The 72,089-nt window shown below is 39.2% G+C and overlaps 2 protein-coding genes across 6 annotated transcripts in view; both read right to left on the reverse strand.

Moving 5' to 3' along the window:
- ADAM20 (ADAM metallopeptidase domain 20) overlaps window positions 1-2,676 on the reverse strand; it is a 6,023-nt gene extending 3,347 nt beyond the window's left edge. For 2 of the 4 annotated variants that reach the window (XM_042943650.1, XM_042943648.1), the window contains exon 1: window positions 2,464-2,676. The gene's annotated coding sequence lies outside the window, so the exon portion shown is untranslated. Of the gene's footprint in view, window positions 1-2,453 lie in introns of all 4 variants that reach the window. The other 2 variants (XM_042943652.1, XM_042943651.1) reach the window with 1 other exon arrangement.
- A 31,075-nt stretch (window positions 2,677-33,751) lies between these two features.
- MED6 (mediator complex subunit 6) lies at window positions 33,752-56,329 on the reverse strand. Of its 2 annotated transcripts, none has more exons than XM_042943659.1 (8): window positions 56,168-56,329; window positions 51,547-51,706; window positions 50,183-50,274; window positions 48,134-48,216; window positions 47,669-47,777; window positions 45,438-45,553; window positions 34,725-34,752; window positions 33,752-34,141 (listed from the first exon to the last, which is right to left on the reverse strand). In XM_042943659.1, the coding sequence occupies exons 1-8, from the start codon at window positions 56,187-56,189 to the stop codon at window positions 34,011-34,013; spliced, it is 741 nt and encodes a 246-aa protein (XP_042799593.1). In that variant the 5' UTR covers window positions 56,190-56,329; the 3' UTR covers window positions 33,752-34,010. The 2 variants fall into 2 exon arrangements, with proteins under 2 accessions (XP_042799593.1, XP_042799592.1); XM_042943658.1 differs by lacking the exon at window positions 56,168-56,329 and adding an exon at window positions 52,788-52,884.
- Window positions 56,330-72,089: the final 15,760 nt, after the last annotated feature.

A 72,089-nucleotide genomic window follows, 5' to 3' on the forward strand; every position in this document is an offset into this window, starting at 1 on the left:
CAGCCTTCTCTCTACCCAGCTCAGCTGCATCATGCTTTCAATCATAAGAGACTCATCTTAGATGTATAAATATAGATTCTATTCTATATTTTTTCATGGCCAGTGATTTAGCTGAATTCTCTAGAGAAAGATGGATTGAGAAGCTTAAACCTAGAGTCAGTTCATTAAAACGTTCAAAAGGCCACACACAGTTCAGGTGGACTTATGTCATTCCTGTTGAAAACATAAATTTTGGTTCAGGCAAAAGTTAAATTTGTTCATTCACTAACTTTTATTAAAAGTATCAATAATTTATTGAATATTTGAAAGCAAAAATTAAATTTGGAGACACACTGGAACATATATACTGGTGACATGAATATTCCAAATAAGTACACAAATGGGGTCAGCAGTATAGAGTATGAAAAATATCCTTAGCATTATAATGTCAAGAACTCCTGTCCACATTTGGATGCTTTTTCAGAACTGATGGATGGCTACTGGAAGCCAAGAATACTAAATGAATCCTTTCAGGGAAAAGATCTCTGGTAGAGGTGAAATCCTAATTACTAGATTTCCTCTCCATTTCTCTCTTCATAATATACTTGGTATATGCCATAGATCTGGGAATATTAAGATGAGAATGTCAATCAGAGAGAGACAAATATCCTATGTAGAATTTAAGATACCAAACAGATGAACGTAACAGGAAGGGGTGGGGGAATAGAAGAGAGGGAAACAAACCACAAGAGACTCTTAATGATAGAGAACAAACTGAGGGTTGCTGGAGGGAGGTGGGTAGGGGATGGGCTAGATGGGTGATGGGTACTGAGGAGGGCCCTTGTTGGGATGAGCACTGGGTGTTGTATGTAAGTGATGAATCACTGAATTCTACTCCTGAAGCCAATATTGTATTGTATGTTAACAACTAAAACTTAAAATTAAAAAGAATAAATTATATTTAAAAAAGGATGAGAATGTGTGAGTTGGAAGAGGGATATTAAAGATAAAGCATTATATGGACGCCTGGGTAGCTCAGTCGGTTAAGCATCTGACTCTTGATTCCCGCTCAGGTCATGATCTCACAGTTTGTGGATCCAGTCCCACATCTCTGCCCCTCCCCTGCTTGTGCACATGTGCACATGAGTGCATGCTCACACACATACGTGTGCTCTCTCTCTCTCTCAAAAAAAAAAAAAAAAGACAAAGCATTATAAAAAGGAGAATAACCTATATTAAGCTTTGTCAGAAATATGATGCGGCAATAATAGAGAAGTTCATTGCTGAGAATCTTTGAGACACATCAGACTGTCAACATTGCATTGCTCCAAAGATGAGCCTTGAAGGAACACTGTGTTACCACAAACTATGTGAACCGATGTCACTCCAAAGCCCTCCTTTCTACGGTTACCAGCACTTCAAGCAGTGTTAAGGTTTTCCTCTTAATCAATACTTAGCTCTTCTATTTCCAGCAGCTATTTCAAATTGCCCCAAACCCTTATCTTCCCAAGTATCCTCTCATGCCCAGTCACAGACTCATTTCAGTGTTTCTCAAGCTTAGGTCACAAGCCATACAGGGTCATGAAGTCAATTTAGTGAGCCACAACCAATTGACACAATACTAAATATCAGAGAGCCTCACACAGATCAGCACCCCCTGCTGTTACCTACCACCACAGAAGCTATAGCAGCATTCTATTGACACTTGTTATTTAATTATCAATTATTTCCTGAACTCCAAAACTAAAATTTATACTTTGCCTATCAAGCTGGAGATGGGATCTGCACATTATATTTCTCCATTGTTATTTGGCTTCCTGAAGTTTTTATCAACACGGATTCAAGAGAGAGAATCAAACGCAAGAAAAGAAGACAAGGAACTTGTCATTACCTATCTGCCTGCCTGCTGTTACGTTCTGTAAATTCCCAGCCATGATGCCTTGCTCTGGTGGGGAGAGTTGGTTACCACATTCCCAGAACCAGCTCCATTAAGCCCTAACAAAGGTATGAGTGCTAGCTGAACAGTGTGCCCTTCTCAGAAGTCTGAGCACCAGATGTACAGGACCATCCTCCAGTACCCCAGGTGACCCACACTAGCTAGCCAGTGTCCCTTCCTCAGATGTTCCAGGCATACTACAAAGCACCCTGATATAAGCCCCATGTGTATAGCACTTCTCTCTCTGAGATCTGAGTCACAATTCTGGAAGACCTTCTTCCAAGTCGCTAAGTATCAGCTCACCAAGTCCCCCAGTACCAGCTCAGCATCACCTTATGGGAAGAACAGCTATTAGCTCTACAGAACCCCTTTTCTGATTTCCTAAGTTACCAACATGACCAGAGCAAAGCCCTATCTTCTACAGTCCAGATCTATGAGGCCCATTATGAAACTATCCATTTATGATAACCCCATCCTCTGCCCTTCCCTACCCCCCCCTCCCAATCTTAGGCATAGAGCTTTTTCTAGCAACTAATACCTCTGTGTACCTCAGCACTTCCTTTTCATCTTTCCAGTCCTTTAGAAACTTTTCAAGAATTCCTTTAGATTAATTACTCTTGGTAGGCTTTTCTTTCCTGGACTAGATCTTGACAGCTACAGGACTTGGTACCAAGAGTGGTGCCAAGAGAGACAGACACCATTGGACTCTGGGATTGGTATGGGCATGTCCATGACTTTACACACTGCTGAACTCCTGTCCAATGGGGAATGAGCATGCAATGACATCACAATGAACTGAATTACCAGCCAATGTTTACTGTGATGAAGTGTACTACTGAAGCAAATGTGTAGGCACCAAGTGTGATGATGGCTGAAGCAAATGTGTGGGGACCAAGTGTGATGATGGCTGGAAGTACCTCAAAGACTGTTTTGGAGAATTTGCACAGTGAGGCTCAAGGCTCTAAACTCTCAGCTCAAAGAGCTGATAATGATAGACCTAAAAGAATCTCTCATTGGTTTTGGCCATAGAGTCAGTTTTACCAAAAAAAAAAAAAAAAAAAAAAAAATCAAACTTTAATTGTGAAGTTACAGAGCCACAACATAAGTTGAATGTGTAGATTTGCCAAGACTCTGATGGGAAAGTTAGAACACTGAGAAGGCAAAAAACCTTGACGCTTGCAAAGAAGAACTCCAGATGGACTTAACTGATTCTGAGTATCTTGATCCTCCCAAGTGTCCCTGAGTCTCAGTTACTGGGAGAGAAGCCAGTCTGAAGAGCCTAGACACCTATAGCTTGAGACCCTGTCCCTTCTGTGGAAGTTACTCTGCAAGGAGATACCTAGTCTCCTGAAGACATACTCTTACCATCCTTTATTGGCTCTAGATGCAAATCAGAATCTAATTCAACACATTCCAGAGGAACAAATTCAACATCTGAATTGAGAGGAAGGAACTTCTACACCAAAATAATGATAATATTTTACTAATTTATATTGGCAAAAGGGGGGGGGCATTATATTAATAACAGAAAAGCTAAAGTAGTTAGATAAAGATATATTTAGTATGATAAAATTCAACACGAATTTGTATATATTTAATAAATACCTTCAAAATATATAAAGAAAACATTGAGAAATCAAAAAGAAATAGAAAAATACAAAATCTACTTATAAATATTAACATACTTCTCTCAGCAACTGAGAGAAAAATCACCCACAAAAAAAGGATAAGGAAATAGAAGATTTAAGCAAGGCTAATCAAATTAACCTGACACATGTAAAACACTACAGCCAACAACTGCAGAACAGGTATTAGGTTCAATTGCACATGAGATATTTAGCAAAATAGATGATATCCATGGTCATAAAGGAAGTCTCAACAATGGTAAAAATAAAAATCGCATAATATATGTTCCTTAACTACAGAATTTTTAAAAACTGGATAGGAAAAAGAGCTAGAAAATAGCCATTTCTTTCAAAATTAAAGAAAAGCCTTCTAAATAAGCCATGGTCCAAGTATGATCAAAATATGTAATTAAAAATATTTTGGACTGAATGAAAATACAACATATTATATTTGTAGAATACAGTTAAAGCAATGCTTATATGGAAATTTCTGTATTTCAAGGTATATATTAGAAAAGGATAGTAGGGGTGCCTGGGTGGCTCAGTTGCTTAAGCCTCTGACTCCTGATTCCGGTTCAGGTCATGGTCTCACAGTTTGTGAGTTGGAGTCCCACATCGAGCTCTGCGCTGACAGTGTAGAGCCTGCTTGAGATTCTCTCTCTCTTCTTCTCTCTGTCCCTCCTCCATGCTCTCACTCTCTTTCTCTCAAAAATAGATAAGTATTTTTTTTAAAAAGGAGAAAGATTGGGGGCGCCTGGGTGGCTCAGTTGGTTGAGCGCCGACTTCGGCTCAGGTCACGATCTCGCAGTCTGTGAGTTCGAGCCCCACATCGGCCCCTGTGCTGACAGCTCAGAGCCCGGAGCCTGTTTCAGATTCTGTGTCTCCCTCTCTCTGACCCTCCCCCGTTCATGCTCTGTCTCTCTCTGTCTCAAAAATAAATAAACGCTAAAAAAAAAAAAAAACAAATTTAAAAAGGAGAAAGATTGAAAATATTTTATGTAAGATATAATGTCACAAAGCTAGAAAGATGAGAGCTAATTAAACTTTAATAGATAAAATTTTAAAATAAACATGGGAGGGGGGCCTAGGCGGCTCAATCAGTTGAGTATCCGACTCTTGGTTTCTGCTGGAGTCATGATCCCAGCATTATGGGATCGAGCCCCACGTGTGCTCCATGCTGAGTGTGGAGCCTGGTTGAGATGCTCTCTCTCTCTTCCCTTGCCCCTCTCCCCTGCTCATGCTCTCTCTCTCTCTAAAATAATAAAATAAAATAAAATAAAATAAAATAAAATAAAATAAAATAAAATAAAATAAAATAAAAAATAAATAAAAATAAAGATGGGAGTACAAAACAATAAAACAAAAATATACTAAAAAGAAAATAAAGTCAAACACTGGTTCCTTATAAGGAACTGACAAACACTTAGCAGTACTGATCAAGAACTAAATTGAGAAAATACAAATTGCCAGTAAGTGTTCCTATAGTAGTTTCTATTATGTATAAAATAATAATAATAATAATGATAATAATAATAATAATAATAATGATGCAGTGGTCTGGAACTGGACCAGCAATATCTCAAGAAATGCCTGTATTTAATCTTCCCTCCTCTGTATAATTACCGTACAGCCTGCAGTCACCCTTTGAAATCAACGTTGTTAAGTTAGCTTTGATACTTGGCCAATCAGTAGGCTGAATATTAGGACAATGGAGACAGAGGTTGTGGGTGATAGGTGTTGGTTGAAATTATCAAGGGGGATTTTGTGTGTGTGACCAAAAGTATTATACAGAGGGTTTCATTTTGGTTTTAAGAATTTTTTTAAAATTGCAAATCAAAAAGCCTAGTTCTGTAGGCATTTCAGTTCAGTTTCTAGCTCTGATTTCTTCTTTTTTATGTATAAATCAGACTACATTTAGCAATAATTTTAAGGGGCCTTTGACTGGTCCCATTTACAAAATTGATTAATTAAACATTTAAGCTGCTTATAAAAATAATGGAAATTTAAACACAGGAATAAATTTGTCAATAAGTTTGAAAATTTAAGCAAATTTTCATGGGAAAATTTGGGAAACTTCCTGGGGAAAATTCCTTGAAAAACCAAACAAAAGTAATAGAAAAATTAAACAGTTCTACATTAATTAGAGTTTGAATCTATATGAAAAATATAAATTAAAAACAATATACCCTTTCACAAAATCTCTGGTATAGTGGGTTCTCAAAGTGTTTTTTGAGGTAATACAAATGACTGAATAGTGATAAAACAGAGACATATCCTAATCAAACTTTACTAATTACGTTTCAGCAATTGCTTCAACAGTAGTAACCTAAGAGCAATGACTGAATGTTTAGGAATTACAGACATTTGTGCCATGATCAAAGGCTTTGAAGATACAGGGATAATGATAACCAATCACACCCATATTTAACTCACCTGTTTTGCATGTGCAAGTGGGTTGAAGAGTTACTACTAATTTTCTTAAACAAGGCAGGGGTGATTATAATTACACCTGCTCTTTCAGTTCCGATTTGTTTACTCACAACCCAACACAACTAAATCTATTATGTAGGTAATAATTATGTAGCTAATAATAGTTATGAAGGGTTGAAAGCAAAAGATAAATCATATGAACACCAAGATATAAAAAAGAGAGCAAACATTAACAAAAATAAATCTGATGAAAACATATTAGAAGATGACAAGGTGAATAGAATTGTTGGATCACTATATTGTACACCTCAAATTAATACAACACTATTCATTAATTATACTGGAATTAAAAAGATTGTTTTAATTTAAAAAAACTGACAAGGGGCACCATGGTCAGTCAGTTAAGCCTCTGATTCTTGATTTTGGCTTAGGTCATGATCTTATGGTTCATGAGTTCAAGCCCTGTGTCGGGCTCTATACTGATAGTGTAGAGCCTGCTTGGGATTCTCTTTCCCTCTTTCTCTGCCCCTCCCCGACTCATGCTCGCTCGCTCTCTCTCAAAATAAATAAATAAACTTTAAAAAAAAGATGATAAGGGAAATATTGACAAAGATAAAGAGGTATCAATCAAGGTAAAGAGGAACAATATTTAATATAGGAAGAAACATTCCATGGTATTTTGTATGCACCTAATAGCAGAGCTTCAAAATATGTGAAGCAAGAGTTGAGAGGTCAAAAAGAAGAAATAAAAAACCCAGTATCATATTTGGAGACCTTTACTTAGAACAAGCAAGAAAATAAGAATTAAATGACATTAAAGTGTCCCAATCAATACATACAGAACACTATACTCAAAAACTGCAGGATACACATCATTTTCAAATGTATGTAGGGCATAAAGCAATTCTAAAAGAATACAAATTGTACAACAGATGCACTTTTGGTTTCTGCTCTGGCATGTAAAAAGCTTGCAAATCATCACTCCCACCCTCACAAAAAGAAAAAACATGAAAAAACTGAAAAATCAATGACCTTTCTTAGGTCCATCAGACCAATGAGACCACAGGACAAACAAACTGGATAAAGCAGAGAATAGGGATGAGCTTCTCTAAAGCAGAAGTGGTTGGAGCCAATGACGCGTAAATGGTGACTTCAGTGAATTCCTGGAGTGTTGACTAACATCATTATTAAAAACTCTTGAGGTCTCACTCTAAGGGGAGCCTCTATACTGCCATAAGTCTGATCTCCAAAAAACCTACCAGATACTCATAATAAAAATCAGGGGGGAAAAATAACCAAATGTTTGACCAAGAAGAGGAGAAAAGCAATCCGGGGACATATGGTGAAGGTAACAGTAACCACTTTGAAATACACCCAGAGTGTCCTCAAAACAAAGGCCTACCCAGCAAGGGGAACAACTTCACCAGAGCCTTATTCAACTTGAGGGAAGTGAAATTACCCAACTTCATCCCCCTTTAGCCTTCTTATGTCACCTAAGTTTGGGGATGGGGAGATAGGAGAGCTTAAATGCCCAAGTTCATAGTCCAGGGGCACAGGACCACTACAAGACTGAGACCTAATCTAAGAACACAGAATGCTTCCCATTCTCCCACTCCTTTTACCACACCAAAAGGGCTTCTGTACAAGTGGATTACACCTGAAAGAACTATAAAACATAGACTCTGTTTTAAGGAGTTTCTCAGGAAATCCTAAGACAATACGGTAGACAAAAACAAGGACACTAGAAGAAATCGAAACTTCTCACACCTGCAGCTACAGGAAAGAATAAACACAGCCTAACTTCTGGTCAAATAAACACTAAAGGCCTATCTATCTCATTGTCTATTGCCCAATATATCATGTCTGGCTTTCAACAAAAAATTACAAAGCATGTTAAAAGGCAGGGAAAAAAAAAAAAACCAGTCTGAAAAAACAAAGCAAGCATTAGAGTCAGACTCAGATATGGCAAGTTTTTGGAATTACCTGAATGGGAACTTAAATAACCATGATTAATATGCTAAGGGGTATAACAGAAAAAGTTGATAATATACAAGAATGAGTAATATAAGCAGAAAATGGAAACTCTAGGAAACAATCGAAAGGAAATGACAAGATATCAAAAACATGATCACAGATATGAAGAAGGCTTTTGATGGGCTCACGAGTAGACTGGAACATGGCCAAAGAAAGAATCAGTGAGAGCTTGAAGATATGTCAACAGAAACTTCCTAAACTGAAATGGAAAGAAAAAAAACTGGGGGTGTGTGGGGGGAGACTATCCAAGAACTGTGGTACAATTAGAACAGGTGTAATATATACATAAAGGGAATAAAAATCAGAGAAGAGAAAAAGAAGCAGAAAAAAATATTTGCAGTAATAATGGCTGAGAATTTTTCCATAGTTAATGATAGAAACCACACCACACCAGGAATCTCAGAGAACTCCAAGCAGCAGAAAGAGCAAGGAAAGTATACCTAGGGAAACGCTGAGTTTCTGGTGCAGCATGTACAGAGACTGGAAGTCATGACTCCATCATAGCAAACAAGTAAAAAGCTGAACACACTAAAAATTACTAACTTCTTTGAGGTCCATAAGAGAACTGAAGTCATGGAAAAACCGCTGTCTCCAAAACTGAAGAGACCAACAGTGAATATGGAAACCCATAACTTTCCAGAGCAGAAAGCCACAAGCAGAAATATCTGTGGGAAACTGGAATGGATAGGAAAACTTAAACCGTAACTGATGAATTACTGGGTGTGGACAAGTCTGAGACTTAAAAATTATAGGGAAGGCCAGTTTAGAGGGCCCCTCACACTTCTGGGAGTTTTACCTCCATGAACCTACCAGGTTCTCATGCTGACGTCAAAGAAAAATCCCCTCCTTGTTCTGGCAGGAAGAGATGAAAGTAGCCATAACTGAAATACATCCAGAGCATTCTATTCTTTTTAATAAGGCTTAAAGAACAACTATTTCCCAGTTTAATCTACTGAGGTTATCAGCATCTAACTGGACCAGGGGGAAGGAAAATATAAGACTCTAACCTCCTCTAGTCATCCTATTCCACCTAGGAGGGGTGGAGGAACTGAGAATAGTTGTGAGGGTCACCGTATAGGTGTACAGGGCTACTTAAAGATTCAGACCTAATCTGAAGATTTAGAATTGCCCCTCCCCCTATACCTTGCCACCACATCACTAAAGGCCTACATACCAATACATACATATCCTTTTACCAAGTACATCATACCTTGATTATAACAAAAAATATCACAAGGTTTATTAAAGATAAAAAAATTTTGAAGAGACACAGCAAGCATCAGACCCAGATCAGATATGGCAGAGATGTTGGAAATATCAGACCAGAAATTTAAAGCAACTATGATCAACATGCTGAGAACTCTAATGTAAAAAGTACACAATATGGAAAAACAGTCATGTAAAGAGATAGATGAAAATTCTAATAAAAGAATCTAAAAGAAATGCTAGAAATTGAAAACTCTATAATAGAAAGAATGCCTTGATGAGGTCATCAGTACATTGAACATGGCTGAGGAAAGAATCAGTCAATTCAAGAATATATCAATAAAAGTGTTTAAACTGAAAGGAAAAAGAAAAGAAAATAGAACAGAATATCCAAGAACTGTTGAACCACTATAAATGATCTAACATGGGTATGATGGGACTATCAGAAGAATAAGAAAGGAAAAAACATTCCGAATCCATGACAGAACATTCCCAACGATTTGCCAGTAGAAAAAAGCAGTATGTTGGGGCACCTGAGTGGCTCAGTTGGTTAAGCATCCGACTTTGGCTCAAGTCATGATCTCACTGGGTTTGTGGGTTCGAGCCCCATGTCGGACTCTGTGCTGACAGCTCAGAGCCTGGAACCTCCTTTGGATTTTGTGTCTCCATCTCTCTGCCCCTCCCCCTCTTGCACTCTTTCTCTCTCTTTCTCTCTCTCAAAAATATTAAAAATTTTTTTTAAATCACTTTAAAGGTCAGTGGCCTAAACACACCAATTAAAAGACAGAGAGTTTTAAAGTGGATTAAAAACAACCCACCTATATGTTGAGTACAAGAAACCCACTTTAAGCATAAAGACATACAATTTTAAAATAAAGGGACAAAGAATATACCATGCTAACACAAATAAAAAAAAAGCTGGAGTAGATAAATTAATTTCAGACAGGGAAGACTTCACGGCAAAGAAAATTATCAAGGATAAAGAGAGACATCACGTGATTAAGGGGTCAATTCTCTAAGAAGACATAACAATCCTTAGTGTGTATGTATCTAACAACAGAGCATTAAAATATAAAAAGCAAAGCTGATTCAAATGCAAGGAGAAATAGATGAATTCACTATTACAGTTGGAGACTTCAATACCCCTCTATCAGGAACGGCCAGATCCAGCAGGTAGAAAATCAGTAAGGACATACTTGAACTTAATACCACCATCAATCTACTGGATATAATTGACATTTATAAAATACTTCAAACAACACCAACAGAATACACATTCTTCTCAAACTCACATGGAACATTCACCAAGATAAACTGCATCTCAGGCCATAAAATACATCTTAACAAATTTAAAAGAATATAAATGATACAATAAATACTCTCAGACAACAATAGAATTTAACTAGAATTAATAACAGAAACTATCTGGAAATCCCAAATTTGTAGAGATTTAACATAATACAATTTACATTAGCCCCCCTCCAAGATAAAATATTTAGGTATAAATCAAATAAATATATATAAGACCTATATGAGGAAAAGTACAAAATTGATGAAATCAAAGAACCAAATAAATATAGAGATATTCCATGTTCATAGATAGGAAGACTCAATATTGTCAGGATGTGAATTCTTTTCAAATGATCTATAGATTCAATGTAATCCCAATAAAATCTTAGCAAATTTTTTGTGGATATCAACAAAGTGATTCTACAGTTTACATAGACAGAAAGGCCCAGAATAGCCAACACAATACTGAAGGAGAAGAATAAAATTGGAAAACTGACACTATGTGACTTCAAGAATTCTATAAAACCACAGTAATCAAGACAGTGTGGTATTGGTAAAATAATAGAGAAGTAGATCAAAGAGGCAGAATACAACGTCCAGAAAAAGGGCCATACAAATACAGTTGACCCTCGAACAATATGGGAGTTAGAGGCACCAACCAGTTGAAAATCCACATGTAACTTTTGACTCCCCCAAAACTTTACTAATAGACTAGTGTTGACCAGAAGCCTTACTGATAACATAAACAGTGGATTCACACACATTTTGTATGTTATATATAATATGTACTGTATTCTTAGAATAAAGTAAGCTAGAGAAAAGAAAATGTTTTCAGAAAATAAAAAGGAAAAGAAATTTATAGTACTGTATTGCATTTATTTTTTAAAAATCCATATAGAAGTGGACCTATGCAGTTCAAATCTCTGTTGTTCAAGGGTCCACTGTATAGTCAGCTGGTCTTTGACAAAGGAGCAAAGGCAATATGATATAGAAAAGACAGTCTTTTTAAGAAATGGTGCTAGAGTGGGATGCCTGGGTGGCTCAGTCAGTTAAGCATCCAACTTTGGTTCCTGATCTCACAGTTCAGGAGTTCGAGCCCCATGTTGGGCTCTGTGCTGACAGCTCGGAGCCTGGAGCCTGCTTCAGATTCTGTGTCTCCCTCAGATTCTGTGTGTGTGTGTGTGTCTCTCTCTGTCCCTCCCCCATTCACGCTCTGTCAAAAATAAGGAAACATTAAAAAAAAATGGTGCTGGAGCAACTGGATATTCCCATGCAAAACAGTGAATCTAGACACATACCTTACACTCTTTACAGAGTTAACTCAAAATGAATTATAGGTCTATATATAAACTGCAAAACTAGTGGCGCCTGGGTGGAGAATTTACTCTCTCTCTCTGTCTGTCTGTCTGTCTCTCTCTCTCTCTCTCTCACACACACACACACACACACACACACACACACACACACACACACGTATACACACCCTATTTAATATTTACCCCAGGAGTTTAGGAAAAAAGCAACAACATTCTCTTAGTCTTTCTAGAGGAAACACAACTGGCATGTGGGCCCCACCCAAATGGTGATTCCCAGGAAGGACCCCAGAGCCTGGAGCACTGGCAGAGCCTTCCACCTATCTCCCTCAGGATTGCCTACAGCCAGTGCTTGGAGGACCACACCCTTCTCCTTTGTCTACAGCCTAAGAAGCCCTGGGTTTCCAGAACTTGCCAGTGTTCATGCACACAGAGCTGCACGCCCTCCATGCAGATCAGTCTTTCGTCTAAGATGACTGCTACCATCATGGTTATGTGGAGGGGGCCTCCAGAGATCCCTGATTGTCCTCAGTACCTGTTTATGGACCATTCGAGGGATCCGACAGATAAATGACCTCAAGGCACTTTACCACACTGGAACACTAATTGTTATGAGACTCAATTCCCACCCAGGAAATGCAGCTTAATAAAAGATGATTAACATCAGAAGTTGGAGCTCAGGGCAGAAAATTCAAAACTTGCCCCAAATTCCCACAGCTGGTGGACCCACTGGCCCTTTGTGGAGTTGGTTATAGTGGTGTTCAACTGTAGTTTCAATTACTCAAACAGGAATGTCTCAAAGACAACAGAAATATATTAAATGTGACCAATTTAGTAGATTCCATCTGTCTACGTGTAGGCCTTCACATTTTTTAAATTGGGGTTGAGATTTGGAACCAGACAAATTTTATCAATGTTGAACAAGTCAACTTCTTGACAGCTTTCAGTGACTGGAAAAGCATTCGTCTTTAGCCCCGTTTGCCACATGATTCTGGGCATCTGTGTGTGGGCTGGGATTTTTCTAATGTATTTGGATTGGCTTGCATCTCGGGAATATGGTACCCTCATTTGGGGCCAGCAGTTTGTAAATTCTTCCATTTTGCAGTAGTCATTGTTCACCAACTGGGCCATCATCCTGATATGTCTCACGTAGAGGAATTCTGTTTATGCAGGAAAAAAATATTGCATCATGATTGCCCATAATACAAATACCTGTACTTTTAGCAACTGCAGTTATGGAAGTTACTTTAACCTCATGAACTACAGCTGGGGTGGGGGTGGGTGGGGCGGGGCAGGATCTGTCTGACAAATACACCTATTTTTGGAAATGTTATCCTACTGGAACAATGTGGTAACAAGGTAGTGGAAGGGGATGAAGAGTGTAACTGTGGGTCAGAACATCCGTGCAGAAAGGATCCTTGCTGGGCCTCTACTTGTAAACTGAAACCTTGGGCAGTCTGTGCTTTTGGACCTTGCTGTGTAAAAGGTAAGTCTGCTTCTCCCAGAAAGCTCTGTAGATCATATATCAGCGAGTGTGACCTTCCCAAGCGGTATACTGGAAGTTTAAGGCGGTGCCCTGATGATGCCTTGCGGTGACAGTGCCCACTGTTAACACAAAATGTGCAACAGTCGCAATAAACAATGTCAATATGTTTTGGCCAAACAGCAAGGAATGTCTCCCTGGGCTGCTATAAAACAATTAATATGCAAGGAGATCATTTTGGCCACTGTGGTATGAGGGTTTAACATATAAACATGCCCTCTTCCAAGTACTTTATGTGGAAGAGTACAGTGTGAGAATATAGAAACAATCCCCAATCCCAAACAACACAATGCCATAATTCAGATTATCAGTTAATGGTGCCAAGTGTTGAGGAACCAACTACCACTTTACGAGGGACGTAGTTGATATTGGACAAATAAAAGACAGCATCTTTTGTGGTCTAGGCAAGTTATGTATGAGCTTTGTCAATTATTTGATCCTAAACTGTAATTGCAAATTAGAAAAATGTCATGAGAGGAGTACACAACAATGAAAAACACTGCCACGGTACTTCCCTACTGTGAGTTTACAAGCCAATGGAGGAAGCTCAGATAGCAACCCAGCTCCAAGAGGCAGACCCTTTCCCCTACTATTAACAATTCTTGACACAGTAATTCTATTCAGCCTCGTTTTCCTTGCTTCTATAGCTTATGTTTTATCAGAATACTCTGTTTTTAATGGAGTCTCTACTCAAGAAAATATCCTTAGGGGTGCCTGGGTGGCTCAGTCGGTTAGGCAACTGACTTCAGCTCAGGTCATGATCTCACGGTTTGTGGGTTCGAGCTCCGCATCAGACTCCATGCTGACAGGTCAGAGCCTGGAGCCTGCTTCAGATTCTGTGTGTCTCTCTCTCTGTTCCTCCCCTGCTCGTTCTCTGTCTCTTTCTGTCTCTCAAAAATAAATAAAATGTTAAAAAATTAAAAAAAAAAAAAGAAAATATCCTTAGAACTTAAAAGAGGACATAGAAGGATTACAAAATATTCACTGGTTCAAAGAAAAATGTCTTTGGAAAAGGAAGCCACTGCATGATTACTGTCTAATCGTTCCCAATGACCCGCAGTTCATTAATTTAGAAAGTCTGATCAAAGGCAAATTTTCTTGGTTCTCTATGCTTAACTGAAGGATTAGCAGGCATTAACTTCTGAAATTAAATGTCTTTTGCCTTTTGTTAGTAACTACTCAGTTCTTTTTCCATTTAAGGTAGGGTGACAGTACGAAACCCTCGAAAAGTGTCCAAATGCTTTCGTCATATTAGCACTGTGGCTACCCCCTTTAACCAGATGTAAGGGAACTAGTGTGTGGCATGATCACTGAGACAAAACATTCAAAGGTAAGGCTCCCTTTGTAGTATCTGAAGGCAAAATGGTACAGGAAATCAGAAGAAAGAATGGGGCTAATCCACAAAATAGCCAGAAAAGAGCCCAAAATACTATAAAGAGATACAAAAAGGTAAAAGTCAGGGAGTCAAAGGAAAGCACAGGAAAATCTGCTGTTTTTATGGTTTCTGTAAAAGCAGTTAATAGTCTGAAAAAATCTCCAGTGAAGTAGTTTCACAAAGGAATCTGGTAAGGAAAAATGCAGTCTAAAATAAAAATAATATATAGGCCAAACCTTATAGTTACTATCCTGGCTGCTATAAAGGAACCCTGGAGACCCTAGCTGCCTTTAGCATCCAATTAGATGTCTCTGGGTAGTGGGGCTGATGAATTACCTTTCAAACATACTGCCTGTGTGTGTGTGTGTGTGTGTGTGTGTGTGTGTGTGTTAGTGCCAAGTACACTGTACAGAGTTGTGGAGACTCTCCTGCCCTTAGCTGAGGTAAATAGACATGAAAATACAAAATTACAGTGGTAGGATAAATGCTATCTAGATGGTATGCACAGGATTCTTGGGAAGCACAGTTACTGGAACAGAGGGGAGCCGATCAGAAGGCAACTGAGTTACTTCAGAAGAAGAAGTGATAATGAAAATAGCCAGCACTTATGGAAGTGCTTACCCAAGTATCAGGTTCTAATCTAAAAATAATATGAACTCATTTAACTTTCAAAACAATCCTGACAGGTGGGTATTGCTATTATCCCCGCTTTATGGTTGGAAAAACCAGGCACAGAAGGATTGGATAACTTAGTCAAGGACGCAGCAGGCAAAAAGTGAAGAACCTAGGCTTCTAGGTTCTGTGTGAACCTAGGCTTACTGTTAGTCGTTAAGCCAAGAGTAAGAGTTAAAAATCTGCGTGGCCAAGAAGACAGTGCACAGACTTTAAAGTTCTGCCACATAGCTGGAACACACTTTAATCTCCACAAAATTTTACCTCCTTGATTGCAACACTGAGAGTAATAGCTTACAAGGTTGTAGCTGACACTGGAGACAGCATGCTGTAAATGTAAAATACATATAAAAGCATGTAAAATACTTGTAACATGGTAACGATGGCAAGGACAATGATGTTGCCCTCTGTACGCTCTGCTGTTCCCCGTGGGCAAAAGTCAAGGGCAAAGACCCAGCCTCTTGCTGAGAAATGGTGCTGCTCAAATTCCAAAGTTTGGACTGCACCAAGATGTTTAGGGTGGAATTTTCTGAGACATCCTGAAATATGCCAGTCATAGTACACATGGACATATTTATTCATTTGCTCAGCCCTTCATTCAACAAAAATTGTTTAAAGTAGTCCCCATGCCCATTGTCCTCAATGCCCTACCAACTGAGCCAGCCAGGTGCCCCTCATTCAACAAGTATTTCCCGATGTTGCGCACTGTGAGAAATTCTGGGGATACGCCAGTGAACAAGACTGACATTGCTCGTGGAAGTTAAAGTCCAATATAGGAGTCAAACATTAAACAGATAGTTAAGTAAAACTGTGTTGAGAATCCCCACAAGAGAGTTTAGGGCCTATGAAAATGTATAAACTAGTCTGGGAGAAAAGGCTTCCCGGGAAAAAAAGGCACTTGATTTGAGACATGAAAATGAAGTAAAAATAAGCAAGCTAGGAGGCAGAATGTACAAATTCCATGAAAAGGAAACAGTATCTGCAGGAAATTATCATCAGCATTTGACAGACTTGATCACTCCCTCCTCCTTGAATTGCTGTCTCCATTTGGCTTTCAGGGATTCACTTCACTCGCCCCTACTTCTCATCTTCATTGCTCTTCTGATCTCCCCCAACTCTAAATGTGTTTTAGTGGACATTTTTCCCCTTTTCCACACTAATCTTGACGGTGATCTCATCACACTTCATGGTGTTAAAGACCACAGATATGCTAAGTCAAAATATACATGTGTGTGCGTATGTAAGTATCTCCAGCCTGACACTCCTTTAAAATCCAGATTCATGCTTCCAACTGACTACTTGGCATCACCACTTGAATGTTTAATTGGCATCTCAAATTAAGTTCCTTATCCCCTCCCAACCTCACCCTTAAAGTTGCTTGTGTCAGTCTTCTTCATCTCAGTTAATGACGGTTCTATCCTTTGAGATGCTCAGAACAAAAATCTTACTGTCATCTTTGATTCTTCTTTTTGTCATATTTCACACCGCAAATCCTGTTGTTTCAACCTTCAAAATACACATGGAATCTGATCACTTCTCCCCACCCCCACTATCATCACACTAGTCAAAGTCGCCATCATCTCCCCTGGATTATTGCCACAGACTCCTATCTTGTCTTCTGTTTCCATCCTTATCCCCATCACTCAACTCCCACACAGGGACAGAGTGAACTGTTACATTCTAAGTCATATCAGATTATATCCTATATCCTATCATTACTTTGCTCAGAATCCTCCAGTGGTTTCCCACCTCATTCACAGTAAAAGTCTACAGAATGTTCTACAAGGTCCTACCCAATATACCTCCCTGCCACCACTACCTGTCCCTCCCTCCTTACCTCTGATTCATCTCCTATGGTATTCTGCCCTTTGTTCATTCCCTTATAGCTGTTCCCCTGCTGATCCACGAACACACCAAAGCATACTCCCTCCCTCAGAACCTTTAGCCTTGTTACTTGTTACTCCCTTGATCTGCACTGATTAGGGGTGCGGGTGTAAATAATTGGTCTCAGATTGATCAGAGAAATATGACCTAAATATATACATTTGTGAGTCTCCCAGCACATGGAAGGCAATTAAAGTCATATCAGGGTTAAGATTTCCCGTAGAGAATAGAGGGAGCAGAGAAAAGGGCCCAAGAACGGGGGACACTGACAAAGATTAGCTCACATACGTGGATGGACCTGGAGGGTATTATGCTAAGTGAAATTAGTAAGAAAAAGACAAATATCATATGACTTCACTCACATGAGGAATTTAAGATACAAAACAGGTGAGCATATCAGTGGTAGAGCATTTGACTACAAAACAGGTGAACATAAGGGAAGGGAAGCAAAATTAATATAAAAACAGGGAGGTGGACAAAACATAAGAGACTCTTAAATACAGAGAACAAACAGAGGGTTGCTGGAGGGGTTGTAGGAGGGGGGATGGGCTAAATGGGTAAAGGGAATTAAGGAATCTACTCCTGAAATCATTGTTGCACACTATATGCTAACTTGGATGTAAATTAAACAATAAATTAATTAATGAAAAAAAAAGAATAGCTCACAAAGGCAAATGAAATGAAGCAATCAGAGAGCCCGTAAAGTAAGGATTGATGGATAGATACACAGATGAGTAAATAAATACATAGAGAGGGGCGCCTGGGTGGCTCAGTCAGCTAGGCGACTGACTTCGGCTCGGATCATGATCTCACAGTTTGTGAATTCGAGTCCCATGTCGGGCTCTGTGCTGACAGCTCAGAGGCTGGAGCCTGCTTTGGATTCTGTGTTTCCCTCTCTCTCTCTGCCCCCTCCCCCATGCACACTCTCTCAAAAATAAATAAACATAAAAAAAATAAATAGAGAGGTAGGTAGGCAGATAGGTAGATAGATAAACGAAATTATGATACTGCAGAAAGCAAAGGCAGAAAATATTTCTAGGGAGTGACTAGAAGGCAAGGCAATCAGTCCTCAAGTAATTTAGGATTACCAGGAGAGATGGGGAAACTATCACACCCAGAAGATTTAGTACCTATACATCCTGTCCCACCCTCAAATCACCAGAGGAAAGCCTCCATTCACTGACAAACACATATTAAACACAAGTTTAATTTGAGTAAATATATTGTTTGCTCTAGATCTATAATTACAAGTATGAACAACCAAGATTCACTGAGTAAGAAAAAACACAACAGAGAGATCAACAAAACCAATGGCAAAGTCGCTTTGGCCTCTCCGACCAACCTAGCAGTCTTTAAAGTTTAGCAAACACTCTTAGCCCGTGTGACTGATTAACTAAACTTTATTGGTATATCTGTGGATCATGCATTCTTTCCCAGAAAAAACAGAGCACTTCCGCTCTCATGAAACAGAAACCAGACCCCCTTGCACGATCCCCGGACACTAAGGAACCAGACCCCCTTGCACAATCTCCAAGCACTGAGATAACGTCTGTAGCTGGCACCATTGGATCTGCACGTAATCAAGAAATGTTAGGGACCCCTGTACTCCCTTATTGATTAACTGCTCTAAACCCCTTTAATAATCTCTGGGCCAGGCAGAAACCCTGGAGCTGGCCTTTGGACAAGAGTCCACCTTCTCCTGGGGTGGCTGGCCTCCTAACAAAGCTCTAATTCCTTTTCAATCAAAGCTCAGCTACAGGCAGCCAAATTTGGGTTTTGGTTAACAATGGTTCTTTCAAAAGATTAATAAAATGACTGGAACATTAGCAACACTGTTAAGAAAAAGAGACAAAAGATAAATGGTTAACTATCAAGAACGGAAAAATTGGGACAAAATTACAGATCCTGCAGACATTAAGAGATCACAAAATATTACAAATAACTTTCAGCCTAAAATAGACAAATTACTTAGAAAGATAAAATTTACAAAAGCTGATAAAAAATGTGTTCAATCTGCATATGTAAGAAAATGAATCTGTAACTGAAAGTCTCAATAAAATACAAGTTTCATGGGTAACTCCTACCAAACGCTTCAGGAAGAAATAACAAATTTTTTTTCACAAACTACTCCACAAAACAGGAGACAGTATTTCCCAAAGCATTACATGATGCTCATTTAACCTAGTTACCAAAACGAAAAAGCACTTACAGGAAAGACAATATTACAAGCAAATCTTACACATAAAATTAAATGTAAAAACCCTAAACCAAATCTTAGCAAACTGACTCCAATAACATATATTTTAAAAAGATATATATAAAAAAAAGACAACATCAGTGTGAGCAGAAAAAGTTAGGGGTCCCTGGAAAACAAAGATGAGACATAGCCTTCTTGACAGAAGAAAAGCCATTTTAGGCCCCCAGCCATGTTGTGAAAGAATTAAGAACAAACAGCCACTATCAGGCAGGAGATAGCCCAATCATATGAGGGACAATAAATCAATGGTAAAACTCCCAGTGCTGGTTCCAAAGCAAAAAACGACCTGATGCACATGCTTGAATTATCTTTATAGGATCTGAACCCCGTAGAGCATTCAGATACTGAACCAACTAAAGCCAGAAAACTGATGATGCTGACCCTTATTGGCCCTCTTGACCTTGACCTGGACTTTTCAGTCACCTTCAGATGACTTGTGCCCCAATTCTTTACTAAATCCCCTTGTGCAATGAATTACCCTTTCATGAATATGTATGAACCCTTAGCTTCAAACTTTCTGGTTTGTTGTCTGAGGAGATATTGCTTTGGGAAATATCCCGTGTTCTCCACTACTTTTTGCAAGTAAAACCCTTCCTTTTCCCATTCTTTGACTTGGTTGTGTCTTTTGGCTCAATATCCATGGATAGGGGAGCCCAGTTTTGGGTAACATTATGACAAAGTGGGGTTAATTTCTGAAATACAAGACTGGCTAACATTTGGGTGAAAACTCTGTGTAACTTACCACATTATCAGAAGAAAAAAAAAGAAACCATATGAGTATTTCAATAGACTTAAAACAAAAGCATAAAATGTGTTTGATAAAATTTAAAACTACTAGACTTCCACTTTTTATGGTGCAGTAGCTGGCAACAAACGTGCCCTCACACCGTAAGAATTAGATCACTAAAACACATATGTAAAACAACTACCTTTAAACGTTGCCATATGGGCAATATAAAACTATAAACCCTATAATTCACGTGAAATCTCAAGGGATCCCAAATAGCCAAAACCATCTTGAAAGGGAAGAACAGTTTTAGGTCTCACATTTCCTGATTTTGAAATCATGCCCCATAGAGTTAATAAGGTAAAAATTAGTGGAAATTAAAGCTTGTTTTTCAGAGAAATCTTTCCCCTAATCCACCACTGTTTCTTTTCAGACCCCACTAACAAACACACTAGTTTCTTTGCAGTAGCCTGGACTCAAGATCAACTGATATGATTCCAGCTTGTGAACAAACAACTTACTACAAAGCTACAGTCATCAAGTATGTGGTGCTGGCATAAATATAAACACTGATCAATGGAATAGAAAACCCAGATCTTCACATAAGCCTTCATATGTATAGTTAAATGATTTTCGACAAGAGCGCCATGACTATTCAATGGGGAAATGACAGTCTTCTCAACAAATGGTGTTGGGAAAACTGTATATCCACATGCCAATGAATGAGGTTGTAGACCCTTACCTAACATCAAATACAAAAATTAACTCAAAATGGATCACAAGACCTAAATGTAAGAATTTAAATTATAAAATACTTAGAAGAAAATGCAGGGAAAAACAATGAAATTGGATTTGGCAAGGATTTCTTCAAAATGACACCAAAATTAAAACTGTGTTCTATAGGTTAATGAGGTTAAAACTGTCACCAGTAAACCCCTACTGACTGCCTTTCTTCTTCACGGGAATGTTAACCTTATCTTTTAGCAGCAAACAACAGGAAGAGCTCCATAGGCCTAGACCAGTTTGAGACTGACCACTGACCACAGTAGATGGACCATGAAGCGTCTGACAGCTACCTCGACTTCATTATACTGTTAACACCTCCGCCCAAGGAGGAGCACAAACTTCATTAACGTAACACAGGATACAAGCATAGGCATGTCTTCAAAGTAGCCTGTACAACCTATGTCCATCTCTACATGCAGTAACGAAGTTTCCCTTTCTATTCATCCTAATCCTAAATAAAAGAAACCCACTCGCCCCCATGGGAAGTTATATCCTGTGATTTCCTTATTTGTTGCAAATAAAAATTCTGTTGTATGACAACTCCAACTGATGTAATCTTTTTTTTTTAATTTTTTAAATTGTTTATTTATTTTTGAGAGACAGGGTGTGAACGGGGGAGGGGCAGAGAGAGAGAGGGAGATACAGAATCCAAAGCAGGCTCCAGACTGAGCTGTCAGCACAGAGCCTGATGCGTGGCCCGAACCCCTGAACTTCAAGATCATGACCTGAGCTGAAGTTGGACGCTTAACCAACTGAGCCACCCAGGCGCCCCCACCTGGTGTAATCTTTATCTGTAACTCATCAAGAAGCAAACTCATGTTAGTTTGGTCACAAAATCACAGGCAATAAAACAACAGACAAACCAGACACCATCAAAATTAAAAACTTTCGCACATTAAAGTACACTACCAACACAATGAAAAGCAACCCACAGGAGAAAATATTTAGACATCATGTATCTGACAAAGGATTAATATCCAGATTAAAGAACTCCTACAACTCAACAACAAAAACACCCAATTAAAAAATGTGAAAATAACTTGGGAGATATTTCCTAGAAAATATACAAATTTTCCCTATCATTTTATGAGATTTTTAATAAAATATTTCAATGAAAAAAAATACACAAATGGTACACGAAAACGTGCTTACCATCATTAACTGTTAGAAGTCATACTGCAATTGTTAATAATATATATTTGGTTTTCATCCCTTTCCTGGCACAGAGCTCCTAAAAACCTTGGGATTTCCTAAGTGGGGTAAGCCACAAAGGTGTCTTTTGAGACGTTAATGAGGTGACTTCTGAAATACCCCAAGTCATCTAAGGATGGGGGCTGGCCACCAGAAGAATCAACCACGGGGCTAGAGGGTTGGAACTTTCAGTCCCACCCCCACCCCACACTACCCCTAGTGGAAACAGATGGAGATTAAGTTCAATCACTAAAGGCCAATGATTTAACCAATCATCTCTACGTAATGAGGCCTCCATAAAAACCCAAAAGGACAAGGTTCAGGGAGCTCCCAGGTTGGTGAACATTTGTAAAGGGTAGCACACCCAGGGAGGTCACGGAACCTCTGTACCCCTTTCCATATACCTTGCCCTACACATCTCCTCCAACTGGCTGTTCCTTGAATTATATATAATCTTTCATAAATAAGTTGGTAACCTAGTAAGTAAATTGTTTCTCTGAGTTCTGTGAGCCACTCTAGCAAATTAGTTGAATTTAGTTCTAATTTCAAAAAAAACCCAATAACCAACAAGAGTTGGTTGGAACCCTTGTACATGGTTGGCTGGAATATAAAATGTAGTTGCCATGTAAAACGGTACAGCAGTTCCTCAAAATAACACAATTACCATTTTTTTTTTTAAGTGTCAGGTTTTTTTTTAATGTTTATTTTTTAGAGAGAGAGCATGGGGAGGGGAGGGGCACAGAGAGAAGGAGAGGAAGAATCCTAAGCAGGCTTGGCACTATCAGCACAGAGCCCAAAATGGGGCTCAAACTCATGTACCATGAGATCACGACCTGGGCTGAAATCAAGAGTCAGACGCTTAACCAACTGAAGCACCCAGGCTCCCCCACAATTACCATTTCTGGGTACATACACAAAAGAATTGAAAGCAGGGACTCGGGGTGCCTGGGTGGCTCAGTTGGTTAAGCGTCTGACTCTTGATTATGGCTCAGGTCATGATCTCACGGTTGGTGAGTTCGAGCCTGACATCAGGCTCTGTGCTGACAGGGTGGAGACTACTTGGGATTCTCTCTCTCTCCCGTTCTCTCTGCCCCTCCCCTGCTTGTGTGCATGCTCTCTCTAAAAATAAACATTAAAAGAAAAAAATTCTGACACTTTCTCAAACATAAATGAACCTTGAAGACCTTATGCTAAGTAAAATAAACCAGACCCAAATAACACAAATATTGTGGAATTCCATTTATATGAGATACCTAGAGTAGTGAAATTCATAGTGACATCAAGTAGAAGGGTGGTTGCCAGGGTCTGGGGGAAGGAAGAAGGGGGAAGGGGGAAGGGGACTTATTGTTTAATGAATATGGAGTTTCAGTTTGGGATGATGAAAAAGTTCTGGAGATGGATGGTGATGGTTGCACAATGATGTGAATGTACTTAATGGCACTCAACTATATACTAAAAAATGGTTAAAATGGCAAATTTTATGTCATTTATATTTTAGCATAAGTTTTTAAGGTTTAAATTGAAAAGAAATAAAACTCTTTATTCCCATATGACATGATCATGGATATAAAAAATCCTAAGCAATGTACCCAGAAAAACACCAAAATAATAACTGAATTAAAAAAAATTTTTTTTAAATATTTATTTTTGAGAGAGAGACAGAGTGTGAGTGGGGGAGGAGCAGAGAGAGAGGGAGACACAGAATCCGAAGCAGGCTCCAGGCTCTGAGCTGTCAGCACAGAGCCCGACGTGGGGCCTGAACTCATGAACCATGAGATCATGACCTGAGCTGAAGTTGGACGCTTACTGACTAAGCCATCCAGGTGCCCCAGTAACTGAATTTAAGTAAAGTAACAGGATACAAGGTCAAATACACACAAAAAACTAAATGTCTATATACTGAAATGAACAAATGTAAATTAAAATTTTAAAACATCTTTTACAATAAAATCACCAACCATGTTAGGTCGAGGAATAAATTTCATAAAACATGTTAAGACCTGTACTCTCAAAACTCTGCTGAGAGAAATTAAAGAAAACCTAAACAAATGGAGAAATATAGCATGTTTGTGGTTCTGAAGATGTGACATTGCTAAAAAGTCAGTTCTTTCCAAACTGATCTATCAGTCAATCCCAACCAAATGGACCACACTCCTGAATGTAAAATGAAGAATAGAGCTTCTAGATAGAGGAGCAAATCTCCATAAACTCAATGAAGAGAAAAACCTCAAACAAGGCATAAAAAAGTATTAACAATAAAGGAAAAGATTGATAAACTGAGCTATATTAAAATTAAGAACTTCTGTTCATTTTTAGACTACCATCAATAGAGCTAAAAGGCAAGCCAGAATGGAGAAGATACACTTAAACACGTGCAAGGACAAAAAACTCCTATCCAAAACATACCAAGAACCTACTACAACCCTTCAAGACAAAGATAAAAACAAAAACAGAAAAACGTGCAAAAGAAGCACTTCGCAAAAATAGATGTCCAAATCGCCAAATAATCATGAAAGGACGCTTAACATCATCAACCGCCAGGAAATACACATTTCAGCCTCAACAAGCTATCACTGTATGCGCAACAGAATGACTCAATTCTTCTTTAATTGACAGTATTAAGGGTCAACACAGGTTTGGAACCACAGGAACTCTCATAAACTGCTGATGAGAGTAGAAACTCAGACAGCTACCTTGGAAAATATGTTAGCATTATCAGTAGAAGTAGTAGAAATGCATACTTACGACCCAGCAGTCTGAGTAAAGAACATGAGCACATGCACACTGTTAGGTTCCTAGGGTTGCGAAAATAAAGTACCACAAACTGGTGGCTTAAAGCAACAGAAATTTATTGTCTCAAAGTTCTGAAGGTTAGAAGCCCAAGATCAAGGTGTTAGCAGGGCCACACTCCCCCTGAAACTTATAGGGGAATTTTTCCTGGCTTCTTCCTAGCTTCTGGTAATGTGCTGGCAATCTCTGGCATCCCTAGGTGTGTAGATGCAGCACTCCAGTGCATCTTCACACGGTGTTCTCCCTTTGTCTCTTCACGTGGCCTTCTTTTTTACAAGGACACCAATCATACTGGATTAGGGACCCAGCCTAATTAAGATTAGCATGATCTTATCTTGACTAATTACATATGCAATGGCCCTATTTCCAAATAAGGTCACATTCTGGGGGACAGACGCACAATTCAGCCTGTAATTATAAAAGCAAGTACAAGAATATTTCATAAAAGCATTTTTTTCATAATAGCCCCAAACCATAACAATCCAAATGTCTACCACCATTAGAATACATTTTAAAAGCTGTAATATATTTATGTAAGGGAATGTTACACAGAAATGAAAATAAAAGAACTACAATGATGTGAAACAATTTGTTTGACTTTCACAAACATAACATTAAACAAAAGAAGTCATAAATGAAACACAATGCATTTTTTTAAAAATTTTTTTTAACGTTTATTTATTTTTGAGACAGAGAGGGGGAGGGGCAGAGAGAGAGGGAGACACAGACTCAGAAGCAGGCTCCAGGCTCCGAGCCATCAGCCCAGAGCCCGACACGGGGCTCGAACTCACGGACCACGAGATTGTGACCCGGGCTGAAGTCGGACGCTTAACCGACTGAGCCACCCAGGCGCCCCCACAATGCATTTTTATTAAAAGTAAAAAACAGGGGCGCCTGGGTGGCTCAGTCAGTTAAGCATCCAACTCTTAATTTAGGCTCAGGTCATTTCTCATGGTTCACAAGTTCAAGCCCCATATCGGGCTCTGCCCTGTCAGAATCCCTGCTTGGGAGTCTCTGTCTCCCTCTTTCTCTCTGCCCCTCCCTCACTCACACACACTCTCTCAAAAATAAACTTTAAAATAAACAAACAGGCAATCAAAACTATACACTTATTCAGGGATGCATGGTTACATGGCATAAATGTAATGACAAGTGATTAACCATAAAACTAAGATAAGCGTGATCTCTGATCAGAAGGACAAGCGTTGTGATTAGGAGAGGACAAAACAGAGCTTCTGGGACATCGGCAATGTTCAATTTCTTTACCTGCATATGGTGAATTATACGGATACAATGAGCTGTACTCTATTATTTTATGCACCTTTCTGTAAGTGATATTTTATAATAATGTAGTTAAAAGGAGCTTTGCTGAAAAAAATTGGAAAAATACTTGAAGCAAATATGACAAAGAGTCAATAACTTTATGTCAAAAGTTCACGCTTAAATAAATGCAAAAATAAACAAAGTGCAAAATTTTATAAACTAAGTTGCCTTTTGTATAAGAAGGGAAATAAGGAGTAACCTAACAAACACTACCTTTCCCATGTGATCAAAGTTAACATCACCAGAAATGAGGCAAATTGACGGCATGTACCTTCATAAGCACCTTTTTGTGGTATTCCTGACAAAACCGTGTGAGGGGAATTTAATCATGAAAACAGACCAAACAAAACCAAACTGAAAGACATTCAATAGATAACTAGACTAAACCCTTTATTTATTTATTTAAAAAAAAAAATTTTTTTAACGTTTATTTATTTTTGAGACAGAGAGAGACAGAGCATGAACGGGGGAGGGGCAGAGAGAGAGGGAGACACAGAGTCTGAAACAGGCTCCAGGCTCTGAGCTGTCAGCACAGAGCCCGACGCGGGGCTCGAACTCACGGACCACGAGATCATGACCTGAGCTGAAGTCGGCCGCTCAACCAACTGAGCCACCCAGGCTCCCCTAGACTAAACCCTTTAAATACCAGGTCATGGATTTTTTTTTTTTTTTTTTTTTAAATCATGGATTTTTTTTTTTTTAAATCATGGATTTTTTTTTTTTAAATCATGGATTTAAAAAAAAAAAATCCATGATTTAAAAAAAAAAAAAAATCCATGATTTAAAAAAAATAAATAAATAAAAAATAAATACCAGGTCATGAAAAACAAGGAAGATTAAAGAACTATTCCAGATTAAAGTGGACCAAACAGACAGGACAACTAAATCCAATGGATAATTCAAGATAGTCTTTTGCTATGAATTTATTATTTTGCTGTAAATTCTCAGCACCGCTGACAAGATGGAATAAATCTACAGATTAGGCAGTAGTATTGTGACAGTTTAATTTTGATAACAGAAAGCCCTTGATTTTAGGATATGTGCACTAAAGTACTTAGGGGTTGTGGGCCTTATGACTGCAACTGACTCTCAATCCAAAAGGTGTAATTATGTGTATTTTATACACACACACACACACACACACACACACACACACACACGGAGACAGAGCACATGCAAGCAACTGACAGTAAGAGAAGAAAGAGATTAAAGAATAAAGCAAGTATGGAAAAATGTTAACACATGGGGATTTGGGGCAAAAGGTACATATGTAGGAATTGTTTCTACTATTCCCACAACTTTTAAGTTTGAAATTACGTCAAAATAAAAAGCTAAAAGGGGGTGCCTAGGTGGCTCAGTTGGCTAAGAATCTGACTCTTGATTCAGCTTAGGTCATGATCTCATGGTTTGTGGGTTTGAGCCCTGCATCAGATACCAGGATGGTGCAGAGCCTGCTTGGGATTCTCTCCCTCGCTCTCTGCCCCTCCCCCACTCCCACATGCAAGTCCCTCTTTCTAAAAAATAAACAAACGTTTAAAAAAAAAAAACTACAAGAAAAATCTTACCATACAGAAAATCAGACATTTCACAAACACAAAAATCAAAGAAGAGAAATTATTCAACCACTCAAAACATTTTTTTGCTACTTAATTAGCACTAAACCAAAAATTACAATAGACCATGGTAGCCAGATTCTGGAGAAGTTGGTATTTTCATACTTTGCTGTTGGAGTGATAACTGGTTCCAAACCTTTTGAGAAAAACAACTTGACAATATGAACCTCAGAGTTAAAAAAAAAAAAAAAAAAAAAACTTAAAAAAGTACAGATTCCAGTGATTCTACTGGTGGGACTGTATCCTAAGGGGGGAAAAAAAAAGCCTAAATAATGAAAAGTCATCATACACAAAGGTAATCATTACAACCTTAAGTGAAACATAGGGAAAATGTAAAGAAAACCGATATAACCACTCATGGGAATTATTCAGTCACTAAATTAGTCTACAGAAACTAAGCAAACATGGAACAGTATTTACAGAAGATACAGTGATATGATCAAGTCAAACTGCATGAACAGAATAATTACAAACTACAGTATTAAAAATAACTATGCACAGGTGAACAGTGGGGAGTGGACAGGATGGCGGAACAGCATGGAAGTTTTTTTTCTCTTGCATCCCTCATGCCTGAAATACAGCCAGATCAACACTAAAACATTCTGCACACCTAGAAAACTGATTTGAGGATTAACACAACAATCTGCACAATCTGAACAAGAGAACTTAGCAGGTACCTGGCATGGAGAGGTGAACTGGGGGAGAAAGCCGCGGAGGGCAGGGAGCTGTTTTTGTTTGCGGAGAGAGGACAAAGATGGGGCGGGGGAAGGGGGGGGTGGTACGGAAAGCATCCTGCATCCCCACTGCCCAAAAGCAGCTGGAGAGAAAAGAAAAAGTACACAAGGGACTGAACAAAAAAGGGGGAAAGGAGAAAGGAGAGGATTTAAATTCCATTAAGACTCTATAAACAGGGGGAGCGCATTCTGAAACTCCGCAGCTCAATACCTGGGGGTGCTCTGGTGGGAAGGGCGAATCCCCAGGAGCAGAGAATGAGGTCCTCAAGGTCTTGGGTCACATGGGGAGAGGTGGTTCCCCTACTGGGAGGACATTTGGTAGAGGCTGTGAGGCCTCCCCACAGGCAAAGGTCCCAGTGGATCTGGGAAAACAACCCCATTCACTTGTGCTGGAACAAGGACGCTAAGGGGGAAGCCTGGTGCCAGATGTGTGGGGTGATTTTCCATAATCCCTGAAACCCTGCTGCCACCTGATCACACCAACTTTTTCTGGGGCAGGTTGGCACCCAGCCAGTCTCTGGCCATTGGCAGCAGCACGGTGTCCTGAACGTTCCAGGGGGCAGCTGACACCTGGCCATTGCTCAGTGAGAACCTTCCCCATATGTCTGAGTGGGTCAAAACCGCAGTCCCTCAGAAGTGAGGGGTTGGGAAACAACAGCCACATCTGAGATAAAACTCAGGAGGGAGGTGCCGCCTGGCAACCTGATGGCTTGGTGACAGACAGTATAAAAGCGGAGAGTGGATGGAATCCAGAGACAAAGGAGGGGTGAGCGATTGCTGATTGGGAAGAGCCAAGAGTTCTGATACTAGAGACTGGGTAACTAGGTCATGCCATTTTCACCCCTCCCGTGCATGCACACACACACCTACAGGCGCCACAATAATCCACCCCAGCAAGCTAAGCAGCGCCATCTAGTGGAGAAAGGAGCTGTTACACTAAGCCCCACCCAACTGGGCCAACCTCACTCTTCAGGAACACCCCAAGTCTCTCCATCTGCTTAGTTTACAGACTATAAAGCGCTTCATGGTTTGACTTCTAGGGGAAACCGATGTAATTTCAATGATACTTCAGTCTGTTTGCTGGTCCATCTATTCAATAATTTTTCTTTTCTTATTCTTGAATAAGATAAAATTGAATAAAAGAAAAAATTTATGTTTTCCATTTCTACACTTTACTTCTGGGTAAATTTTTCAAATTCTATTTTTTTACTTCCATCATTTCATTTTATTCTATTTCATTGTATTCATTTGTTCAAATTTTCAAACATTTTCCTTTTTTTTTCCTTGCTTTCCCTTTTTTCTCTATCAAACTCCTTTAAACAACCAAACCAGAACACACCTAGGATCTAGCATCCGTTATTTGATTTTTTTGTGTTGTCTTTAATTTTAATTTTTTTTTACCTTATGGATTCCTTTTCTTCCTTCTAAATGACAAAACAAAGGAATTCACCCCAAAAGAAAGAACAGGAAGAAATCACAGCGAGGCACTTAATCAGCACAGATACAAACAAGATATCTGAACCAGACTTTAGAATCACGATAATAAGAATACTAGCTGGGGTTGAAAACAGATTAGAATCCCTTTCTGTGGAGATAAAAGCTAGATGAAATTAAATAAAAAATGCTATAAATGAGCTGCAATCTTGAATGGATGCCATGGTGGCAAGGATGGGTAAGGCAGAGCAGTGAATCAGCGATACAGAGAACAAACTTATAGAGAACAATGAAGCAGAAAAAAAGAGGAAGACTAAGGCAAAAGAGCACGACTTAAGAATTAGAGAAATTAGTGACTCATTAAAAAGGAACAACATCAGAATCATAGGGGTCCCAGAAGGTGAAGAGAGAGAAAAAGGGGTAAAAGGGTTATGTGAGCAAATCATAACAGAAAACTTTCCTAACCTGGGGAAAGACACAGACACCAAAATCCAGGAAGCACAGAGGACTCCCCATTAGATTCAGAAAAACCCAAACATCAACAAGGCATATCACAGTCAAATTCACAAAATACTCAGGCAAGGAATGAATCATGAAAGCAGTAAGGGGAAAAAAAAATCCTTAACCTACAAGGGAAGACAGATCAGGTTTCCAGCAGACATATCCACAGAAACTTGGTGGGCCAGAAAGGAGTGGCAGGATGTATTCAATGTGCTGAATCAGAAAAATATGCAGCCAAGAATTCTTTATCCAGCAAGGCTGCCATTCAAAATAGAAGGAGAGATCAAAAGTTTCCCAGACAAAAATTAAAGGAGTTTGTGACCACTAAAGCAGCCCTGAAAGAAATTTTAAGGGGGACTCTCTGAATGGAGAAAAGACAGAAAAAAAAAAAAACCCAAAAAACAAACAAACAAACAACAACCAACAACAACAAAAAAACAAAGACTAGAAAGGACCAGAGAACACCACCAGAAACTCCAACTCTACAGGCAACATAATGGCAATAAATTCCTATCTTTCAGTACTCACTCTAAACGTCAATGGACTAAATGCTCCAATCAAAAGACATAGGGTAACATAATGGATAAGAAAACAAGATCCATCTATATGCTTTTTACAAAAGACCGACATTAGACCTAAAGACACCTTCAGATTGAAAGGGGATGGAGAACCATCTATCACACTAATGGTCACCAAAAGAAAGCTGGAGTAGCCATACTTATATCAGACAACCTAGACTTTGTTTACTTATTTTTAAACGTTTATTTATTTTTGAGACAGAGAGAGACAGAGCATGAACGGGGGAGGGGCAGAGAAAGAGGGAGACACAGAATTGGAAGCAGCCTCCAGGCTCTGAGCCATCAGCCCAGAGCCCGATGCGGGGCTCGAACTCACGGACCGCGAGATCGACCTGAGCTGAAGTCGGACGCTTAACCGACCAAGCCACCCAGGCGCCCCAAGACTTTAAAATAAAGAACAAATATTGTTAAAATGTCAATACTACTCAAAGCAATCTACATATTCAATGCAATCCCTATCAAGATAACACCAGCATTCTTCACAGAGCTAGAACAAACAATCCTAAAATTTGTATAGAACCAGAAAAGACCTCGAATGGCCAAAGCAATCTTGAAAAAACAAAACCAAAGCAGGAGGCATCACAATCCCAGACTTCAAGCTGCATTACAAAGCTGTAATCATCAAGACAGTATGGTACTGGCACAAAAACAGACACTCAAATCAATGGAACAGAATAGAGAGCCCAGAAATGGACCCACAAACATACGGCCAACTAATCTTTGACAAAGCAGGAAAGAATATTCAGTGGAATAAAGACAGTCTCTTCAGCAGGTGGTGCTGGGAAAACTGGACAGCGACATGCAGAAGAATGAACCTGGACCACTTTTGTATACCATACACAAAAATAAACTCAAAATGGATGAAAGACCTAAATGTAAGACAGGAAACCATCAAAATCCTTGAGGAGAAATCAGGCAAAAACCTCTTTGATCTTGGCCACAGCAACTTCTTACTCAACACATCTCCAGAGGCAAGGGAAACAAAAGCAAAAATGAACTGTTGGGACCTCATCAAAATAAGAAGCTTCTGCACAGCGAAGGAAACAATCAGCAAAACTAAAAGGCAACTGACGAAATGGGAGAAGATATTTGCAAACAACGTATCAGATAAAGTTAGAACCTTAAAGGGTTAGATAAAAGTTGAGAACTTTTCAAACTCAACACCCCCCAAAAAATAATCCAGTGAAGAAATGGGCAAAAGACATGAATACACTTTTCCAAAGAAGACATCCAGATGGCCAACTGACACATGAAAAAATGCTCAACATCACTCATCATCAGGGAAATACAAATCAAAACCACAATGAGATACCACCTCACACCTGTCAGAATGGCTAACATTAACAACTCAGGCAACAACAGATGTTGGCGAGGATGCGGAGAAAGAGGATCTCTTTTGCACTGCTGGTGGGAATGCTAACTGGTACAGCCACTCTGGAAAACAGTATGGAGGTTCCTCAAAAAATTAAAAATAGAACTACCCTATGACCCAGCAATTGCGCTACTAGGTATTTACCCAAGGATACAGGTGTGCTGTTTTGTTTTTTTTTTTTTTTTTTTTTTTTTTTTTTAAACGTTTATTTATTTTTCAGACAGAGAGAGACACAGCATGAACGGGGGAGGGGCAGAGAGAGAGGGAGACACAGAATGGGAAGCAGGCTCCAGGCTCTGAGCCGTCAGCCCAGAGCCCGACGCGGGGCTCGAACCCACGGACCGCGAGATCATGACCTGAGCTGAAGTCGGAGGCTTAACCGACTGAGCCACCCAGGCGCCCCAGGTGTGCTGTTTTGAAGGGACACATGCACCCCAATGTTTATAGCAGCATTACCAACAACAGCCAAAGTATGGAAAGAGCCCAAATGTCCATCAATGGATGAATGGATAAAGATACACACACACACACACACACACACACACACACACACACAAGGGAGTATTACTTGGCAAAAAGAATGAAATCTTGCCATTTGCAACTATGTGGATGGAACTAGAGGATATTATGCTAAGTGAAATTAGTCAAGAGAAAGACAAATATCATATTCACTCATATGAGGACTTTAAGATACAAAACAGATGAACCTGAGGGAAGGGAAGCAAAAATAATACAATAACAGGGAGACTCTCAAATACAGAGAACAAACAGAGGGTTGTTGAAGGGGTTGTGGGGGGGATGGGCTAAATGGGTAAGGGGCTTAAGGAATCTACTACTGAAATCATTGTTGCACCATGTGCTAACTTGGATGTAAATTATAAAAAAATGAATAAATTATAGAAAAAATTAAAAATGAAAATAACTATGCACAAAGAAACTTCACTATTATCATATTTATAGGGGGAGGTTTTTACCTTTTATCTTTCAAATTGCAACTTATTATTTTAATACTGAGAAATGCACAACTAATATAAGAAAATAAGCTTAGTTACTCCTTTCACATTAATCCTTCGTGTTTACAAAGTGCATGTGGAAATATTTCAGCGAGAGAAATAAGGGAAAAAAGTCATGATAAAGTGATTTATACAAATACTTTTATTTTGTTTTTAGATGTATATATAGCAGTATACATTTGAGTAAGGAAGCTGCTCAAGTCTAGTAGGGGAAAGGTTACAAAAGATACATAAAAAATATTTATCAAAAGCATGAGGATCCTTACATCCTTCTTAAAGAACAAGCACATTCTGTACAAATGGAAGGGTCGTGACAAAGAATTTTAAAGTTCAAGAGCCTGTCACGGTAATGAGGTATCAATAATGGACAAGAGGAGTCTTGCAAGCTTCTCTCTGACCAGTACTCACTGAAGCCTCATTCGTTTTTCCGGGGGGCCTTTAGTGCTCACTATCTGTTGGACGTTCTTCGTGGTCTCCTTTTCCTCAGATTTTACAGTTTCTGGTATAGGTTCTGCCTCTTTCTTTGTCTGATCCACTAGACATCAAAAGCAGACATTTTTTGGAGGGAGAGGAAGGTGGAGGGATGAGATCAATTTAGACAAAAGTCATGTGAATGGTTCAGGCTCAAGTTCATTTAGAACTGCTGCTTATCTCAAATGCTAAATTTAGCAGTTTCATCAGGCAGGCGTAGAACCCATTTACAAACCTAAAAACCTGATAACCCAAGCAAATCTGTGATAGTTGACAAAAACACAGGACATTATTCATAAACAAGATATATAGTCTATCCCAGGCTGAACACATAGTTCAATATCTGTTTTCAATGATGAAACAGAACAGCTTTTTTTCACACTGAGATATGAACTAAAAACAACTTCAAATCACCTCATCTTCTCCACACATCCTCAATACTTACTCTTTCCCACTCCAATTAATCTTTCAAATACTAATATGACTACCACAAATCACCATCTTTTGGCAATTCAGCAGATCTCAAAAATTAGAAGTAATGAATTACCATGAGAGTCTAGAAGGACAAAAGGACCACAGCTCATCTTACATGCTATAGTTGTTAACTGAGTTTTATTACAAGTTTAATAAGAACATCAGGAACATACCTGGGACAGGCTTTTCTCCAGACTTTTGCTATAATTTAAAAAAGGCGGGGAGGGGAGAAAACAGGGTAGGTTAGCAAAATTTTCTTCTTCTTGACGTCGTAATTCTTATTAAAATTATACCTTCATTCAAATTATATTAAAATTTACTCCATAAAGAGAAACTACTATTCATGTACCATAAAAAGTAAATTTATCACTTTCTACTTATTCTCATGTTCCAGAAAAGACAGAACTAGAACAAAAGAGTCAAACATAAATAAGTTTCCCTTGAACAGCTATCTATAAAGCCCTCTACCTCTGTACCCAGGCTATAATGCTTTCAAAAAGTAGCTAAGTAGAGAGGCCCCTGGGTGGCTCAGTTGGTTAAGCATCTGACGCCTGATTTTGGCTCAGGTCATGATCTCACAGTTCATGAGTTCAAGACTCACATCGGGCTCCATGCTGACAGTGCGAAGCCTGCTTGGGATTTCCTCTCTCCCTCTCAAAAATAAGTAAATAAACTTTAAAAAAAATTAAGAAAAAAAGTAGCTAAGTAGAATCCAATGGGAGAGAATAATGGAGGCTTTCAAGACTCCCGAGGCTTATTCGTTTAGGGGACATGAACTCAAAGAAAGCAAATGAAATATGGATCAACCCTCCAACTTTTAAAGTTGGCAGGTACGGGAAGCAAAGAGGAAAAAGGTATTTTCCTATGAACGTAAAGGCTTCTGATTAGAGTACTATTAAAAACTAAACTATAGGAAAAAAAGGATGGGGCATCATGAGTCAGGAACAAAGTAAGATCCTCCATTGTGCACAGCAGTTCTTTTATCTGATTATGCTGTCATCTCCCTTTTCCTATTACCCAAGTTAAATGCTTTAAAACTTTTCTCCTCCTTCCTCCTCAAGGCTCACAACCTACCCTTCACCTGAAGCCAATGGCTCTGTAGTCTATGTTTTTAATTTTTTTTTAACGTTTATTTATTTTTGAGAAGAGAGAGACAGAGCATGAGCAGGGGAGGAGAGAGAAAGAGGGAGACACAGAATCAGAAACAGGCTCCAGGCTCTGAGCTGTCAGCACAGAGCCCGACACGGGGCTCAAATTCACGGACCGCAAGATCATGACCTGAGCCGAAGTCGGACACTTAACCGACTAAGCCACCCAGGTGCCCCTGTAGTCTACGTTTTAAAAAAGGGATGTCAACAACCCAAGTTCCCTCCCATCTAACTACCTTCAAACTTATACCCTTACCTATACACACACGTTGCTTTATAGACTTCTCTGTCATCTCCAAAGAAAATGTTCTCTTCATTTTTAAAGTAAACATCTCCAGGCATTTTCTGAATTTCTATGCCCTCCCTAAGCTTTCTTATCTATTCCTAGGACTAAAGATGACCAAATTTCCTGATATCACATGTTCCAGATTCATGCTGCCAACTGCCTACTAGCCTGTCCCAACTGCAAGTTCTGGGAACATCACACTTAATAAGACCAAAACTGAGCTCCATACTATTATCCATTGTGCAGAAAAGATTAACATAGAAGGCTTGAGGCTTCTATGTTTGAAAGGCAAGGGTAGCCTTTGTTGATGACTAGGAATTTGAATTTTGGAAAGTTCTCACCATTCTGATAGTGGTGGCTCATTGTGCCTAGACTGTACAATGTTGTTCATGCTGAACATTTGCTTTTCTTCCAGGCATGTGAATTTTGGTATGAGCTAGAGAGCACCTATAGGATGATCCCCCCCGCCCCCACCCCACCCAAAAAACATTGGAACCAAGCCTCTAATGGACTTCTTGGGCAGAAATACCACACACGTTGCCTCATTTTCGTTGTTGAAAGAACACATTTTGTGTAACTCCTAATGAGAAGGAGAGGATATAAGGAAGCCTGCACATGGGCTCCTCCAGACGCTACTTGTCTTTTTCATCTGGCTGTATATCCTTACTATGTCACTGAAATAAATCTTGTGAGTCCTTCAAGCAAATCTCCAAACATGAGGGCGTTATGGGAACCCTCAACACACCCACATTATCACGTATCTTATGAACACATCAGGAATTAAACATGTACAAAGCAATCTGAGGGAACAAATAGTTTTTCTTACTTTAAAACAAGAGAGGAAATATATGGCACAACATTGAGGAAATGAGAAATTGAGAGGGGTTTTCTTATACTCCTAGCACTGAACCATTTGAACTATACTGGACACTGGACTAGATCTGGACACTGGAATAACATCCAATGCACTCTCTCTCAGCTTTTCTAGTGAATACTGTCAAACAAACTAGTAGGATGTGGTTTCAGATAGGAAAATAAAATGGGGGCACCTTTCTGACAAAATCTGATCAAGTAACCTTGTGATAAATCTAGCTGAAGTAATATACTATGGTGTTCTAGCATCTTCTGAAAACAGCATTGAAAAGACATTCATCATAAAAGGCCCTGAACTCCTATCACATCAGTATCAGTGTAACTCTCAGTAGTAACACAAATTAAAATATGGAAAAAGGAGTTCCAGCAAAGTAGGCAGGACTTTTCTAATATTCTCCTGAGCACTTTCATAGGGGCAACCCAGCAGCTCAACTGTCAAATAATGGATAAGTAGGAGTAAGTTCTGAACTACAAATAGTTCTGGGAGACACAATGGGTAAATAGGGAGCTCGTAGGAAATTTCAAGTAAACCAAGTATCTATTTTCTTCTCTTGATGTAAGGAGAAATGTTTTGGGTAGAAGGAGCAAAGGGAGGAACAATTCTAGAAAAAGCCATCTTTCTCCTAGTTCTGTTACAAAGAGTTGGACATACTCTCCCTTTGGGAGTTGGCTTTGGCCCTTGGATGGTTAAATGAAAGGTGGGGTTCTAAAAAATTTTTTTTAATATTTATTTTTGAGAGAGAGAGAGAGAGAGAGAGAGAGCGCAAATGGGGGAGGAGCAGAGAGAGAGGGAGACACAGAATCTGAACCAGTCTCCAGGTTGAGCTGTCAGCACAGAACCCAATGTAGGGCTCGAACTCATGAACCACGAGAACATGACCTGAGCCAAAGTCGGACACTTAACCAACTGAACCACCCACACGCCCCAGGAAATGTGGGGTTCTAGAAAATGACAACTGAAGTATGACTGTAGCTAAACCTTTAAAAGAAAAATGTAAAAAACTCACTGAAATGATATGAAGTCTACAACCTGCTTCAAAATAATTGGGAGGAAATAGAGAAAGAAGACAAAACAAGCCTGGCTATGTTTAATAACTGTTAAAGCCAGATAACGGGTACATGGGGATTTTGTTTGTAATTATTCTCTTTACTTTTATATATTATCTTAAATTTCTATAACTTTCTATAAAGCAAAGTTGTTTTTTTTTTTGTTTTAAGATTCAAAAGTCTTTGAGTTTTCTGCACTGTCCAGCCTAGCTCATCAGGATAGGACAGCACATGGGACTTAACAGGACACTCAGCCAGGAAAAAAAAAAAAAAAAAAAAAGAGGTCATTCAGCTGGAATACCTCAGAACCCAAACACAGCAGTAAACTACTGAATGTTCCGGCGGTTGGTCAATGAAAATAGAATGCTTAACAACTAAAATTTAAACCCCTAATATTTAAACCACAAATCTGTTTCTTTTCCTATATTCTGAATTTTGGTTAACAATCAAAACCAAGTCTAAATCTAAGCCTGAAGCCTCAGAATTATCCTTACTGCCAACCTCTCCAAATCCAACCACCAAATTTGGGCAATCCTGAATTCAAATATCTCTTGAATCTATCTTCTCTCTACAGGCACAGAATTAGTTCAAGCTCTCCACAACCTAACTTCTCTGATTCTAAACATCACCTTTTCCTAAGCATCCTCTACATTGTTAATGGTCACCTTCATAAAACATAAAACTATACTGCATTACTTCCTTGCAACTTGTTTTGTAACATTTAATGGGTCCCGACTGCCACCATTCATAGTTCTCAGCTAGTCAGTGGTAAGCATCTAGAAGATGAGGTACAAAATATTTCTAGGGCACCTGGGTGGCTCAGTTGGTTAAGCACCTGACTCTTGTCATGATCTCATGGTCATGGGATCAAATCCCAGGTGGGGCTCTGGGCTGAGCATGGAGCCTGCTTGGGATTCTCTCTCTCCCTCTCTCTCTGCCTCTCCCCTGTTCACGCAGTCTCTTTCTCAAAATAAATACATAAATACTTTTTAAAATCTTTTTTTTTTTTTTTTTTTTTAAAAGAGATTTCTCAGGGCGCCTGGGTGGCTCAGCCGGTTGAGCATCCGACTTCAGCTTAGGTCATGATCTCATGGTTCAGGGGTTTGAGCCCCATGTCGGGCTGTGTGCTGACAGCTCAGAGCCTGGAGCCTGCTTCAGATTCTGTGTCTCCCTCTCTCTCTGCCCCTCCCCTGCTCGCACTCTGTCTCTCTCTCAAAAATAAACAAACATTAAAAGGAAAAAAGATATTTCTATACTTCAAGAGAGCATTATTTAAAAAAGAATATATAAAAATTGACACTGCTTTGGTTTGTAGTGATGACAGTTCAAATAATTCAAATAATGTTTAAAATAGCAAATAAATACTGGACTATAAAATGAACCATAAATTCCTTTGTCCAGCATACAAAATCCTCAGTCTAACCCTAACCATCTTTTACGTCTTGTATTCCATTACTCTTCCCCACCACAATCACATAGGGTAATATTTAATGTATACAATTTGATGAGTTTGGACATACACATGCACCTGGGATACCACCACCACAATCAAGGTAAACACATCCATCACTTCCCAAAAGATTCCTTATGTTTCTTTGGTTTTGGGTTTTATTCGTGTGCTAAGAACACTCGACAAGACATCTACCCTCTTACCAAGTTTTTAAGTGTGCAACACCATATGGTTACCTATAGGCACTATGTGGTACAGCAGATCTCCAGAACTTATTCATCTTGTATAACCGTAACTTTATATTCATTTAACACCTCCCTATTTCCCCCCTTCCTCTGTCCTCTGGCAACCACCATATTTTCTGCATCTGTAAGTTTGACTACTTTAGACACCTCATATAAGGGAATCATATAGTACTCATCCTTCTGCAACTGACTTATTTTACTTAGCATAGTGTCTAACAGGTCCACCCATGATGCTGCAAATGGTAAAATTTCCTTCTTTTTAAAGGCTGAATAATATTCCGCTATACGTATATACCACAGTTTCTTTATCCATTTATCTGTTATTGGCCATGTGGGTTGTTTCCCTACCTTGGCGACTGTGCACAATGCTGCGATAAACATGGGAATGCTTCCAGCTCAAACTATGCTACAAAGCTGTGGTTAATCAAAGCAGTGTGATATTGCCATAAAAAGACACATACGTCAATGGAACATAACAGAGAGTCCAGAGATAAAGCCACAAATATATGGTCAATTAGTTAATAACAAAGGACTAGGAAAACACAATGGGGAAAGGACAGTCTCTTCAATAAACAGTGTTAGGAAAACTGGACAGCCATGTGCAAAAGAATAAAAGTAGACCACTATCTTTTTTGCAAATTTTTTTTTAACGTTTATTTATTTTTGAGACAGAGAGAGATGCAGCATGAATGGGGGAGGGTCAGAGAGAGAGGGAGACACAGAATCTTAAACAGGCTCCAGGCTCTGAGCTGTCAGCACAGAGCCTGACGCGGGGCTCAAACTCATGGACCACGAGATCATGACCTGAGCCGAAGTCAGATGCTTAACCGACTGAGCCACCCAGGCACCCCAAAAGTAGACCACTGTCTTATACCATACATAAAGATTAGCTCAAAATGGACTGAAATCATGAGACCTGAAACCATAAATATCTAGAAGAAAACATAGGCCATAAGCTCCATGACATCTGTCTTGGAGATAACTTTTTGGTTTTGACACCAAAAGCAAACACATCAAAAGCAAAAATAAACAAGTGGGACTCCATCAAAAGAAAAAGCTGCACAGCAAAGGAAACCATCGACAAAATGAAAAGGCAACCTACAGAACGGGAGAAAATATTTGCAAATCACATATCTGGTAAGGGGTTATGATCCAAAATATATGAAGAACTCATACAACTCAAAAGCAAAACAACGAAACAAAAACACCGAACGACCCAATTAAAAAATGGGCAGAGGAACTGAATAAATATTTTTCCAAAGAAGCCATACAATTGGCTAACAAGTACATTAAAAGGTGCTCAACATTCTAATCATCAGAGAAATGCAAATCAAAACCACAATGAGATATCCCTTTACACCTATTAGAATGACTATCATCAAAAAGACAACAGATTACAAGTGCTGGTGAAGATGTGGAGAAGAGGGAACACTTGTACCCCGTTGGCAGAAATGTAAACTGGTACAAACAGTATGGAAGGAAAACAGTACAGAGGATCCCTTAAAAAATTAAAAATAGAAATACCAAATGATCCAGCAAGCCCACTTAGGAGGATATATCCAAAGAAAATGAAAACAGGATACTGAAAAGACATCTGCATTCCCATGTTCACTGCAGCATTACTCACAATAGCCAAGATATAGAAACAACCTATAATCAAAAGATGAATAAAGAAAATGTGGTATGAAATTGAGTCTTTTCCAGCCACCAGAAAGCAGGAAATGCTGCCATTTGCAGAAAAAAAAGATGAACCTTGAAGGCATTATGCTAAGGGAAATAAACCAGAAAGAGAATGTGAAATACTTTCACATATAAATGAAATCTAAAAAGGCCAAATTCGGGGGCGCCTGGGTGGCTCAGTCGGTTAAGCATCTGACTTCAGCTCAGGCCATGAACTCCCGGTTCATGAATTTGAGCCCCGCGTTGGGCTCTGTGCTGACGGCTCAGAGCCTGAAGCCTGCTTCAGATACTGTCTCCCCATCTCTCTCTGTTTCTCCCCCACTTGCACTGTCTCTCTCTCTCTCTCTCTCAAAAATAAAGATTAAAAAAAATTTTTTTAATAAATAAAAAAAATAAAAAGGTCAAATTCATACAGAGTAAAGGATGGTTATCAGTGGCTTGAGAGAGGGTTGGCAGAAGAGGAGTATGTTGGTCAATGGGTACAAACCTCCACTGATAACTTAAGTTCTAGGGATCTGATGTACAGCATGGTGGTTACAGTTAATACTGTATTATACATTTAAAAGTTGGTAAGAGTGAATCCTGAATGATGTCACCACAAAAAAAGAAAAGGCAGTTATGTGACATGATGGAAGTGTTAGCTGATGCTATGGTAAGTCACTTTGCAATACAGAAGTGTACCAAATCAGCACACTGTATACCTTAAACTTACACAATGGTAAACACTAGTTACATCTCAATAAAGCTGAAAACAAAAAGTTTACTACCATGTATTTTTTATGGGATTGTTTTCTTAATCCTCCTCAGATAGTCTGTTGTTAGTGTACAGAAATTCAACCAATTGAGTGTTCATTTTGCATCTTGCAACTTTACTGAATTCGTTGATTAGTTCTAACCGCTTTTTAGGGGAATCTTTAGAATTGTTATGTATAAGATTTGTCACGGATCATGTATAAAGACAATTTTACTTCTTTTCCTACTTGAATGCCTTTTATTTCTTCTTCTTGCTTAATTTCCCTGGCTAGAACTTCCAGTACTGTGGAGAGTGGGCATCGTTGTCTTGTTTCTGATCTTAAAGGAAAAACTGTTTTTCACCATTGAGTATGTGGGCTGTGGGTTTATCACATATGGCCTTTATTACGTTGAGGTACATTCCTTTTATATCCATTTTCTTGAATTTTTTTTTAATCATAAAAGGGTGCTGAATTTTGTCACATGCCTTTTCTGAATCTATCGAGATGATCACGTGATTTTTAACCTTTGTTCTGATAATGCAGTATATCACAAGATTCATTTCAGTATGTTGAACCATCCTTACATCTCAGGGATAAATCCCACTTGATCATGGTGTAGGATTCTCTTAAGGTGCTGTTAAATTCAGTTTGCTAGTTTCAAAGTTTTTGCAAAACTTTTGCAAAAACAAGTTTTTGCTTGTTTCATTGAGGATTTTTGCATCTGTGTTCATCATGGATATTGAACTGTAGTTTTCTTCTCTTGTAGTGTCTTTGTCTGCCTTTGGTATCAGATTAATGCTGTCCTCATAAAATGAATTTGAAAATGTTCCCTTCCTCTTGCAATTTTTGAAAGAGTCTGAGGACTGGTATTAATTCCCTTTAAATGTTTGGTAGAACTCACCAGTGAAGTCATCTGGTCCCAGGCTTTTCTTTGCGGAGAGGTTTGTGAGAACTAATTTAATCTCCTTATTTACTTTTGGTTTGTTGAGATTTTATATTTCTTCATGACTTAAGTCTTGGGAGGTTGTATGTTTCTAGGAATTTCTTACAGGTTTTCCAATTTTCTTTTCTTTTCTTTCTTTTTTTTTAGGTTTTCCAATTTGTTGGCATGTAATTGTTTATACAGTCTCTTATGATCCTTTTGTTTCTATCTCCTCTTTCATTTCTTTTTTTTTTTTTTAACATTTATTTATTTTTGAGACAGAGACAGAGCATGAATGGGGGAGGGTCAGAGAGAGGGGGGAGACACGGAATCTGAAACAGGCTCCAGGCTCCGAGCTGTCAGCACAAAGCCCGATGCGGGGCTTGAACTCACGAGCTGTGAGATCATGGCCTGAGTCGAAGTTGGACACTTAACCGACTGAGCCACCCAGGCGCCCCTCTCCTCTTTCATTTCTAATTTTACTTGAGTCTCCTCTTATTACTCTAGTTAAAAGTCTGTCAGTTTTGTCTTTTGAAAACAACTCTTAGTTTCATTTTCCTTTTCAATTTCTTTGCATTTGCTAACTTGTATGTGAAAATTAAGCAACATACTCCTGAACAACTTAGGGGTCACAGAAGAAATCAAAAAGGAAATCAAATCTGGAAAGAAATAAAAATGAAAACACAACATACCCAAACTTATGGGATGCAGCAAAAGCAGTACTAACAGTAACATTTATAGTAATAAATGCCTACATTAAAAAGAAGAGGGGTGCCTGGGTGGCTCAGTCAGTTAAGCATCTGACTGACTCTTGATTTCAGCTCAGGTCATGATCTCACGGTTCACAAGTTCAAGCCCCACGCTGGCTCTGTGCCGATAACACGGAGGCTGCTTGGGATTCTCTCTCCCTCTCTCTCTCTGCCCCTCTTGCTTCCCTGCTCTTGCACACTCTCTGTCTCAAAATAAAAATAAACTTAAAAAAAATGTTTTTAAAGAAAAATGTTAAAGATTTTAAAATTTTTAAAAAAAGGAAAGAAAGTTCTCAAATAAGCAGTCTTAAGTTTATAGCTCAAGGAACTAGACAAAGAAGAACTAACTAAGGATTTCTGGTTTCTGAGAAATCTGTCCATGAATTAATATAGCCATTAATGTGTCCATTAATACTCTTTCATGTTTCTGGTTTTGTGTGTTCTATCCCCATTTTCTAGATCAGCATTATCCAAAAGAAATATGTGAACCACAAATGTAAGTTGGTAGTTACATTTTCAAACAGAAACCGATAAATTTTATTTTTTAACCAAATATATCTAAAATAGCATTTTTTCAACATATAATCAATATTTTAAAATTATTAAGATATTTTACTTTTTCTCCCTAAGTCTTCGAGCCCAGTATGTATTTTACACTTCCATCACAGCGCACCTTAGACGAGCCATGTTTCACATGCTTGGTAGTCAACATGTGCCTAACGGCTGCTGTTCTGTGCATGTCTAGGTGTTCTTCCCCCACCCAGCCTCCCTCATAAATACTATGTACTCACTGAATGAATGGTCAACGACACCTCATCTACACTGTCATGGGTACTCAGATTCCTACAGACACTATGATACATTTGTTTATTTATTCGAAAGACACAATTTATCTCCAAATACAATTCGCAAGATTTCCTGCGCTGCTTTCCACTCTGTCTTCTGCTCCCTTCATCACATTAGCATTCCAACAGTGCACTCCTCTCACACAAGGAGGGTCAGGGAAAGGGGAACAGGAGGCCTGTTTTAAAGTTATCTCAAAGTGTGAAAAATCTCATTTAATCTAAAACGCACCTGAAAATCTTAGTCCCCCAACCTTGTGTACACACAGCCCTGGTAAACACCTGTATGAACTAAGACTAACCAGGAGAATAACATGTTCACATACCTACCTCACTTCAAAAGCTCACTTTGCTATTGCTGTCAAAACCACCCAAAATAACAATGGAATTCACATAACTAAATCACCATTATGATGTAACTCTATTTATTACTACTCCTGCTTCCTCCATTTATTATGCCAAATGCTCTACCTCAAATGTTCTTTTTATTACAAAAGTTTTAACTAATCTATCATTTAAGGACTTAGATAGCTACCACATCAGGCTGAAAGGCAGCAGACAGAGTAAAAACAACATGTTTCAGATTCTAGTTTAGTTACCATCTATGACACTTTCAGCAACCTTTGAATGAGAACATTGTGCATATGCAGTCCTTAGTCTGTGAGGATTCAAAGAGAAAATAAACTTAAAGGCACAGAACAGTGTTAATTACAATCCCCTTACCTACTTCTTCCATTAAGTCTTTGAAAACCTTTCCTTTGATTCAGATACGATTTTTCGCCAAGAGACCATTTTTTAATTAATGAGGAAAGTCAGTCTTTTTAGGTCACATCTGAAACAGTTCTCGATTAAAAATAAATATTCCAGGAAAAAGTGTCAAATCAACATTAACCACATGCATTCTCATTACCTGCACAAATTTGGGTGGAAATTTCTGCCTAAGGTCCAGGAGCAAAGCATCCACACGTTGTCTCTGAAAAATAGAGCTTGGTTCCTCTTTCCTTTTGGCTTTAGGTTTGACTTTATCTATTAAAATATGAAATCCAAATCAAAACACTGCCTAATTAGTTTGGTGTCTTATATTTTACATACCTTTGTCCACCATGAATATACTCAAATTATCATTATTTTTAATGACTGCTATTCCAAAAACCATCCCCCCAAATAAATTAAACACAACATATACAAACAAGTGTTCTAACTCTCCCTCTTAAATGAAGTTAACATTTTAACATTTAAAATGCTGACTCCTCCGGCACCTAGGTGGGTCAGTGGGTTAAGCATCTGACTCATTTTCGGCTCAGGTCGTGATATCATGGTTTGTGAATTTGAGCCCCACGTTGGGCTCTGTGCTAAGAGCACAGAGCCTGCTTGGGATTCTCTCTCTCCTTCTCTCTCTGCCCCTCCCCTGCTCTCTCTCTCAAAATAATTAAACAAACTTCAAAAAATCTTAAAAAAAAAAAAATAAAAAAATGAAAAGCTGATTCTTTTAAAGATACTTCAGTTTTGGTATGTAAGCATACATAGATATTAAGAATTTTAAGGCTGGGGCGCCTGGGTGGCTCAGTCGGTTAAGTGTCTGACTTTGGCTCAGGTCATGATCTCACAGTTCGTGAGTTCAAGCCCCACGTTGGGCTCTGTGCTGACAGCTCAGAGCCTGGAGCCTGCTTTGGATTCTGTGTCTCCCTCTCTCTGTCCCTACCCTGCTTACACTCTGTTTCTCTCTCTCAAAATTAACGTTAAAAAAAAGAAAGAGAATTTTAAGGCTAAAGTTTTCCATAATTATCTAAATCACAATCCAGAGTATTAATTTGAAATTATCTTGTGTATATTTTAAGTATATTAAAATGGTCTTCCCACTATACCTAATAGCTACAAATGGAAATGCAACATTCACAAACTCAAGTTACCATACTCAATTATAAAGACTGTAATTCACTGGGAAGGGCAGGGGACAGGACAAACCAAACAACAGCAGATCATGAAGAAAGAAAGAAAAGAACCTGCAAGAGAATTTCTGAAATCAAACGTGTGTGGAACTTCCTCAGAAGGTTAAGTGGACTGAGGCACTGTCTCTCAATGAAGAGTTCCAGATAAGTTTTATTGCAAACATTCCATTATAACAGGGGCAAATAGCTCTGGGGAGAAACCTTCCTATGTCAAATGTTGCCACCTGCACCTACTATTAAGAATAAATACAACTGATGGAAACCAATTTGACAATAAATTTCACATATTGAAGAAAAAAAAAAAAAGAATAAATACAACTGTATCTGAAAGACCATTTGCTCCATTTAAAGGCTGAATTCTGGGGCGCCTGGGTGGCTCAGTCGGTTGGGCGGCCAACTTCGGCTCAGGTCATGATCTCGCGGTCCGTGAGTTCGAGCCCCGCGTCGGGCTCTGTGCTGACAGCTCAGAGCCTGGAGCCTGTTTCGGATTCTGTGTCTCCCTCTCTCTGACCCTCAACCATTCATGCTCTCTCTCTGTCTCAAAAATAAACGTTAAAAAAATAATAATAATAAAGGCTGAATTCTATTTAAAAGCTATTTTTCCCTCAATAACTTATTTTGAGTTGCTACTTCTCAGAGAAGGAAATTTCGAGTATAGGTATATTGTCATAGACACATTTCCAGGAGTACTTTTATTGTAAAATACGGTGCAGAACAAGTAGCAGATTAGCAGCTATGGAAACTAGGGGACCTGGGTAGGTAGTAACATGGAAAGATCATTAAACAGACTGGCCATCTGGAAATAGGGCTATAAAAGCATCTCCCCTACTTTGAAGACTGGGGATATTTAGGCTCCAGATTTCAAGATGACTCAACAGTTAGGTAAGCAGGATACATCATCATGATTCATTCCAAACACTGATTATCCTCTATATGTTCCAAATATTTTAAAACCTTGAATCAATTTATAAAAGATTACCAGTTACCTACAGATTAAAATTTACATCTGTTCCTATGGGAAAGCTATTATTACCAAATCCAGTTACAGGAATCATAGCTAGGACAATGCCATCACCCTATGAAATCTTCCTATGTAAAACACACCTAGAAATCAATAGCCATTTTCCTAAAGAAAACAGCTTCATTCTCAAAACACCAAAGAGTTCTTAGGAGGTCCAGGTATTCTACCCACCTTGTTCTTCATGATCTTTGAAGTGCCACCAATAACCTTTGGAAGGATGATATCGACAGTAGGACATAGCTTCATCAAAAGCTGACTGAATGCCATGCACTGCGGTGAGCTTGTAAAAAGAAAACAAATTCTGAATTTCTCATTAGATCAACTAAAATCTCCAAAGTAAACACCCACAAAATATTACATATGCAAAGATAGTAATTTTCTGGGGTTTTTCCAGAACCTGAATCACTATAGAGCTGGGCTGTGATATATACTTTTAACACGGACTTGGCCCATAGTAACCAATGTTCAAGATATTCTGATAGTCAACCCTTCATACCAACCTACACGAGAAAGAGAAGGAGAAGCTTTTGTTGGATTCCTGGATACTTGATTAAAAGTTGATTGATTAAAAGTTTTGATTAAATATAGCTTGATTAAAAGTTTTGTTTAGTGTTTCAAGAATGTGAAGATACTTACCACCCTAGAGTTTATAACTGACCCCAAGTCTGGTGCCTGATAGATCACTCCAGCAATGATATAGTAATCAGCCAGTGGGATAACTAAAGCAGTGAAAATAAAAACATTCATGAATACAGCTATGCATACAAACTGCTAAATAGATTTTCATAAAAAGAACAACTAAAATTTGCTATTTTTCCGTATTAAAGCTTAAGGCATCGTTTGGCAATTCCCATTTTTGTAAATAAATTTATATTGGAAAACAGCCATACTCATTCATTTATATTATCTAAGGCTGCTCTGACACTGGTTGAGTAGCTGTTACAGACTCCACGAGGCCCTCAAAGCCTAAAATATTTACTCTCTGGACCATAACAGAAAAGGTTTGCAACCTAGAGCAGTGCTTCTCAAACTTGAACGTGCCTCTGAATCACCTGAGCATCTTGTGAAAGTCAGATTCTTATTCAGTAGGGATAGTGCATTTTTAATAAGTTCCCAAGTGATCGAACGCTGCTATCACTCAACTACACTATGGAGAATAAGACCTTAGAGTGAGAGATTTAGGGCCTAGGGTGAAGATATCAGATGCACTGAACTTGCCACTGCAGGGACGCCTGGATGGCTTAGTTGGTTAAGTGTCTGACTTTGGTTCAGGTCATGATCTCACTGCTCGTGAGTTCAAGCCCCACGTCAGGCTCTGGGCCAACAGCTCAGAGCCTGAAGCCTGCTTCGGACTCTGTGCCTCTCTCTCCCTTGGCCCCTCCCTCCCTTGTGTTCTATCTCTCAAAAATAAATAAACAACAAAAAAAATTTTTTTAAATAAACACTAAAAAAAAAAAAAAATTTTTTTTTTTTTAAACTTGCCACTGTGCCCCATTCCTGGGTCCTAAAGAAGAAAACAGCTGCTAGTGAAGCTGGTACCACCTCTGTCGCTTCCATACCTTGAACCCTCTCATCATGGAAATCTTGTTCCTGGTCTTGCCTTTGTCTAAGGTTCTTTTTTCCTTGGGGAAGGGGCTCTAGATCATTGATTTTGAAATTACATTTGGATTCTTGACTCTGGAACCACAACTTCTTTAGCAAGTCATTCTTTGCTCAAGAACCAATACCAGGGTGCAGGTTTTTCCTAAATGTCTTGAAAAGGTTATCTAATAAGGAGATAAAGCTGGTCATGTCTGGAATAGGTGACTAGCTCTTTGATTCAAAGTCAAATCTGAATTCTGCACCCTTCAGTATGATTTCTAGAGCAAGTTTATGTTTAGTAACAGAAGCCAGGTAAGAATTTTGGTTGAATAGGTCAACGAGGATTTTCAGTTGATCCTCTATCAATTTGTAACAGAATTAGACTCAGCGGACTGAGATGAGACATTACTTAGGGCACCAGAGGTTCCCAATAACTATACTCACAGAAGAGGTGGCTGCAACATAGCAAGTTGCTTTGTTAGTGCTTACAGAGTTGTCCTTGGGCACGCTAGAAGACTCCTGATATCCAAGCATATGACTAGTGGAACTTGGCTTTTGAAATATTTCCTAAGTGGTAAATTTATGCCTGCTATACTACAGTGCCTAGACAATTTGTCTGTAACAACATGGTTACAATGGAAACCTCATTTCCTTCTGAGAAGCTGGAATTTTGGCAGGCAGAGGATGTCCACATGATTAGCCTTCAAAAGAAACTGAGTATCAAAAGGCCTTCCCTGGGCAGACATATTACACATGTGCGTGGGGGCTGCTGGAGGGAGGATGCACTTGGTGAGGCCCTTCGCAGGAGGGAAAGCAACGGAAGCTTACACGTGGATTCCCACAGATCCCGCTTGATATGGCTTTTTCCCTTATTCATCTGTCTGTGGATCCTTACTGCACTGCCATAACAAATCTTGATTATAACTAACATACCTAGATGCTGAGTCTGCTGATTCCTCTTAGCAAGGCACTGAACATGCATATGGTCTTGGGGATCCCCCAAACAGACCCCAATCCAAAAAGATAAGAACATGTGGCTCAGAAAGTTAAGTAAGCCATGGCATTTTAAGAAGAAAATTATGCCTGAAGTCTACACATTTTTACCTTGGGTAGGGGACTGCCGCTGTTGCTTCCGAATGATAAAAAGAATGGGCTCTTGAGCGTGTAGAAGGATGTATTCCACTCCAACCATTTGACTGAAAACAGAACACAGACACCCAGAGATCTATGAATGCTCAACAAACAACTGTGTAGAACGTTCAGATTATTATATAAAAATACAGCAACATTATAAATTGGATTAAAACTGCCTATGTTTGATATTAAAAACTGGCTGTCCAATAAAACTGGCTATTTTCCCAGATAGGTGGGATATAAAGTAAGATTTGATTTTTAAACAACAAAGTTTCTCTATAAAAATTCATAATAAACTTAAATCTGAGCATATTCAGTCATAAAAGTACACTGAAGAGTGTACATTTCAAAAAACTGCAACTAAAATAGCGTGATGCTTCCTGAGATACATAAATATATGTAAAATCTAAAAATATATAGTACATGAAGACTATACATGTCTTGACCATATATTTCAACTCTATATTCTACTCAACTAGAAAACATCAAAAACCTTATCCTTCCAACACATTTTTTTAACCTGCCAGATTGTTTAAAAGCAACAAGTTGTCCTAATAGTTGTAAATATTTGCCTCATAACAAAAGTCATTTAAAATACCACAGAAATTTAATTTCATGAACCCTCTCTGATGTTTAATGATAGATTAAAAACTATATACACAGCTGTTTCAGAAACTTTTGTAATAATTCTTAATTATTTAGCATCCTAACTCTGAAAAAATACTTTGCAATTGTCAAGCAGAAATTTTATTTGTCATACAAAGAAAAATCTACTATAAACCGGACTATAGTTTAAGACATTACATTCGATGTAAAAGAGACGGTAAGGGGCCCCTGGGTGGCTTAGTCGGTTAAGCGTCCGACTTCAGCTCAGGTCATGATTTCGCGGTTCATGGGCTCAAGCCCTGCGTCGGGCTCTGTGCTGACAGGTCAGGGCTTGGAGTCTGCTTTAGATTGTATCTCCCTCTCTCGCTCTGCCCCTCCCTCTGTCTCTCTCTCTTTCAAAAATATACATTAAAAAAAAAAAGAGAGAGACAGTAAGTATGGTCACCTGGTTGAGGATAACAGTTGATTGCTAAAATCACTAATTAGAGCTGCATCTAAACCTAATAGCTGTATTTTACTAGACAGTAATATATGAAATTATACAGAAAAGACTTCCTAGGTTACAAGTGATTACTGATCATTCTTTTGCATGTCAAATTTGTACAAACCCAAACAAAACTCCAGTTCTTCCCAAACTTCTACTCTGTACTCACTATCCATAGCTTGAAAGAACCATTCATTTCAAAATCTCTAACTGGCAACAATGCTATCTTCTTACAGTAACTTACTTTAAGTGTTCTAATGTAAGCCTCTGCATTTTGACCACTTCATTATTACATGTCCTGTCGTAGAAAGGATTACTTCTTTCTGAAAAGTAATCCAGGACACTTCCACTGTTCAAAATGGGGATCCAGGAACTGTCAACCCAAGAGATTCCCAGCAGATTATCTATAGGAAACAAAATGATAAAGGATGAGAAAAAAGTAAAAAAGCCAATCCAACATTTATTATGCATCTAATGCAGGAAGCATTATGAATATAAGGATGACAAGGATCCTAACCTATACACTTTCACAGAAGAGGTAAGTGTGCAAGAAAGCAATAACAAGGTGACATGATAAGCACCAAAATAAAGATATGAATAAATGTGTTATCAGCGCATGGTGGAGGGAGAATACTTTGTCTGAGGGAACAGTAATGATTTTTCACTGGGTGAGGAGGAGGTGGGTTTTAGCACTACACGTTAAAGAATAAACAGAGGTTCATCTAGGACAAAAAAAGGTGGGGGAGGGGGGGCAAAGTAATTCCAAGCAGAGAGAATGCACATACAAAGATAGACCAATATAGAGGTAAGTGGTTAGAGAATAATTTGATTATGTGAAATGATAGGATATAAAATGTAGAAAAGTCTCAAAAAATTGGAAATCTTGAGTTTTGTTCAAAAATTGTCAGACAACATGCATCCCAAAGAAAACACACTCACAGCCACCAGTTTGAGATCTCACCAATTAGGGACAGAGAAATAAGTTAGGAAGCTATTATTACAGAGGAGATAATGAATGTAAAAGTTATGAAGTTAATGAGAAGTAGAATGCCCTTAATTACATACAATTTCATATTTTGGAATAGAATTAACTCTTTAATATTTCAAAATGCAAAAAGAAAAACAAGACATGGTAAACAGAACTAGATAGCTTTAACTACTGAGCTTTTATTGGCTATTGATTGCAATAATGTTCCATATCATTGATCATACTAAATCCCATTAAGAGTAAGTCTGAACATCAAAATGCCTATTTAATACTGGTTAAAAAAGGGAAGAACTGAAAACTTCAACCTCTCTAAACGGTAATTGCTTCTGGCACCTCTGAAAAAAAAAGACCTAATCCAAGGCAATAAGCGGTTCTGAAGGAAATGAGTAAAATGAGAAAAAGTAATTACATAAAGGTAAAATGTGCTGTGTGTGTTGCAAAACCAAGGAAAAAGCAAACAGATGAAGTACATCAATGACCAAATAATCAGTACTGACCATTAAGATGGTTCATCATAACTACATCATGCCATAATATCCAAATATCAGCCCAGGAAATAACATTTTCAGCAAAAGATTTTTTTAATGAAAAGCAACTAAGGATAATCATTATTCTCAGCTTTAAACACTACAATCCAGTTATTAAAGTAGTTTTCTTTAAAGCAACTTTCTTACACATTTCTTTCTTATTTCTTTAGGAATGACTATTAACAAAAGCATTTGTAGATGGACAATTATAGGTTTCTCACATAATGGAACTATGTCTGTATGATGTCATAATAGGTTACTGACAATAAACTGTTAAATTATTACGGATCATTTCAGCATAGGTAGAAGAGTCATTTGCAGAAACAAATGTGTAATTAGAGATTCTACCTATCAACGATTATGGAGAGTCAATAAATATGGGCATGAGATAATGAAGACTGGTGGAAGGCAATGGCGATGCATGGGAAAATAAGGACAAATAGACATTCTTAGGGGAGAAAACAGACAATTTCCTGAATCATCAATTATAAAGTCAGAGAACTTAGGAACCAATACTCATTTAGGAAAATAATGATAATGAATTTGGCTTGGATATATTAAGTTTAAATAAGGAATCAGAATTCAGAAGGAATCATAAATGCCATCTGCTCCAAGTGACTGTTCAGTATATTTTCCCTATAATTTTCTTCACTAAGATGTATCCTGATCAGCAGTCCTATGTCATATTTTCCTCATTTGGTAAACTAATCAAAGCTAAAAACCAGGCAAGTATGGCTTAGGAGACCAATACAAATGCAAAGAATACTGTTTACCGCTTCTGAACACTGACTTTGCGCCGGGCACTATTTTAGCCACTTTATCACACAGAACTCAAAGAGGTTGGTACTATATAGATACTACATAGTATCCATATGCTAGATTGTGTACATAAAATCCTTAGCACATTGTAATAACCCAATAAATGTTAATTAGGGTGATGTTGGTGGCAGTACCAACAATTTATTTTAAAATTATCATGAGCAAATTTATCTCTGGCTTAATCAAGGCTGGTCTAGTTTGTACCTTTCCTCCCCTCCCCCCAGTTTATGCCTTTTTGAAAAATAGAGACTCCTTTTATTTTCAAAAAGGTGTGAGGTTAGTATATCATTTAAACAGTCACGCTAGGTTGAACTCATTTCAAATGTCAGTATCTCTCCAAAGCCTTTGTCTACTTTGCAAGACAAAAATAATGGCTTCTTTCTCTATGTTCTCACAGAAATTTTTTACACTTTTATTAATACTCATAACCAGAAATACAAACGTGTTCTCATTATATTTGACTTTTTAGACGACTGAGGCCATGTCTTGCTCATCAAGAACTTGCATAGGGCCAGATTTAAAATAGTCAGCAAATGTTAATTAATTTATGATTGAGGGCCAAGGACAAGTGACTCTACTCATCACAGGTTCACATATACTCCAGAATCCAAGGACGTTCACTTACAAAATGGTTAACTGAGATTAAGAGGGTGATATGTGGCTGAGAAAATATTACCTGTCCCACTTGAGGACTACCTGTGATCACACCGCCATTAAGAGAATACACTACTAAGTCAAACAAACTCCAACCACTTCTTACCACCTCCACTGTTACCACCCTAGTCCCAGCTACCTCATTTCCTTGTATTACAGGAATGAATTCCCAACTGGTCTTCCTAATTCCACCCTCACCTTTCTACACTGTTCTCAACAGTCAAAGTGATCCTTTAAAAAAAGAAAGTCAGATTATGATCATCACCTTTGGTGAAAACCTCCCAGTGGCGGTCTGTTTTACTCACTGGAAAAGCCAAAGACTTTACTATGGCCTACGATCCCTACCTATATGATCAAGCCACCAATTACCTTTCTGACCTCATCTCCTTCTCACCTCCTCTCTCTCTGCTTCAGGCATACTGACCTTACTGTTCCTCTAACACACCAGACATTCTCCCACCTTAAAGCCTTTGTAATGACCTTAACAAATCTAAGTAAAAGTAAAACATTGTGAAAGGTAAGTATTTGAAAACACTGAGGGACTAAATGTTTCTCTTTTTTATTCAACAGCAAGAGAACATGTTGACATAGCCTAACTACAGCTCTCTAATAGCAAGTGATAAAATTAGGCACTTGAAACTCTCACAATGAAAAAAACAAAAAAACAAAACCATAAAAACACGGTACAGAAATGCTGAAGATCACTGGACATTCTGAATAACTATAAATGAGAATACATTTCTATTAAGCGTGCTAGACCCCAATTTGGTTAACATAGAAAAAGGAATCTCAAAACACTTCCCTTTAAAAATCAGGTATATGCAAACAAAAATAACCCTAGGTGAAAACGATTAGGAACATATTACAGTTAGACATCTTTTGAGGAAAGCCCTTTTTCTTTAATTGGCCAGGGGTAAGAGGGCTTGCATCTAGGTACAAAAATTCACACTTCCTTAAAGGAAAAGTACACAAAGTTTCAAACGGAAGTAAATATAGATTGAGAGTTTCTTACAGGTGTAAGAAGTTTTGTGGAAGCCACCACCACAACAGTAAAAAATAAAGATATTCACGGACACTCTCTCACTCTCAATTTTTTCTCGTTCTCATGAAGAGTAACTTCCATGATACCTCCTCCCAAGGGGGAAGCTGGTCTGTTTGCAACGAAATTCTCACGCTTCAAGCTATATTTTCACTCTTTGAAATTCCAGAGCACAATTCCTAGGCTTCTTTCTTTTTCTTTTCTTTCTTTTTTTTTTTTTTTTTTTTTTTACAAATTCAATGAAAAAGATGTGTGTACGTGTGCTGGGGAGAATGTATAGCCTAATTTATACGGAGATCAAATAGCAATTAAGGGATGTTGCCTCCCTGTATATATTCACTGATTCAACAAATACCTGAGCACCTTTACAGTTCAGTTGTGAAAAAGGACCGATCCTTGCGCTCAGTAATTGTGGTGTGTTCTACGGCAGGTATTAGAGACTCAAAAAGAAAATCTTCGGGATTCATGCCCGGGGACGCGTGGTGCGCAGTGTCAGGAATAAGGCAGCTCCCACGCCCAGTCCCAAGAGATGAACCAACTCACGTCATCCCACCTCTCGGCCCAAAGGCCACCACCCCTTCACCTGGACAAAACAGCCCCAGTCTTGTTGGAGAGCGTGTCTGCAACAACACTGCAGGTCTGAGGGCAAAGCCCAGAGCTTCCAACCCCTTCGTTTTGAAGCTTCTAAGAGACCGCTGAGAAGCTGGGGAGAACGAATTTCGCCAGATCAGAGCCTTGGGAGTTACCACAAACGAACCTGAACCTTGCCCCCGCGAGCTACAAACCCCCAAACCAGCTCCCAGCCAATCAGGAAACAAAGGGTAACAGCGCCGGTTACCTCGGATATCCACGGCCGCCATAATCCCCAAAGCGCTCGCGGGTTCTCTTTCCGGCGTGCAGTAGAAACGTAACAGCTCCGACGACGGAAGCGGCGCGAGGCTGACTGCAGGGACTGCGAGGAACGCCAGGCGGAGACTGCGCGGCCTGGAGAGCGGCCTGGGGAGGGGAGGGGCAAGGAGGAGGGGGCGGGACTGGGGAAGAGAGGGGAGGGGCCGGGCTGGCAGGTGAAGGAGCGGGAAAGAGGTGAGGGGCGGGGCCGGGAAGTGGAGCGGGGCGGGGCGAGTAGGAGCAGAGAGAAGGAGCAGAAGAGGCGGGGAGAAAGCCACTACAGATGGAAAAAAATGGGGAGGCTTTGAGGAATATGAGACTGAGCCGAGTCCTGCCTCTCGCCAACCTCTGAGAGATTCGAAAACTGGACCTTGATCTTTTGTGATCGTTAAAAAAAAAAAAAAAAAAATTCTGACCCAGAGGTTGGGGGGGGTGGTGCATCTTCAATTTTAAAAGGTCCCTCGAGTGTATCCAGGGGCTGTTAGATTTAGGAGCGAGTACGCCGTTGTTTTTAATCCTGCAAGTGTGGGATGCTACAGATCTAAGCGGAAACAATTTGAGACTCATTAACTTTTAAGTGACTAACCCCATTAAAAGTCTAAACCCATTAAATAAATTCTTAGATGCCTCAGACAAAAATTTCACAAGACTGGAAATGTTTCTGGAGTGAGATATTAACAACATTAAAAGAAAGGGAATACCTCTTGGTCCCTGACTAAGGGTTTAGTGTCTGCATTCCAGGTAATCTGGGGTAGGAAGCAAGCCCATAGAGAGGGAATCATTCTGTGATAGGGGAAGCCATAGAAAGCCTCAGAAAGATTCTCAAGCTCCAGTGTGGCCCCTTAAAAAGCAAGAGGATGAGGGTATCTACAAGTAAGACACTGATGTGGAGAAGAGAACCCCCAAATCCAAAGGAGCCCTATATACAGAGATGAAGTGTGGGTGTATATATCTTCTCCAAAACTTAGATACTATGAGAGCTCCCCCAGAATTTACAATCCAGGAGCAAAGTGGGAGGATCATGAATTTACAGGGATTTTTCACCTCATCTGCTGGGAATTCAAAATTTTTAAATCTAAGTAGGATAAAAATATACTGTATTGCTCTCTTACAGTTCAATTTTTGAACTGGGCTTTTATACCAGAGGTGGTATGTATATAAGTGTCCCAACAGAAGTATGCACTTGCACAGAACAGAGTTTTTTTAAAAAATGGATTTTTCCAGGAGGAAATTTTCAGGAGAGACTGGTGGGGGTCCTGGTGGAGAGGGCATTCCAAAAAGAGGGAACATCGTGTCCAATAAACAGAAGTGTGAAACATCAAGCTTTTGGTTTTGCTGGTTTTGTTTTCTGTTTTTATTAGGAGAAAAGGGGATTAGGAAAAAGAGCACCAGAACATGGGTGTGCAGATAATAAAACACATGGTAATCACGGTAAGTCAGACCTAGGAGATCAGCCTTTATCTTGTAGCTGGTGGGAGAAATGTGATTGGGCTCTATTTTAGAAAGATTATTCAAGGAGGATGAGTTGGAGGCATTTATAAGACTCAAAGCAGGGAGTCCATTTAGAAGAAGGTTGCAAACTAAATCATGTCTACGCTCATACAATGGCAACAGTAGCTGAGGGGGAACGAAGGATTACAGATATTTAGGAGACAGAATGGGCAGGGAATCAATGACTAACAGATGAGCCTGATGAGGGAGAGAGAGAAAATAAAAATGGTTCCCAAGATACTGATTTATAAGACTAGATGCCATTAATCGGATTAGGAATGACAAGGAACAAGTGAGTAGGTGAAAAAAGGGGTAATGATTTATTTTTGAACATGTCTATATCCATGTGCGTGAAGTCTCTGCTGGACACTCTGTACTCTAGGGTTTCTCAGCCCTCGCACTGTTGACATTTTGGGCCAGAAAATTCTTTGCTGGAGATACAGAGAGCTGTCCTGTGCCTTACAGGATGCTTAGCAGTATCGCTGTCTTCTAGTTTTTCCCAGCTTCTCAGGCATCTCTTAGAAGCTTCAAAATGAAGGGGTTAGAGGCGCCTGGATGGTTCAGTCGGTTAAGCATCTGACTTGGTTTCAGCTCAGGTCACCATCTCACAATTTCGAGTTCGAGCCCTGTATCAGGCTCCGTGCTGACAGTGTGGAGCCTGTTTGGGATTCTCTCTCTCTATCCCTCTCTCTGTTCCTCCCTTACTCGTGCTGTCTCTGTCTCTCTCAAAATAAATAAATCAAACTTTAAAAAAAAATGAAGCAGTTGGAGGAAGCTCTGGGCTTTGAGCCCTCAGACCTACAGTCTACAACAAGACTGGAACTCTTCCATCCAGGCCAAGGGATGGCCTTTGGGCAGAGAGGGGGGTGGGGTGACGTGATCTGGTTCATTTCTTGGGACTGGGCGTGGGGGCTGCCTTATTCCTGACACTGTGCCCCACAAGTTCCTGGGCATGATTGCTCAATGGAAATGGATTTATGAAAAGTGACAAGAAAACTCCTTAAAATCTCTCTTGACCTTAGAACAATGTAGAACAACTTCCTTTATGCTATTGTTCTGGAAATGCACTGAATAAAAAGATACACACATGGTTATGTTTTGTGTGGTATCCTACCATGGAAAATACCAAAACCTGACGTGGGCAACAGCTCAAAAAAATCTGATTACTAAGAGTTCAATACTAGAATCCCAGAGAGAGAGCACAGATAAGCTTAGCACAGAAGAAATAGAATCCTTCCAAGAACCTCTCCTTGGATTTTTATTTCCATTGCAGGACAACAGCCATGTCTCCATGAGGTTGTATAGCACTAAACCTCATAAGACTCACGGAGCATCAAAAAGCAATAGCAAAGGTGGACTAAATTGATCAGACTCCAATATGGCATTCAAAGACTGCTAACAATCCTCACACCAATTGGGTCGAGTATGCCCCTGAAATGCTTGGCTAATTCTGGTGTAAAGCAAAGGAAGTATTCCAAGGAAGATCCTTGATTACTGAACACCGATTACAGATTACTGATATGGCAAGTAGGGCCCCAACAGTGATACTGAAAGTCAAATTGCTATATCTCAAGTGACTATCCCAGCAAATTTTGGGAAGGGGGTGGCTGTGGCAATAGCTTGGAAATCTGCTGGTAGATCTTGCTTATTCTTAGGGTCCTGCAAATAGAGGATTAGGTGGTTTCCCAAACAGGATGACAAGGGAGAAGAAAATAGCAATTCCTAGACCTTATTAGTAATAGAATTCTTTTTTTTTTTTTTTAAATTTTTTTTTTTTTTAACATTTATTTATTTTTGAGACAGAGAGAGACAGAGCATGAACGGGGGAGGGGCAGAGAGAGAGGGAGACACAGAACCGGAAGCAGGCTCCAGGCTCTGGGCCATCAGCCCAGAGCCCGACGCGGGGCTCGAACTCACGGACCGCGAGATCGTGACCTGAGCTGAAGTCGGGCGCTTAACCGACTGAGCCACCCAGGCGCCCCCTTTTTTTTTTTTTTTTTTTTTATTTTTTTATTTTATTATTATTTTTTTTTTTAGTAATAGAATTCTTCATGGTATTCTCATCTTGTCTTTTTGATCTAGGCTATATCTGCACGTATGTCCCCATTTCTAGCCAATTACTTTTTTCTTCTCTTTTTTCATGATTCATGTCACCAAAGGTTTATCTAATTTGTATATATTTTAAAGAAAAACTTTTAGTTTTATGAACTTGTTCTATTGTATCTTTTTGTATTTCTCTTATTTTTGCTTGTGTTTTTATTCTTCCCTTCCTTCTATTTTCTTTGGTTTTACTCTGTTGATCTTTTCCTAATTTACTGAGATAAACATTTAGCTCATTAATTTTCAGCTTCTATTCATTTCTTAAATAAGCATGAAAGGCTATAAATTTTCCTTGGGGAAACATTTTCATTGTATACCTCAAGATGTGATGTATAGTGTTTTCATTATCATTTGCTGTAAGTGTTCATTAAGTTCTAATTCAATTTCTTCCTTGACATATGAGCTACTTATAAGTGTGTTTTTAACTTCCATATATATAGAATTTTTAACCTATTTTTTTGTTTTAACTTCTAACTTAATTGCATTATTCTCAGAGAACATGTTCTACATAATGCCTATTCTTTAATATTTGTTTAGATTTGCTTTATGCCTCATATGATCATGAGTGCTTAAGAGGAAATGTACCCTTTAAGTGTTGGACACAGAATCTGGAAGCATGAGATACCCCAGCCTCTCAAAATTGTCTTTCCTGGTCTCCATGGCACTACCTGCTTCTAGTATTCTGCTGCTTCTCAGACCATTTCTTTTCTTTTTCTTTTAATTTTTTTAAATGTTTTATTTGTTTTTGAGAGAGAGAGAGACAGACTGGGAGTGGGGGAGGGGCAGAGAGAGAGGGAGACACAGAATCTGAAGGAGGCTCCAGGCTCTGAACTGTCAGCACAGAGCCAGATGAGGGGCTCAAACCCACGAACCGTGAGATCATGACCTGAGCCGAAGTTGGACACTCAACCGATTGAGTCACCCAGGCGCCCTAGACCATTTCTTTTCTATCCCTTACATTGGGTTCTCTTCCTTTGTTTTACCCACAAAATTCTCGAATCCTTAGTTCCATGCCTCATCTTTTCTATCTTCTTGTTTTTTACTCTCCTCTCTAGAAGATCTAATTCTAGTAGCTGTGGCTTCAGCTACTGTCTATTATCAGGGTTTACAAAGTAGCCTAATCCAGACCTCTCTTCTGAGTTCCAGAAACGTATTTGCAATCTCCACCTGGACAGCTCCAACTTGCTGTTCTGTGTCCCAGGTGGCAAGATTTTCACCCTTGCCTGTATTCTTGCTCCTGGCCAAGAAGTCTTGCCTCCCCTCTTCCTTGCCACCTGTATCCAGTGTACCACCAAATCCTGTCCATTCTCCGCAGGCTCCTGTCCTGTATGAGGCTTCTCCTTGGCATCACCACTGCTGCTCTTCTAATTTCAACACCCCGTCTGTCTTGCCTGAACATTGTTGCTAGGGGAACTTTACCCTTAAAAGAGCTCTCTTGTTCTAGAATCTCTGACTCCCTATTTTCTGCCCAAAGGACACAAGTGGGCCCCAGTTTGCTTTACAGCTTTATCTCTCAACCCCAAACCACCACTCTACACACTGAAACCCTACAACACTGAGCTTCTCGTGGATTCTGGAACTGCACAGGATGTTTATGTCTTTGACCCCTTGGAAATGGTTCCATCTGGAAACTTTGTGGGTTTTTTACTTTGTTTGTTTGGTTGGTTGGTTGGTTGATTGGTTGGTTTGGTCTTGTTTTAGGTAGGCTCCACACCCAACGGGGCTAGAACTCACAACCCTAAGATTAAGAGTCATGAGGGGCACCTGGGTGACTCACTAGGTTAAGTGGCCAATTTTGGCTCAGGTCATGATCTCACATTTCACGAGTTCAAGCCCCATCTCGAGCTCTGTGCTGACAGTGCAGGGCCTGCTTGGGATTCTCTCTCTCTCCCTCTCTCTCCACTCCTCCCCTCCTCACTATCTCTCTTGCTCTCTCAAAATAAATATATAAACTAAAAAAAAAGAGTCACGTGCTCTACCAACTGAGACAGCCAGCTACCCCCCCCACCACCTGGAAACTTTGAATGCTATTTTCTCCCTTCCCTCACTCACACCCTAAGCCCAATATACAGGAGGGCAAATGTGTATGCACACACCTGCATGCACACACACACACACATACACACACACCTGGAAAAACCTCCTCATGTGTAAGCAAGATTAGAATGAAGAAGAAAGTTTTTTTAAGTTTCTTACTCTGCAGATGTTGACAATTAGGGACTAATGTGATTTTCGTTAGAGGAGAGTAGGTGAGTAGGGAGAAGGCAGGGAATGGTTAATAATACCTATATTGGCAAATAGTCCCCTTCTCTTCATTTTCTCTCTGCTGGCTTGTTAGGAAACTTTCTTAACTCCCCATGAAATGATAACACGTTCATTTCCACTTCTCCTCAGACACCTAATTGCCTAGCCTTTTAGATGTTTGGATGACCCTGTCTCCCAATCCACTTTCATGTTACTTTCTCTTGGGATTGGTTGCCTGGTAACTCTGACACCAGGTTTGCCTTCCTAGTAATTATGCTCTTTGTATTCTCCAAAATTTATCTCCTGCTGAGTTTTTCCATGGTTTACATCTTATTTATTCTAAATCTAAAATGTGTGGACATAAAAAAATAATTATATTTTCTCAGGGCCAATATACGGTGTATATTTATGTAATAAGCCTTACCAAATCCTCATTGGTAGGAAGAAAGTTTCTGGGATCATTTTCCATTTCCTGCCAGAGAAAGTGACCCTTTCCTTCACAGATCTTTGTCCTTGTGAGTATGGATTTATGTGGACCTGACATGTAATGTGAGCTAATTCTTTACTTTCCTGTGAGTGCTCAAGTATAAGATTCAATGTCCTTTCAAAGATCCAGATTAAAAGAAGATAAAAACTTGACTTAAAAACAGAAAAAAATGTTTCAAATAACAGAGTTTGTAATACGGCAACTTTTTTGTGTGTCACCAGTCCATGCCATGAGTTATTCCCAAATTATACACACAAAGAAGAGTAGCAATGCATATACCATTTGGATATACAGTATACCCATGTAAAATGTAAAACATATTGCATATGTGTGCTAACCTCCAGGGCTTTGTATCTTATTTTAGTTTGCTACTTTTTAATGATTAATAGAGGATTTATCTTCACAATAATACATATAGTCATCATGGCCAGGCTTACTATGAGGTGTTAAATATTTGATCCAATTTTCTTTCCTGAATAAGTTTTTCTTTCCTCTGTCAGTTTTGAAAACATAATACCAGAAGCAAAGGGGCCAAATTCCAAACTGAACTCCTAAGAGTGAGGTCTTGGGAGTGGATCTGAAATGGAATAGACATTTGCTGATCTTGTGTGGGTCTGATGAATTAAAGCAGGATCTTTGATGAGCCCTTGGTAGCTGGGGTTGTACCAGAACAGGTACTCCTGTTTAAGTCAGGATCTTAAGCCAACCACGACCTTGTGCCTTCCATGATTTCCCAAGATATGTCATATTCAGCTAGGTCGAGGATATCAGGTGCATGGCCAGGCATAACGGTTTGTTGGGACTTTGTATTTTAGTATGCCATACACTAACCTGAGAATATCTCTCGGTTTCACGGACAGATCACTCAAAGAAACAATTGGTCTTCCTAGTATTCATTCATCTATTCATTTTTATTTATCCATTCACTTGTCAGTAGTGGGTGGCATGGAATGACCTTGTGAACCAATATTGTAATACACAGAGAAGAGTGATGTAATAGATGTTATTATGGGTTTGTAGAAGACAACTCAATTATAAAGTTCCTGCTGAGCTGTAGAATAATGGGGGAATGTTTCTATTCTGTTCTTAACATGTTTAAAATTGTATTTTTAGATGAATAAGACATAGTTGTACACATCTATACACTCAAAGATGAAACAAGAAATTCACAATTAATTTTTGCTGCAAATTCTATTAGCCCTCTTGACAGAAAACTGTATTTACATACAAGAGTTGATCAGATCTAGATTAGAAATCACAATAAGATATGTGGCGTTTTGATATAAAATGGAAATAAATTTGACTTTGATGTGTAGTTAAAATTGAAATAAGTCAAATTTAAAATTAGAATGGATAAGTCGAAAATGGTATTAACATCACACTTGTGTGTAAAAATCCGTAAAAATACTTGTGTTTATACAGACACAGCGAACATAGGGAGAAAGAATTTACAAAGGTTGAGTCTTTAAATTACTTGATTATGTCAATGTTGCTTATTATTAATGCAAAGCACTAAAAATACGTGGCTGGATTCTAAGAATCCCCAAATTACAAAAGCTTGATCCTGGCTTAATAGTTCTTGCTAGAATTAAACTTACAATATCAATATCACATGACAGCTCAATATAATTTGTTCAACCATACTCCATAAAATATAGCTCTGGTAAATATCAAGGATGAATAAACTAGAATTGCTAGTTAAGCTAAAACATAACAAAGTTAAAATGCAACTGAATTGGAGGAAATGTTGACAAAAGTAGAAATAATAGTTAACATTTATGTATGAATTACTTACTATATATCAGGCAGAGTGCTGAGTGCTTAAAGATTGATGTGATTGGGACTCCCAACAACCTCATGCATAGTTACTATTAAATCTCCAACTCAAGAACCAAAGGGTAGAATGGTGGTCCCCAGGAACTGAGGGAAATGGGGAGATACTGGTCAAAGTATATAAACTTTCAGTTGTATAATGAATAAGTTCTGGGGATCTAATGTACAGCATGACGGTTATAGTTAATAATACTATATTATGTACTTGGAATTTGCTAAAAGAGTAGCTCTTAAATGTTTTCACTACACACACACACACACACACGCGCGCGCGCGCGCTTGCGCACGCACAAAGGTAACTGTGAGGGGGCACCTGGGTGGCTCAGTTGGTTAAGTGTCCAACTCTTGATTTCAGCTCAGGTCATGATCCCAGGGCCATGGGATTGAGCCCCACGTCAGGCTCCATGCCGAGCATAGAGCCTGCCTAAGATTCTCTCTCTCCCTCCCACTGGCCCTCTCCCCAGCTCTCTCTCTCTCTAAAAATTAAAAGAAAAATTTAAACAAAGGTAACTGTGAGGTGATGGATGTGCTAACTTGATTGTGTAATCACTTCACAATGTATATATATGTTAAATCATCACATTGTACAACACAGATATATGCAATTTCTATTTGTTGATCATGCCTCAATAAGGCTGGGAGGGAAAGGTTGCCAACTTGCATGTGAGAGAACAGCAGCTTAGGGAAGGTAAACAAGTCGCTCAAGTTCACAGTGATGAGTGGTGGAGCCCAAGCCTCCAGTACCCTTACACTCTCCCATTTTGTTCTTCTGCCTTTAATGTATTGAGCACAACAACTGAACTTTGAACTAGTATCAAAAGATGAGTATGATGGTTCCAAGAAGAGGAAAGAGAATGGGCACTTTGCTCTAAGTAGGGGAATAGCTGTAGTGGAAGGGGTTTTGTTCAAAGGAGAGCAGGGATATTATGCCTTGAGCATACGATGTGATGATGCTGCAAAATGAGACCGCAAGAGATACTTGAGCCCCCTTTGTTCCAGATCTTATTTGCTTAGGTGTTTTGATTAGATCCTAAAGGCATCGGCTAGTCAATGGAGACTTGCATTTGATAATGGGAACTCAGATGTCAACGTGGAGGGTGAATTGAATGCATACTAAGCAACAGTTTCTAACAATCCAGACAAGAGGTGATGCCAGACTGAACTAAGGCAGGAGCTATGAAAGTAATAAAGATGTGGGCCTTCAAGGGGTGAAAGAAATTTGCTCTCCTCTCCGAGGCCAAGAGGTTCAAGCACTTCAATAGATAATTTGGTATGTGCAAAAATGGGAATGGTCAGCGAAGAAATACTGTCCTGAGTTTTTCACACATCAGTAATGTTTCCTGCTGTGGGTTCTTCTTTACCAATCCAGATGGGGAATCATCATTTGTGGACTTCAGAGGAAAAGGTAATTATAAAATTCATTAGGCTTCCCAAATAAAGAAGTGTAATGTCTTCCAAGAAAATAATTAAACTACCGTGGGCAAAGAGCCTCATCTGTGTGATTTAAAGCAATGTAGTGGGTCATTGTTTAGTGTCTCAAATCTAGTCTACATATAGCTCATTCATAATCATGCTCCATCTGGCCAAAATTAGTCACATTATTCTGTAAGCCAAACAAAAATATTAGTTTTGTTTTAGAGATTTCAATATTCTATCTAATGTAGTCTAATGTGTATCTGGATGATCCATTCTCCTCTCAATAAATTTGAATCTTGCTAGAGTGAAAAGAAAAAAAATAGAATCTATAGCATGTATAATAAGAAGCTCTTGTTTCAAAAGCCCAGAGCCCTTAATAGAAGGGGTTTGGGATGGAATATTCTTATACCTATTTAAAAGACAGGGAAGCCAAACAGATGTGGGCCAAGCTGCCAGGTGTTGAGGTGGTCAACTGGGATAACAAACTAAAATGAGAATAACAAGCAAACTTCTTTATTTACTTACCGCAATGGTGCAGGCAAGAGAGAAAAGAGAAAGGCACTGGCTCACTAGTGTTCCATTTTTCCCCCAGGGAATGACACCAGGCAAGGATCAAACAGAAGCACAGATGGGGGATATCATCTAACTGGAATCCTGAACAAAAAGCTCCTGTTTTTTTATGGACTTGTGGGGCCACAGGAAGTAAGAAGGGCGAAAGGGCTTAATGTGAAAAGATACTGAGTCAAAGTGGAGAAAACTGCCTTGGTCAAGGTCTTGATGGCAGTGCTTGAACAGTGTCTCTGCAAAAGTCCCCCATAAAGAGGCCTCCATAAAGAGGTTCCTAGGCTGGGAATGCAGATATGTGTATGAGCATGGCGGGCTCAAAAGGGGCCTGAGTCCTTGACTGCAACTCCCTCCAGATGCACTGGCTATGTACCAACTCTGGTGTGAGGAGGGCAACTTCCACCATGAGGCCTGCCAGGCAAAGCCTTGTAATTGCCTGTGCCCAAAACTGACAGATTACACACAGGATTATTGTCCTGGAGCCACACTCCCCAACGTGAATCCAGGAGACTCCAGATCTGGTAGTCAATTGAGGTTGATTTAACTGTCCAGCATGCCAATCTGACAAAGCCATAAACTGTGAATAGAGGGCATAAAGGAAATTTTTTGGTAATGTCATTCAATTCCTAAAAGTTGGCAGTCTTGATTTTACATAACTGAGAATCCCAAAACCAAAGATTAGACCTAGGGCTTAGAGAAAGAAGACTCTGGAATTTTTCTTCTTGTCCCAACTTCACTGGTTTCCCGTTTATCTGTGAAATCCAACTTTGAGAAGAGGAGGGAAAGGGAAAGGAGTGGTGCTCTGAAAAAAATTGACCTTCCTCAGTCCTGTGGGCACTCACTGTGTCAGTCTTCATCACAAAGTACACGTGAGCACATATTGTGTAATTTCAGAGCATTGGCAAGAGTCTCCCTATGTGGCCTGGATGCAACTTATATCTCAGATGTCTCTTAAATTTATTCCCTAATTTCCATTCTCACTGCCTTTCACTTTATTTTAGTTTATTGCTTATTGTAATAGACCTCTGACTACTGTGCCTGCTTTTGGTTAATTTTTCCCACTGGAATATCTAGTAAGCAATAAGGGACACAGAACTGAAGCCTCTTTGGACGTTATTTCTGTAGAGTTGGTAATTGAAGCCCATGGGAATGAACAAACTCTCCTGGACAGTGATGAAGGATTAAAAAACAACCACAAATCTCTTCCACTAATGAATTCGGGAAAGAGCGCACACCCATTTTTTTTTTCACTTATTCAATAAATAATTATTAATAATTTTTAGTATTATGCTCTTTCTATACTCTAGGGATTAGGAAAATAATTGAAAGGCAATAGGGTGGAGTTTTCAGCAAAGGCTTCATATAGGAGATAATGTTTGAGTTGACATGAAAGATGAAATAGGGGGCGGTTTAGTTGGTTACATGTCTGACTCTTGATTTCAGCTCAGGTCAGGAGATCAGGTTGTGAGATCAAGCCCCGCCTAGGGCTCTGTGCTGGGTGTGGAGCTTGCTTGGAGTTCTCTCTCTCCCTCTCCCTCTGCCCCTCCCCTACTAGCACTAGCTCTCTCTCTTTCTCAAAAAAAAAAAAAAAAAAAAGAAATGGGGTGGGAAGAGGAGGAAAGAGGGGAGAAGTTAGGAGAAACAGAAAAATGTGGACATGAAGCATCCTCGCCTTTTCAAAGTTTTGCAAACATTTCCCTATGTCTGAATATTGGGAGTTAGGTGGATAATGAGTGAGATGAATAAATATAAGATACAGCAAGAGACAAATTTTACCCCGGTAACTGGTGGGCTTATATTCCATAAGTAATTTGGGCTTCATTCTGTAAGCAATGGGGGAACCACTGGAGAATTTTTTATTTAGAGTAATAAAAAGGTCAGATTTTGTTTTAGAAAGCCCAATCTGGCAATTATATGAAAAATAGGGTGAAGGATACAGTGACTGGAGACATTTCTGCCTATAGTCTAAGTGAAAGAATATGGCCCTGAATAGGGAAAATAGCAATGGAATTGAGAGGAAGGAATGGGTGTGATGGGCATCAAAAAAGTATAATTTAAAGGACTTAGTGACTGGATGGCTGTGTGAGTGGGAACTCCAAGGTGACTAACAGTTATTTGACTTGGGTGAATGGGTGAATATCATTCATTTCTCCTTTGGGTCATTAAAATAACCTTCATATTGATCTTCAGTCTTTACTCTTTCCAGTTTATTCTTCACATTCCCATCAGAGTGATATTTCTAAAATACAATTATATATATATCCTATCACTTAAATTTTCTAGTCGCTACCTACGAGTCTGCGAAAGAAAATCTGTGCGACTTACTTTGGGTTTCTTGGCAGTTAGAGAACAGAACAGCCTCACTAAAAACACCTGTTTTTTATATCATACATTATAAGGACATAACACTTTACAATGATTCCAAGGATACCTTGGAAAGCAGTTCCCAAACCCATATGTATTTTGATTACTCTCTGGAAAGACTATGACAGATGGCTAAAATTCTGAGCCCCCATATTCTTGACAAGTTGTCTTCTACTGTCATAAAGTCTCAGACACACCAAAAAAAAAAATAATTGCTTTTTATTACCAACTATAGATTTGGCCCCAAACCCCAATATATGATCCTGGAGAACTTGAATGGATCACATGAACACCACCTAGATTAGGCAGCTCTCAAAAATCTAAATGAAACACAGATGAAGGGGCTTCCTTGGCTCCTTACTCCTAGACCTATTCTCTAATCATTACTCTCAAATATTTGTCATCTCAGAGACAAAAAACAACTAAAGGTGACTCAAGGGAACAGAAGCCTCTCCCTGCCCCTAAATCGCTAAAATACGAGCTAGAGATTTTACACTGGCAGCTGCTAGGCCAAATTCCACTTATAAACATCTTTTGCTGGCCAGAACAGTAACACCCTGCAAAATGGTTTAAAACAAATAAAATCTGTATTCCTTCCCTGCCATCAAAATGTGAAAAATCAATTTGCAGTGGGGATGCCCTGTACATTTTGGCGTTCACTAATCAGCTGGAGCTAGAACAGTATTCCTCTTTAGATGGGGTAGTTGGCTTCCAATTCATCACCTCTGGCCCAGTTCCCTGATATGGGTTGGGCCAAATGCTTCTCCATCATTGACATGCATGCAAATCACCTGGGAAATGTTGTTAAAATTCAGATATTGATTTGGTAGTTCTGGGGTGAAGCCCAAGATTTGTTCTCAGGTAATGCTAACACTGCTGGACCAGGAACCAGCTTGTCACTTTGGTGACAAGGAACTAGGTAAGTGGCATGATATTTAAGTGCTTTTCTTTGGAGCTAACAGTCTGGTTTTTGATTCTAGTTCAGTCACTAGCTAGTTGAGCCACCCCGAGGGTAGTTCCTGCATTAAGTGTGCCTTGGCTTCCTCATTTACAAAACAATGCTAATAATAGTCCTTAACTCAAAGGAGTTTAGAAAAGATTAAGTGAATCATTGTATTTGACAGGCCTCAAAAGAGTATGTGGCACACAATAAGAAATCAATCAATGTTAATTATTATTATTCATTTCTGAAGTCATAAAGGAATAACTAAAATTGTGGAATGGTTCCCTAAAATTATGAAATGGTCTTTCAGTGACCTCAGGATGAATTCCAGACTCCCTGACATGAATTACAATGCCCTTTCGTGACCTGGCCCCTATTTTCTTCTCTAAATTCATCTCTCTACCTTTTGTCTCTAGCAATGCATTTTAACCTTTCTCATCTTGATCTCTCTGGCTTGGAGTTCTCTTTGCCTAGAATACCCTTCCCTTTCTTTACCCAGCCAACTCCTAAAAGCCCTTCAAAATTTAGTTGAAGCAACTCAAGTTAGTTGAGTTGGGATTCTTCCCGGACCCTTCCCATTACCACAGTGAGGTAGCTTTCTTACATGTCCCCATAGCGTTCAGAGCCCGTCTCTGCCACAACACTTACCACATCATATTATAATAGTCAAATTGTCTTCTTCTTTGGGGAAACTCCTATGGTCGTAAGCTTTCAACAAGTGTCCGTTGTGGAATTAATAGGTCAATCAATGATCAAATACATTCTTGGTGCTATTGTAGATCTCTATTGCCAAATCCTTTTATGAGACCTCTTTTTTTATGAGTCACAGATCTCTGACCTTTAAGAATCCAGACAGGTTACAGCCCCACACCCCCTCCCAGGGATACACACATACTCACCACTGCCATTACCCCACCAAGTAACTGGTAACATAATAGCCCTGTGTGTAATACACAGACATGGCAGTAATTAATTCTTGCATTTTCAGATTCAAGAATATGGCTGATGTGGGGCTCAATCATCAGCTAAGCTACTAACCCAGAACAGTGATTTTAAATCTAGATTCAGCAGACTCCATTCAAATTCATGCTAGGTGCTTTGCATAATTCATTTAACCTTCTTAACTCACTTTCTGGCCTGCAAGACCTCTTACAATCTACCTCCAGTTGGCCTCTCCAACCAAGTCTCACTGCCCTCAATGTGCTCCAGTCACACTAGCCTGCTTTTAGTTCCTGAGATACCCAGCTGCCCTCTGCAGGATCTTCATAGCAGCTGGCTCCTTGGCCTGAGATGCACACCCACCCCGCCAACTACTCCCACGCACGTGTGGACTCCAGACCATCTCTGCCTCCTTTTCATTTCCAGAATGCAAGCTTCTTGAGGCCTGGACTTGGTTTTTTGTTTTTGTTTTTGTTTTTTTCCACTAAGAGTTTTGTCTGGCCCACAGGAACAGCTCAATAGATATGTGTTGAATGCTGAATGAATTAACACTTCCTATCAGGTCACTGCGTAACTGTGACCCCTGTCTAAGGGCAGCATCCCTCCCCCTTTAATTCTAGATGATCTCCCCGCTGGATTTGTTTGCTTGTTTGTTTTTATGGTATCTGTCACTGATTATAAATATTTTCATTTGTTCGATCACTTTTTTCTTCCCCCCTGTGTTATCTCCAACAGACTCTAAGTTCCGAGGGAAGAAATGATACTAATTTTGTTCAGTGTCTGGCACCTAGTACTTAGTTGATAAATATTTTCTCTCTAGAGTTGTTCAGTGAAAATTAACTGGCCAAAGAAGAATGATGACACTATTATTCCATTTTATTTATCTGACATATAAAAGTTTCAAGGGCCCTTTGTAGCTGTAAGATAGAAAGAAACCATTAGTATTAACTACAGAAAGTCAGGATAGGAAAAAGCCTAAGATGTCATGAGGGCCATTTTCCTTGCTCTGCAGATAAGTAAATTAGGGCACAGGAAAGGGAAGGACTTGTACAGCTAGTTAGGAGCAGAACTGGAAATAAAACCCAGGATTTCTAACTCTACATGATTCATCCATCAGCGAGGAAAAATTTAAGCCCCTATCCTGTGTATTTTGACTTATGTGCTCAAAGAGAAGCTAGGCTTTATGCGCTGGTTCTTAGCGCTGGTTGCAAACTGCAATCATCTGGAGAGCTTTAAAAAGTACTGATGGCTGAGACCCGACCCCAGAGATTCTCATGTAATTAGGTTAAAGATTCTGATGCCCAGTCTACAACCCCAATCAATTAAATCAGAATCTCTGGGGATGGAGCCTAGGCGTCACCATTTTTAAAGCTCCCCAGATGATTCCAACATACAGCCAGGCTTGAGAAGTACCTTTAAGAAGAAGAAAGTGAGAGGCTAAGAGAAAAATTACCAGGTGTACTCACAACTGCAAAGAAATGATCTTTCCCT

The sequence above is a fragment of the Panthera leo genome, chromosome B3 (assembly GCF_018350215.1).
Source record: "Panthera leo isolate Ple1 chromosome B3, P.leo_Ple1_pat1.1, whole genome shotgun sequence".
Classification (NCBI taxonomy): Eukaryota; Metazoa; Chordata; class Mammalia; order Carnivora; family Felidae; genus Panthera; species Panthera leo.

Excerpts from the sequence above, each read along its gene's own strand:
- MED6 (XM_042943659.1), bottom strand. The coding sequence starts at position 56,189 with ATGGCGGCCGTGGATATCCGAG. Across the intron at positions 50,275-51,546 it reads CTTACATTAGAACACTTAAA|TCAAATGGTTGGAGTGGAAT; the intron begins GTAAGTTACTGT and ends TTCTGTTTTCAG. Across the intron at positions 47,778-48,133 it reads CAGTTATAAACTCTAGGGTG|CTCACCGCAGTGCATGGCAT; the intron begins GTAAGTATCTTC and ends TCTTTTTACAAG.